At 34.8% G+C, this 71510-nt stretch overlaps 4 protein-coding genes, 3 long non-coding RNA genes and 1 pseudogene across 13 annotated transcripts; 5 read left to right on the top strand and 3 right to left on the bottom strand.

Annotated features, from left to right (window-relative positions):
- Positions 1-11401: 11401 nt before the first annotated feature.
- LOC106379736 lies at positions 11402-13120 on the top strand. Its single transcript, XR_001276165.3, has 5 exons — positions 11402-11688; positions 11763-11886; positions 11961-12062; positions 12168-12562; positions 12779-13120. It is a non-coding gene; the product is annotated as an uncharacterized LOC106379736 (long non-coding RNA).
- A 5297-nt stretch (positions 13121-18417) lies between these two features.
- On the top strand, positions 18418-22704 carry LOC106379737 (probable xyloglucan endotransglucosylase/hydrolase protein 30). The gene is made up of 4 exons (XM_013819617.3): positions 18418-18827; positions 18911-19011; positions 19281-19489; positions 20451-22704. The coding sequence occupies exons 1-4, from the start codon at positions 18641-18643 to the stop codon at positions 20980-20982; spliced, it is 1029 nt and encodes a 342-aa protein (XP_013675071.1). The 5' UTR covers positions 18418-18640; the 3' UTR covers positions 20983-22704.
- LOC106381951 (glycerol-3-phosphate acyltransferase, chloroplastic) lies at positions 22618-25526 on the bottom strand. Its single transcript, XM_013821888.3, has 13 exons — positions 25137-25526; positions 24796-24893; positions 24628-24714; positions 24462-24559; positions 24296-24353; positions 24090-24191; positions 23951-24012; positions 23742-23852; positions 23588-23666; positions 23385-23504; positions 23204-23317; positions 22969-23119; positions 22618-22877 (listed from the first exon to the last, which is right to left on the bottom strand). The coding sequence occupies exons 1-12, from the start codon at positions 25426-25428 to the stop codon at positions 22970-22972; spliced, it is 1371 nt and encodes a 456-aa protein (XP_013677342.1). The 5' UTR covers positions 25429-25526; the 3' UTR covers positions 22618-22877; position 22969.
- Positions 25527-25688: 162 nt separating this feature from the next.
- LOC125591371 (aldehyde dehydrogenase family 2 member B4, mitochondrial-like) lies at positions 25689-28843 on the top strand. 4 transcript variants are annotated; one of them, XR_007327355.1, is made up of 13 exons: positions 25689-26087; positions 26185-26288; positions 26404-26467; positions 26593-26675; positions 26753-26852; positions 27145-27195; positions 27284-27352; positions 27522-27654; positions 27777-27928; positions 28008-28116; positions 28188-28416; positions 28506-28532; positions 28637-28843. XR_007327355.1 is itself a non-coding variant. In XM_048765514.1 (5 exons), exons 2-5 carry the CDS (start codon positions 28086-28088, stop codon positions 28650-28652), a joined length of 306 nt encoding a protein of 101 aa, XP_048621471.1. In that variant the 5' UTR covers positions 27752-27928; positions 28001-28085; the 3' UTR covers positions 28653-28729. The 4 variants fall into 4 exon arrangements, 1 of the variants encoding a protein (XP_048621471.1); XR_007327354.1 differs by having other exon boundaries at positions 28001-28116; XR_007327356.1 differs by lacking the exon at positions 27145-27195 and having other exon boundaries at positions 27246-27352; positions 28001-28116.
- On the top strand, positions 28839-29985 carry LOC125591373. Its single transcript, XR_007327358.1, has 3 exons — positions 28839-28953; positions 29284-29582; positions 29837-29985. It is a non-coding gene; the product is annotated as an uncharacterized LOC125591373 (long non-coding RNA).
- LOC125591372 lies at positions 29181-30498 on the bottom strand. Its single transcript, XR_007327357.1, has 2 exons — positions 29805-30498; positions 29181-29639 (listed from the first exon to the last, which is right to left on the bottom strand). It is a non-coding gene; the product is annotated as an uncharacterized LOC125591372 (long non-coding RNA).
- Positions 30499-36987: 6489 nt separating this feature from the next.
- LOC106381952 lies at positions 36988-40013 on the top strand (annotated as a pseudogene).
- A 14791-nt stretch (positions 40014-54804) lies between these two features.
- On the bottom strand, positions 54805-57436 carry LOC106377048. Of its 4 annotated transcripts, XM_048765512.1 has the most exons (6): positions 57101-57425; positions 56785-56842; positions 56382-56426; positions 55969-56097; positions 55445-55526; positions 54805-55044 (listed from the first exon to the last, which is right to left on the bottom strand). In XM_048765512.1, exons 1-5 carry the CDS (start codon positions 57292-57294, stop codon positions 55464-55466), a joined length of 489 nt encoding a protein of 162 aa, XP_048621469.1. In that variant the 5' UTR covers positions 57295-57425; the 3' UTR covers positions 54805-55044; positions 55445-55463. The 4 variants fall into 4 exon arrangements, with proteins under 4 accessions (XP_048621469.1, XP_048621468.1, XP_048621467.1 ...); XM_048765511.1 differs by lacking the exon at positions 55445-55526 and having other exon boundaries at positions 57101-57429; XM_048765510.1 differs by lacking the exons at positions 54805-55044; positions 55445-55526 and adding an exon at positions 55166-55360 and having other exon boundaries at positions 55836-56097; positions 57101-57436.
- Positions 57437-71510: the final 14074 nt, after the last annotated feature.

Here is a 71510-nt window from a genome sequence, read left to right as displayed (position 1 = left end):
GTTGGTGAGATGAAACGAATGAAGAATGGATGATCAATTATCTTGTACATGCTTGAGCCCCTAGCAACCTCAAAACGATCGACTTTCACAATAGAACCGGCTTTCAAAGATGACATGTAATGATTAGCACGTCCGGCGGGAATAAACCCATGAATCACGAAATCTGTAAATAATATTATTTAAAGAATCAGGAAATCAATTAAAAACAATTATATTAAATAAGTGTGATAAATCGAAGATTAACTTACCTTTAAATCACGGAAGAGAACCGTGATTCCCATAAACTCACTGTCTTTCTTGAAGTTCAGGGAATCCCATAAGCGAGGAGGTTAGAGGCTATGCTCTGACTACTACGACCAACACGGAGAGACTCGAAGGTTGAGTGACGGATGCCGGGAACACCGGTTTGAGGAACTGGAGAGGAAAAGAGACATTTTCTAGAAGAAAAGACAATGATGAAAAGAACCCTAACTCATGTTAAACGAAGACAGTTTACAATATGGAAAAACTATAATTGTTGTTTTTTTCATATAACGTGATGAACCTCATTTAAAAATAAAACTCATAATACACTTATAGGCTCCGGCCCACAGAGAAAACCGAAGAAGCAAAGGTTTCTGACCTTCATAAATATATATTAGTTTCGGTCATCAATGTACAAAGTATCCTTTAGTTTAGTGGTATAAATGTTAGTGTTTATATCTCAATAACCCGGGTTCGAGCCACAAGCTTGACACTTTTTCCCACTTTTAAAAAGTGGGATCCACCAAAATGATGACGTGTCGCCTCAGAAAAGAGTGATGGAACTGTACTATTATATTATAGATTTATACCATTTATCATCACTCTCTCTCTCTTGTTACAGCTTCTTCATCTTGTTGCTTTCTTTTTTTTTTGACTAAAAAAAAGTTTTAATTTTTTATTTAATGTTATTATTCTTCATTCCATCTTCTATCTTATTTGTTTTTTTCTCAAATTTAAGATATGTAAAGCAAATATAATTTATACAATAACAAGTAATTTATTTTTCTTTATATTTCAAGATCCATTTTCATATATATATTTTATATATTTTTAAAATTATATAAAATGCGCGGACATAAAAAAATGAACGGAAAACTGTGGACGTATAGTTACATTATTTTCATTTGTGTTTTTGTCCTTCTTCAATTTGTTATATTTCTCATGGTTGTAAAAGTTTTTAAACTTGTTTTTTATATATCAAATAAAAATCAATATCTGTAATAGCAACTGACATGAACATGATGACAACCACAGATGTGTAACAATATATCACATCATCCATCACATTTCCACTGACCACAACCACAAAGTCCATGACTCCATCATCCACAAATCACTAGATTACAGCACAAATAACCTGTCCACATCACGCATGTCCGTACATCTCTTCTCAAACATTATGTATGCTTATCAAGTTAAGATATTTGACATATCCATCGTATCACATCCATACTATATGTGCTAGAAATTTTATATTTTTTGTACCCCAACTACAACAATCACGTCAACAACAATAACAATGCCTCCCTAACATACATGTTTAACCATCATTTCTTATCCACGGCTACATAACCACCATATCCTAGCACAATGCACCGTTTAGTTTATTAACACAAAAAGAAATAACTACTCTAATTGTTGCTTTCTTCAAAAAATAAGACAGAGATATTTTGGTCTCGAATCTACTAAACCATACAAGAAAAGTGTGCCAATATCATAATGTGATGCAATGTGTCTTTTTAAGCAACCTTCTCATGTCCAGTTTTCAATTCTCCTCGGCCTAATAACCAACGAAAGTCATATAACGCCTTTATGTCCGGTGAGAAACGAAAAACATGCATCAAGTTTATGATGCAATACCTATAATAGATAAAGTCGACAAACAATTTTGACAAAAGAAAACATATGTAACTTTTTTTTATATATGCTGAATGTAGAAGTTGGCAGACATTTGAACACTGTGGACCATTAGTGATTGTGTGTACATATGGTAATGGAATCACTATATTATCTAAAAGAAAAGAGAAAAAATGAAAAAGACAGATTGCTTCCTTACACAGTTGGTGTTTTTTTTTAGAACTACATAGTTGGTGTTGGTGATAACGTTTTATATATTTCATGTCATTTAATTGTCACAACCACGAATCTTGATTCTCCTTTTGTAAGTTCTTTTCTTTTGACTTATCAGGCCGCTTTGTTAAGTAAGTTCTGAAATTAACCCAACCAAAAAACTAATCTAATTATGTAACTTTTTTTTGGGGGTCAAAATCTAATTATTTAACTGTCTTTGTTCTTGTAGCCTAGCGGCGGCTGTTTTTCCGGTTAGCCAACCGGTCGTTGTTCCGATGCCCTTTACGGGACGATATAAATGAATTTAATTTTTTAACTAATCTAATTAATTTGCAGATCATGACAAATCCTATTAATTAGAACTAAGAATCCGTGAGTTAATAGTTTGTCTTTAATTGCTTTGCATGTGTATAAGTTGATGCTCAGATGCGTGCATGCATAGGTTAGAGAGGTTGGTAAACCAAATCAACTAACTACACATTTACATCCTCTTCATATAAAAATTTTATGTTAATATTTCTTTCGACCAACTGAGAAAAAAATAATATATATATATAATTTTAGTTGCATATTGAAGAGTTGGTAATATATATATATTCTATTTTTTATTTATTTCTTTATTCATCTTGAATTTTAGTGAACAATAAAATAGATTATCAAACTTCATACGATAATACTTAGTGCTAAAAAGATTAGATAATTCACGATTAGAAAGTACTTGACCAAATTGTAATAATGTAAAAGAAAAAAGACCTAAAATGTTAAAAAAATATGGATGACACGTGTCGCAAAAGCCCCCTGCCACTTGTCAGAAGAAGAGAAAAACCAACGTTATATATACATATGTGAATAGGTAGGGCAGATTTTATTTAGGAAGCAAATGAGTGGCTTTAGAGTAAATATGAGAAGAATACGGAAACAAATGATTTTTTATATTAACAGTTTTCTAGTTTTTATAAGAGTTTAGACGACGAAAACAAATAAAAACCTAGTAAGAAAACGATTTGGAAATATCTTCTATATATATAAAAAGAAGCATTACAACATTTGAGGTGACCATGTGTCACCACCACAATGAGTCTTAAAATTCTTAGAAAAATAGGTTGGTCCATCTAAATATATAATAAGTTTTTTATCAAATTAACCATAAATTCATTATTAATTTTTTCCTTAAATAAAAATTACGGAATTGCCTAATGTGGCTAAAGTATATATAAAAATTAATGATTTTGAATAATAAATATTTGTATTCTCTATCATATTTATTTAATTTTAAAGTAATAAAATAAACTAAACAACTACATTAACCATATCATAAAAATTTAGATTTTTCTGTATATGTTATATTTTCATTTTTTTTAAAACGACTGTAAATTACTAAAATGTTAAAAGTCTGACATTTAATTTTTTCTGATCCATGGTTTAAGTTTTTTGTTATGATAAAATACAAATGATTACAAAATCATATAAGTAAGAAGTCTCATTTAATAAATATTAAGTATAAAAGATATGTATATATATAATATTAATATCGTTTAAATTAAAACTATATACCATATAAAATAATTAAATAAATATTTTAATTTTGAAATTTTTTTGAACAATTTTGCTTTGGTAAAAGCTTCGACCAAATATTGACAACTTAATATTTATATTTTAAACTTAGACTTAAATTTTTTTTAAAATTTATAAATTACTTAAATTATTACTCACACAATGAAAACTTTGTTAACATGATTTAAAGTTTTTGTTATAAAAATATACAAATAATCAAAAAAACTTAATGAGTAGAAAGCATCGTTTAATATATATCAATATTAAAAAAACACTACATATATATGCTAATATCATTTAAATTTAATTATATACAATATGATATAGAAAAAGTGATTGTTTGGATTAATGGAATTTATTAATGTTCACACCAATTTAATTATATATGTAATAGTTACTGAATTATTAATTATTCAATATATATTTATTATTTCATAAATATGTAGAAGAACATATAATACATAAAAATAGTATATATAATGTTCATTCCGCGTAAGACGCGTATCTTAACCTAGTTTTTAAATATGAGAGAATTAACTAGCGAAATTAGAGTTTATGTTATAACGTAAACTATAATTATTCATATCAATAAATATGAATAAATTAAGGGCAGACTTTGTTTAAGACAAAAAATTGAGTGGCTTTACACTAAACATGTTAAGAGTTTTTTAAAGGCCCTTTCTAAAAAATAATGTTTTTAATTTAAAAGCGCAGAGAAAAAAGATATTTGATATATGGTGTTTTTGACAACTTGTATATATGTTTTCCAATTGGTTTTCATGTTTTTATCAAGTCTTCCTAATCTTTTTCGAGTCATTACATGTCTGAAATAGCATTGGATGAGAGATGATCACCTAGACCAAAAGAGGTGGAAAAGAATACAATTTGGAAATTTTCATGCAGAAGAGTCTGATGGATGTTCTCGATCGAGCAGAGCACCCGAGTGCATGTTCCAGCGGCAGAGATTTTTAAAGAAATTCCTAAATATTTTGGAATTTTACCAAGGGTTCTCTCTTTTTTCCTCCCGGGCCGCCACAGACCTGCAGATATATCCTTTCTTATTATTTTTTACAGACTACGTTACTTTGGTGAGAAACTTTTGAGAGAGAAAACTTGTACTCTTGTAAAGAGAGAAGGCGATCTTCCTTGTTTCAGAGAAGAACCTCATGAATGATAGAACCGGATGCTAGGGTGTTAGTATTGATTGAATGTTTGATTATTGGATTGTAGTGGACGGTATTGAGCGTCCTCACTGAGTATTTTTTTATACTCATGTCACCTTTGCGATGCATGTAAGGTTGATTGTGTGGATCGGAGTGCGAGGCTTTAAAGACCATCGGGCCAGGGTGTTTGAACTGGAGTAATTTTGAGAAGTTTTGTAAAAGATATTTTCATTATAAACAACATGATTTTAGGTATTTAGTCGTTTTTCATTTATAAAGTTGCAGTATTTTCATGTTCATCCGATAAAATTTAACTTGATCTTTTACTTAGAAATTTTCACGTGTTTTCAAAGATTTTCGGGGTTGGGTGTTTCACTTCCCGCAGAACTTTCAGGGTAAAACTTTCATTTTCAGCCAGGCACAGAACCGGTTTGTGGGTCAGAATCAGAACCAGAACCAGCAGAATCCGTAGAGCAATCAACAAGCTGCTCCAGCTGCCGCGAACGGTCCCCAAGATGAGCTGAAAAACCTAAACATCATGATGCAGCAGATGCTACAAGGTCTGCAGATTCAGGGCAAGGCATTGAATCAGGTTAATACAGACATCAATACCAGGATGGAAAACATGTTCACTGAGCTGAATACAAAGTATGATACTGTGAAAAACCACATAAAGAGGATTGATGTACAGCTTGCTCAAACAGCTGAGAGTGTCAAGAAAACTGATAAAAATCTGAGGGCTGAGCAATGTAATGCACTAGAGTTGAGATGTGAGAAAGCTGATGGAAAAGAAAGGAAGCAGCTGTCTGCTAAGACTGCTGTTGGCGTAGAAAAAACGGAACAACCTGCTAGCTCTGAAGCAACCTGCTAGCTCTGAAGCAACTTCTCCCAACGAACCTGCTGAGACTCTGCTAGTTCCAGTCTATGTTCCTAAGATTCCCTATCCAATCCCATCTAAACATCTGATGGATCCCATTAGTGTAGAGCAGCTGGCTGAGTTTAGGAAGATGGTGAGAAGGCTTCTTCGAAACATCTATTTGAACATGCTTGGGAGATTCGGCCATTGCATATGTTCTTCAAACATTGCAGAGAAATTCGAGAGGAAATTAAGGCACTCTTTACTGAAGCATTGACACCATCACTAAAGATACTGCCTAAGGTTGATGACCCTGGAAAGTTTAGTTTTCCATGTTCCATTACTGGAGTGGAATTCAAGGAAGCTCTTTGTGACTCTGGGTCTAGTGTGAATCTCGTCTCAAAGGAAATTGTAGACGAGATGTGCATTGTTGATGTTGAGCCCTATCTGGTGACTCTGGCTTTTTCAAACTCTTCTAGGGCAATCCCTTATGGCACCATTCACAATCTTCCTGTCCAAGTAGGGGCTGTATTCTCCATACTGAATTTCAGGTTGTTGAGATGAGCAAGGATAATGAGATGCCTTTGATCTTTGGAAGAACATTTATGGCTACAGTGGGCCTAATAAGAGAGTCTCCTTCTCCAACATAACCAAGAAGGTTTTCTTCAAGGCTGTCCCAACTAGATCACAAATCCGATACGCCTCTTGCATCTCAGTGGTTAGTGGAGAACAGCTGAAAATTGTTCCTAAGAAGGAGCTTGGCAATAAGAGTGAGATCAAAGAATTTCTGGATGGAGATCCTCGCACTGATACTAAGGAACTCAATGGGAATGCAAAGGTGAAAGAAAAAGTCCAGAAGAAAAGGGTCAAGGTTGTCCCTACGATGACTTTGATACCTCGCTTGTGTTATGAGAAATTCATTGAGTATGAGGTGAAGTGCAAAGGTACATCTAAACATTTCTCTCAATTTAAAGTTATTCTCACACGTGAGCTGAAAGAGAAAGGAGAAGCTGCTGTGAAAGGGTTGTTGAGCAAAGTTTTGAAGCTGAACAGGTCTGATTGTGGAGCTTGCAAGCCCTCATGCTCAACCCGATTGATCCCTATCACCAAGTCAAGCTAGTGACTTTAACCAAGCGCTTGGTGGGAGACAACCCACTGGTAAGTGTATATATATTTTCTTGTTTCATTTAACTTTTAGTTGCAGGTCAAAAAGAAAAAAAACATGAGATCCTTTAGGGGAGCAATCAAGTGGCTACTCTCATCACAGAGCAGCTGCTCCATGCAGGTAAGTATTTCGAAAAAAGTAATAGTATTTGTTATTCTTGTTTTCAGCTTCTCTCTGATTTATTTCACACCAGGGACGGTGTGAATTAAGTCTGGGGGAGGGTTTTCATAGTTTACTAACTTGTTTCTTTCTTTTGTTTTTCTTTTGAGTCGGTTTGAGTCAATTTTTAGGATGAGTCCGTCAAAACTTTGTGGGATTTAGAACCTTATTTTGTGTTGATCATTAACCACCCCATGCTTTAGTTATCTTATTCAGTGATTTTAGCAGGAACGAAAGACACACATGTGGACCTGGAACACCCTGACATTATCTCATTTGGTTCTTCAGAAGCTTTTGGGTTGTCGAAGTTACGCTGGAAAGACTTAGCTCCATTTAACTTGAACCTAATCTTGAATGCAATTCTTCTTGTAATGGGCATTAGATCAGAGAAATGAGAATACACTCATGACTTCTTATCCCTTTATATCCATCTTGTTGATCCTGAGTGGCTAGCTCATTTTTAGCTAATCTCCACCCTGCACCTTAGCTTTTATTTCACCTTCATGCATTTGTTTTTCAGTGTCATATATGCAGATATGTGCAAAAAGTCAGAGAGAAAAAGATCAACGCAGTCAGAAAGGAGAACAAGCAGACTAAGGGAGCAACTGCTCCATAACCAATGAACTGCGCAAGAGCAGGGGTGGAGAACCAGAATGGTTGCGTAATCAGAACCACCAGTGGCACATCAAAACCATCATGTAATACCTCCTTCTTCATCACATCACCACATCAGATTAAAAAAAACGAGAATAAGGTGATAGAGAAGGGGAAGAATTCAAAGAAACATGAGCCACTAGGAAGGTCGAGCGAAAGAGTGGGTACCAAACTGAAAGATCGAAGAGCAGGCGGATGATCTGAGCAGCCAGATGGCTGATCCAAAGCAGAGCAGTCGTTCCAGAAAAAGTAAAAACGAGTAGACGCTTTGGACATCAATAGATCCGTCCTCTTATGCAGTTTTGCGCGATATCCTGCATCCTCTACAAAAAATGGTAGCCCCTAAACACTCTTAACTCCACCATAAAATAGCCAGTTAATACTTAGACTGTCTACCATGAATAATGTATGTGATGAGAAGCTCATGTTACTCTTAATTGAATGTAAAGAGCCTTGTCTTGAAAGTGTGGCTTTTGCAGGTTCTAGATATAGAGTATGGAGCCGATCTTGAACAGCAGTCAATGGGGTTTTGGTAAGGGTGTGTTGTCCTAGTTTTACTGCTTGTGTGGTTCAAAGATTTGTGGTTAAAGTATGGTTTCTGAGAATAGGAGAGTTCCCACACTTTCAAACCTTTCTCCATGTTCTTGATACTTGACACTGTTTGAGGACAAACAAGGATCTAAGTCTGGGGGAATTGATATATGGTGTTTTTGACAGATTGTATATATGTTTTTCAATTGGTTTTCAAGTCTTTATTGAGTTTTCCTAGTCCTTTTCGAGTCATCACAGATCTGGAGTTGCATTGGATGAGAGATGGATCACCTAGAGCAAAAGAGGCAGAAAAGAATGCAATTTGGAAATTTTCACGCAGAACAGTCTGATGGATGTTCCCGATCGAGTGGAGCGCACCCGGGTGCATGTTCCAGCGGCAGAGATTTTTAAGGAAACTTCTAAATATTTCGGGATTTTACCTAGGGTTTCCTCTTTTTTTTCCCAGGCCGCCATATACCTGCAGATATATTTTTTCTTATTATTCTTTACAGACTACGTTACTTTGGAGAGAGATTTTTGAGAGATAAAACTTGTACTCTTGTAAAGGGAGAAGGCGATCTTCCTCGATTAAGAGAAGAAACTTTTGAACCCTATTTTTATTCTATTGAATTGGATGATGTATTATTCAGAATTGATGCTTGTGTTTTCTTGTGTCATAGCTGAGTAGTCATCTTGTTAGGTTTAGGGTGTTAGGGATCATGGATCAATGAGCTAGACACAAATAGGATTGCTATTCTTTGATATCTCTATCTATTGTTATACTTACTGCTTGTGTTAAACTGGCCATTTAGCATCTGATCACAGGTTTAATCTAATCATCAAAAGTGTTTTAGGTTGCTAGAAAAAAGCATAGATAGGCGATTTGTTCTTAGCCAACGAAAACTGATGTTAAAGCGAATCGTGAACCAATTGAATTTGAGCTTAATGCTTGTCATCATTCTCTAATCCAAACGACAGTTTAGGCATTAGGATATCTTGATAAATTGGTAGACACCACGACGGTGGGTTTATCTAATCTTGTTTTTCAAGTTCTAGATTGGCTTGTATTATCTTCTTGAATAGTTGTATGGCTCATGATCTTAAGTATCCCAATGAATCACCTTGAACCTAGCTCTTTAAATAATCTGATCCAAACCAACTTGTTACTTGCTTTCTACGCTTCGCAATCTTAAAACCATTCATTGTTTTAGATTGATATTGAACCATTAGGATAAAGTGTAAACTGGTCCTCTGGAATTGAATCTCAAATACTACATCTACATTGTTATCTTTCTGTAGAAAAAAAAAATTTAGTGTATCAATAACAAATCAGGTCAAACCGCCGAGAGAGAAAAGAAAAAGGAAACTTCATAGTCGCCGATCTCCCTCTGTGGTTGACGGTGCTTCTCACCGTCGCTACATGAGGGAGGATCTTTTTTTCTCTTTAGTTTAATCTAGGTTTTGTATGGTTTATGGTGGTTTTGGGTGAGGGTCTTCTTCTCGTTGGTTTATATCTTTCACCGGTTTCGACGACTAGGATCTATAGAATCGTCTTTGTTGTCAAGTCGAGGGCTGATTTAGATTTGGGTTGTGGTGCTTATGTTCTCTTCGGTTGCTTGCAGTTATGGTCAATTTTTTTTTCCCTAGCTTTTTGGATTCGTCGGTGTGGGGTGTACTTGCTGTGGAAGTATCTACTAGACCTCTCCTTTATCCACCATGGATTGGGCGAGCGTTTCGAGACGAAGCAGTGGGTTTGATTTGCAGGCTTTCTCTTGCGAGGAGGTGACCAGTTTTAGCTCTACAAATAGCTATTATGCCTAACGAGTGTCCGCGTGTAAGACATGTAAATCTTCGCCGGTATTTTTCGCTTTAGCGTTTCAAGTTTGTGTGTCCTTGAGCCTAGTTTTTTGGTCTTGACTTGGTTCTGCCTCGGCTCCGGTTTGCAACAGTCTCAGTCTCTGGTCTTGATGTAAGTTTATCCTTGCACATTCTTGTACCGATGATGCGCCTGTTTTGGCTTGGTGGTGTACTCTCTAGGGTTGAGTTTGCCTAAGTCATTGGTTCTTTGGTTATCTTCGTTCTCATGTTTCTTAGGAGTATCTGCGAGTTATGGTCAGTCCATCAGCTCCAGCTTTAGTACTTGTGACTCTTAACGCTTATTTCTCGTATTATCCTATTTCATTGTTATTGTCTCCTTCTTTTGGGATATTGCTTCCAGAAATATTATCATTTTCTACCGGCTTTTGTAATTTACTATATGTTTCATTATCAAAAATTTAATAAAATTTTAAGTTAAAAAAAAAAAGAAGAAGAAGATAGCAAATCATAACATCGCAGAAGAATCCAGAAACAAATGATTATTAATATTAACATTATACTTCTTCCCTTTCACAAAACAAATCCCAATTTATTATTTTTGCCAATTAAAAAATAGTTGAAATACACTTATGTTTTTATTAATTACACATATTTAACTAATATTATTTAAGATATAACATAATTTAAAAGATAATATAGTTTGTAATCAATATTAGGTTCAACGTAAGTATAAATTGCATTGAAATTTTAAAATAATATTCTTTATGTAAAAAAAAAGTCATTATTTGTGAAATGTAAGGAATAGTTTTTATAATAGAAAAAACAATTATAGATTTTTATGAATTTAGACAATGATAATAAATATAAAACTAGAAAGAAATTAAATTGGGAATATTTTTTATAACTTAAATTTCGTTTAACCTTTTTTTTACTTCCCTTTATTTAATATTTTATAATATTTATTTTGGTCGATCTAATTAAATAAAGTGTTTAAGTAATTTTGGAATAAATTTCAGTCCATTCTGAATCAACATCAAATTTAGTAGGATATAAATTAAAGTTTGGTTCACTCTGATAACAATCTTTTTACTTTGTTTTTAATCTTTGTTACATTTTACTAAACTTAAATTTCTATGTCGAAATTCACATCACAACAACAGACTCATAAATTTTATAAACGATTAATTGATTTTGTCTAGACTCTGAAGTTTTTTTTTTTGATAAAATAGACTCTGAAGTTCATTTACTGCTTTGTGAATTATTAGAAAGTGAGCTTGTAAATCTATTTATATAAAAGAGGGTTTTTCTCGCTCCTAGACCCTCCACGTCATCTGCCACCTAAGAAATTCGAAAAAGGAGACGGTGGCACGTGTAACTAAAGTTTTGCGTTTCATTTAGATAATCTACGCGTAATGGATGGGCTTAGATGGTTTGTCGTGGAAATGGGCTTAAGACTTGATAAGTTTTCCGGCCCATTGAGAAGGAGTCCGTCCCTAACCCTAGCTGCAGTGAAGAAACGAAGTTCGTCTTCTTCTACGTGCGATGGCCAGGCTGTGACTTTTGCGGTTCTTCTCACGACCTGAAACGGTTTGATTAATGGCTTTGTGTTTAATTCCATTGATTCACACCTCCACGATGTGTCTTCAAAACGTTGTTTGGATCTGGGAGTCGGTGTGGTTTTGGTATAAATATATGTGAGATCCCTCTCCTTACTCATCTTCTCTTCGTATCTCCTATATCTGTTACTAATTGACGTTGTTATAAACAGTTCTAGCTTTTGGAAGGTCTGTATGCGAAGAAGAGGTGAGCTCAGGGGAGTTAAGCTCACCAATCTTGGACAAGAAGACAATGAAGAAGAAGCGTTTCCACAACCACATCCAATGGCTTGAATCGTATTCTCTCTTCTTCTCTACTCAGTTGTTTTCTCCATCTCTTTCTTTCTGTTCTCTTATGGTTTTGTTTACAGAGCGTGTCAACATCCAAATGAGCAACTTAGCATATAATTGGGTTCAGCTCCAAGACAGATCAAGATTTGGTTTCAGAACCGAAGAACACAACACAGACGAAGGTTTTCAACTTTTTACTTTCTCTCTTCCCCACTTTGTCTCTTCTCCAAAAAAAATAAAATAAAGAGAAGTCCTTAGTTTTGCTTCTCCATCGTTTCTTCTTGCAGGCACAACTCAAGAGAGCTGATAATTGTGCACTCAAGGAAGAGAATTATAGGATTCATTATGAAAACAATGCCATTAGAGAAGCTCTCAAATACACCACAAAAACTCTTACTTTGATGAAAAGAAGCTTTGAATCGAAAATGCTTAGAGAAGTGTGATGTGAACATGATTTTCAAATTTAGTTGGATAATAGCCATCACAGCAGAGATCAAGATGGGACGCAAGTTAAGAAAGACAACAACGGATGCGGTGGCGGAAATTGTTGTGGTGTCGTGTTCACGGGGTGCTTTGTGGCGAGGTGAGGATACAAGAGGGATGAGAAGGGAGATTGAGCCTGTTGTCTAGAAGTAGATTACTGCTATCGGCACTATCAGAAGTGCTCTGACAATGTAAACCAGTAAGTTCCTTTCCGAGTTGATTTCTGTTAAAGCTTCTTAGATGGTTTTAAGGGCTTGCTGAAGTAGACCATTATGCAAATCCATGGACCTCTGATTCATTGTATTTCCATAAACTATTCCTGCAAAACTATTGTTCAATTGTTTAAAGAGTTCATGGACCACAAGGTCTTATTATTCATACACCTTATTAATTGCTTGCAAACGTTTAATCTTAGGTACTGATTTTGACTTTTCAAGGGTATCTACAGGAGCATCACTTCCTCTTTCTACTTGCTCTGCTAGCCATCCTTCAATCCCTTGAAGCACATAAACATGAACTCCATGAGTGAAGATAGCTTTTATATTCTTTTGAAAATAAGGTAGAAAGATGATAATCAAATTTTTAGTATGGTATTAGAAGTTATATTATTTTTTTTCTTCTCATTTTAGTTTGATACATGGCTTATTAGATTCTGGTTGTTATATAATCATTATAACTTCGTCTCTTACATGGTTTAAACTGTGGTAGAAGAAAGGAAGAGCAATTTTATTTAAACAAGACGAATTAAGTCACCTTCCTCATTTTAGCATGAATGAATGCCCACTATAGTAAATATTTAATGTTATATACATATCTTTATATATAAAGTAGACTTTTTCCCTTCTTCCGACAAGTGGCAGGGGGTTTGCTGCCACGTGTCATTTTTTTGTCTTTTTACATTTTAGATCCTTCTTTTTTTAGATTATTGCAATTTGGTTCACTATTTTCTAATTATACATTATCTAATCATTCTCACACTAACCATCATCATTTGAATTTTGCTAATATATCTTTATATATAAAGTAGATTTTTATTGTTCAAAAAATTGCAAAACGAATAAAAAAATAAGTAAAAAATATAAATGTACTTTAAATATTTAATTTATTCGCAACTAAAAATAACATAAACTCTCGTTATTTTATTATTTTTTACTATTTTCTATTATTTCATTTACAACTATATATTTATCTTAATATTAACCAAACTAAAGCAGAACACATAATTTAAACATAAAACCACCATAATCCCAGAGAAAAAAAATGCCAAAGAAACACTAACTCAATAAAGGTCCAGAGCTCAAAGGCGATCAAGAACGAAAACTAACTTACCCCACTTTATCATAGAGTATCTTGGCCAGAACAATCAAAAGTCAGTAAAATGTAGAAATATAATCTTCAGATAAAGCAATCCCTCGAACACAAATGAGCGTGATCAAGGACCAATGCAAAGAACCAAGAAAGCGGGTTAGAGTAAGAATAATCAACAGAAGGCCAAAATCACCACGAAGCAGGAAGAGACATACATAACAAACGATAAGCACAACCACCAGCTAAGAGGTAAGAAGCATCTCACAAACTAAACAAGCACAAACAAGACGCCTATGCCGGGGAAGAACCACAAAATTCTGGATAGAAGGGACCAAAGCTCCAAGAGTCTAATATCACACATTTATACTAAGGGAAGAAGAGAACAACATGAGTGAGGGAGAAATGAAGCCAACCCCCGAGAAACATGAGTCCAGACTTGAGACCAGAAACAATCTTCCAAATCTACAGAGCATACTCGGAGGAGAACACTATCCAAACCTAGAGTGGCAAACATGGCGAAAGAGAGAGAGAGAGTCACAGAGACGCAAGAAGGGTTGAAAGCTGCAACGAGATGAAAGAACATAGCTGGAAGGGTAGACAAAACGAAATCATCAAATCGTGGAGCTGTCCTCGAGCTATAGAAGTCAGATCACCAAAAACCATATCTTGAAAACCAAGACGAGAGGGGAGTAACAATGGTAAGCCAACGACGAGGAAAACAACTTCAAAGACGACTAAACTCTGACTCAACCCAAAGAGATGCAGTTCCTAACATCAGCTAAAATCTAAGGAAGAAGAGGAGCATCCAATATTGCATGGAGTAGCCTAAAATGATGCGAGAAACAACCGCACAACTGGGAACTCCTAAACCCGATCTACAATAAATACCAGAAATCTCAAGGTGAAAAAGGCGATAAAGAACAAGAGCATGAGGTGAGTCTTTTTTGGTGATGATGAGAAACACCGCATACCAGAAACTTAAAGAAAATACATAGATGTTGAAGGCTCAATGTAAAAATATGGGAAAAAAACGAAAACATCTTGAAAGTTATAATGTTCAAAAATATAAAAAAAAATTAAAAGAAAATTTTGACGCTGAAACCGTAAATCTTAGAATCAACAAATGCATAAATGCAAAGTTATTGAAATTCAATATATTTTTATATTAGAGGCTCACTTCACTGCTAACAAATACTATACAGACAAAACACATTATTAAAAAAACAAAGACAAAATATATTAACATATCACTATTACTACTACATAACACAATAAAAACACCAAATAACATTCTTAACAAATAAAAGTGATCACATAATTACATTATCCAAAAAATCATACTTTTAACAACAATAAAACAATATTCCGCGCGAAGCGCGGACACCCCCCTAGTTTCATGTAAAGTTGGAGGTTGGATGACCGAGATGTGAGCAGAGGGTTTATGAAAAAACAAAAGACACAAGGGTGACTAAGCTATTAGGAAGTACTTAATTAACATACTTAAGAACACTTGAGTAAGCATAAAAATAAAACTTATGTTAATGCTTTGCAGGCCTATAAACATAAAAACAAGAAGCATTTGTAATAGATGGATGATATAATGATCATGCAGGCCTATTTCGTATATAGATATAATGTGACATCCAAAGACAACTATACTATAAATTTTAAACACAATGCAAAATTTTATACTTTGTTAATAATTATGTTGATCACCAACCCATTATGAGAAAATAGCATTATTATACAAATACAATTCTGACATTATCCAAACTAATTATATATATATTGCAAATACATCAACTTAGATGGAGAGGAACGAAAGAAATCAAAAGATAAATGTCCTAATACCCTTAAAAGTTACAAATTTAACGGGTCTCAAGCCAAAAAAATTAACAAAAAATAAAATTTAAAACGACTTTTAATTTTAAATTTATTTTACCTAAACTTAAATAAGTGCGGTAATAAATATATTCAGATAAAACTAAGCTTAAATCATTATAATATGTTTATACATCATGTGATATATAATTTACAATAATAAAATAACAAATTTTGAGTAGTAAAAATTTCAAATTTGCTAGACCAAAAATTAATAAAATAAAAAGTAAAATTTTATTGAAATAAAGTAAAGTGATAGAATTAAAAGTAAATATAATAGAAAAATTCCGGGCATATCCCGGGCCGACCCTAGTATAAGAATATAAAAAGAGTTACTCATACTTTAATTTATTGGAGAAAGTGGTTGGGTATCTGGTTTGGCTAACTAACAAAATGGACTAGTCTCAAGTTCATATATGAAGCTAATGAAATTTGAAATATGCTTATTCATTACATATTAGTATATAATGCTATTAGTTAACTACATAACTAATATTTTGCTAATCATTGTCTAGCCTACATTATGTTGTCTGCTCTTCATCTTCTGAAGAATATCATCAAAATATTGTGATTACAAATACATAGAGGAAGTGAACAAAAGATATATAGAAAAAGAGGAAACATAAATAACTTAAGAGCAAAAGTCTGTGGCAATGTTTACGTTTGTCTGTCCATAGTTTTGGAATCAATCTTTTTATTAATTTTTACATTTCATTAGTTTAAAGTTGATTAGTGTAGCCACCTAATATGAAGACATACACGTAAAATATGTATTTATGTATAATTATATTTGGTGGTGAAGATGACTTGCTACTATAGACAATCTGCATGGGTCCACAGATAAAGACCATTTGGTCTCCATTTCATGCTTAGTCGTCATTTTTCTTTATTTTGGTATCCTTCATCATAAATGACGAATCTACCCTTTATATCTAATCATACATAGAGGATACCAACTATATGTTTATATATGCTAATAATATTCTTTATTTATTTTATGTCACATGCTAAATGTACTCTAATTGGCCATGAACAGCTAAAAACATTAATACCTGATCAATTAACTCAATCATCATTACGTACATAATCGTACTAATCGAACATTAAAATGTTGTACATAGGCTCATTAAAACCCAACACATAGCTCTATCTCTTTATGGAAATTTGTAATTAGTTTAGAATCTTGTCATACCCATTCGTATCAGTTGATCATTGTGATTCATTGTTGATCCTCGCGCTTTCCATATATTTTGTCACTTTTAATTGGCATCTTATCTTAGATGATCTCAGAGAATGACACAGAAATCTTCGAATGAGTTTAATTTGGAAAATGTAGTCAGTCACTAAAATTATCGTAAACTTGCCTATAAACAACTACACATGTATATCACACTAGAGATTTTATGCTGGTAACCCAATTAAAAAGAAAATTTAACTTTTAAGGGGTTATTGGTTGTTTTATTTTAATTGATTTGAAAATCCGAACTAAATCTAGTGTTATTGGTTCTATGATTTTCAAATCTGTATTAAAATCATGTTTTATTAGTTTAATGATTTATAAATTCTGTATCAAATCAAGTGTTATTCAATCGTACGGATTTACTAATATATTTGATTTTATAATGGATTTGAATGGATTTGTTTGAATTTTTTAGTTAAAAATACAAAGACTCAAATCCGAGAGAAAACCTCCGGATTTGCATATTTTACTTGGATTTATAAATACTATATGGATTTCTAAATCAATCAAAATATATAAACCAATAACACCCTCTGTTTCGTAAAATATGCAAATCCGGAGGTTTTCCCTCGGATATTAGGAGACTGAAATCGATATTATGGTTTTTCTACTAATATAGTTCCGTACACCCTTCGTTTCGTAAATATGCATGCTTTAGAAAAAAAAACTGGTCAAAAGATATTAATGATTAATTGTACATTGTAAAAACATTGATTGAATTTTTGAATGGATTATATTTATATGAAATAGATAATCACAAATAACCATGCATTTAAAACTAAAATTTAATATGTTTTATCAGTATGTATAAATTTTTTAAAACATGCATTATTTCAAAATAGAGAAAATATTCATAACAACGACAGATTTTATTACTTAGTGAGAGTTAGAAGAAATAAAAAATTTTACTTTTTGGTTGTCGGTTGTAGTATAGAAATTTTGTTTCAAAATAAGTGTTTTTTTATGATTCTAATGCAAAATTTATTGATTTTATATTTCTATCTATTTTTATGTTGGTTGAAATGTGGTTAGGTGTGTTGGCAATGATGTTTTTATTTAGTAAATTTGTATAATTAAATATTTTCTTAACATGCGTACCAAAGTCTAAAATGACAATTAAAATATAACGAAAGGAGTACTTATTTTATTATGTTGTTTTAAATATTACTAAAAATATTTTCTAGGTTATTTTCACGTATATTTTTAGGCTATGACATTCATTTCTTATATCAAATTTTTATAGGTTATAGAAAGTTAACAACCAAAATAAATTCAGTGGTGTATTATTTCTGTTAATTTTTGGGAAAAAAACTGTTCATTATTTTGGAAAAGAATAATTTTTTTAGTTTGATTTGGATTGGATTTTGATTTCAGAGATAAAAAATAATCTAACTATTCTAATTATAACTATTCTAATAATAAGTATTTTAAATCTTTTTATAATCATTTTCTCGGATTAATTTTTCTTTCAGTTTGGTTCAAATTAGATTTGGTGTTGCCATTCTTTAATTATTCATCTTAAAAATATTTCTTTTTTTGAATTATACAAGGGTATCTTGGCCCCATAGAAATGGTTCAGACTAGTCACGTATTACCATGTGTTGGTTCTCTGTCCCTGGTGATGCCGAAATGTTAATTCTCCAGTGATCGGGACTAGAAAAATATTTCTAAATGTACTTTTAATTTTAAATACCAGTGGCATACTAAAAAGAAGGGTAAATTCGGAAAATAGAGAAGAAAAAAAATCAAAAAGACTATTGTGAATCATATATAAAGACCACGAGCTTGGAAGGGAAAGAGCAGTTTTCTCTCACCAAAACGTTAAACCTCATCTCAGAAAGAACAACAATGTCTAAATTATCGTATAATCTCATCTTCTTCATAGTTTTCTTGTGTTTGGGGTTGAGATCATCAGCGATTACGAATCTCAACACCTTAAGTTTCGAAGAATCGCTTTCTCCTCTCTTTGGCGATGGCAATCTCGTCCGTTCACCTGATGATCTCTCCGTTCGCCTCCTCCTCGATAAATACACCGGTATATACATATATAGCTATATATTCACATGGGTTCTTTATTTTTTATGATGAAAAATTGATGATGATGATGATTATGTATAGGTTCTGGTTTCATATCATCGAATATGTATCAACATGGATTTTACAGCTCTATGATCAAGCTTCCAGCCGATTATACTGCCGGCGTCGTCGTCGCCTTTTACGTAAGTCGCCGGCCATTTATTTTTATCTGTTTGATTACCATAAAATGATTTTTATATAAAAATAATTTTCTCTTTTTTTTTTTTGAGAAGTTGTCTTTTATTGTTGTTCTTCATGATTGTTATTTTTTTTTACTTTTTGACCGGAATGTTTTATTATTATTGTGGTTGATCATGAATTTAACACATTTGATCTAATAATAAATCTTTTGTTTTGTTTTGTTTTGTTTTGTTTTGTGTTAAAGACACTAAATTTAATATTTTATGTGCAGACATCAAACGGAGACGTGTTCGAGAAAACACATGACGAACTAGACATAGAGTTTCTAGGGAACATTAAAGGGAAGCCATGGAGGTTTCAGACAAACCTGTACGGAAATGGAAGTACACATAGAGGTCGTGAAGAAAGATATCGTCTATGGTTCGATCCTTCTAAAGAGTTTCATCGTTACAGCATCCTCTGGACTCCTCACAAGATCATGTAAGCTTCTTTTTATCGATCATTTCTTTCTTTCTTTTTCCCCCGTTTAGCTTCATTAGCGTTGACCAAACCCGATTCACAAAGATTACCAGCTTGACGAAAGAATGTTTGTCTTTCTGAAAACGTGTCTTTCTTTCATAAGATAATTAATGAATCATACTAATATATTCTCTCTCTTTCTTTTTTTTTAATCAACTATAATATTCTCTCTCTTTCTACTAAAAATTGATAGTTTTCTTATTTTCCGATTTACTTTTTATTTTATTTCTTTTCGAAAACAATTAATTCGGCATTACTGTAAAAACATTAGCTTAGTATCTTTTTGACGCGTAACTCTTGCACTCAGTTATCACGCGTAGCACGTAAAATAAAAGCTGAAGTAATTGTTCAGAAATATGACTTTTTATTGGGCTTCTTTTGTGTTGAAACTAAAGGATTTAAAGCAACCATTGGTGATGAGATACCAAATGGAGTATTTCATCAGTATGTTATTAATATTTTAACATATTTAAGTTTATATATTGAATTTTAAATTATAAAAGTATAGGTATGTATATCAATGCATGTGTTAAGAATATTCAAAAAATTATAAAATTTCCGCAACTGAAAAACCTATCTCATTTTCATTTTCTCTTTCTTTTTAATATTTTATATATATTTGGGTGAAATAAGAAACTGTAACCAATCTACTAGTATACATTATATATAGGTATATTTTAGCCTTTTCTGTATTCTTTTTTTAAATAGTGAAATCAACATTTTAATCATAACCAAAAACTTGTTGAGAAAAAATCATTATGAAAGTGAAGATCTTATCATCTCATTATTTTCAGACTAATTTTGCTACATATTGTAGTGTTGGGTTTGACTTCGTAAAAAAAAAGTTCACGCGTTTTAGATTTAATACTTTGAATATTTTTTTGCTGCCAACTAATCAAAGACTTACTGAAAAAATGATCAGATTTTGGGTAGACGATGTTCCAATAAGAGAAGTGATAAGAAGCGAAGCAATGGGAGCAGATTATCCAGCGAAGCCAATGTCTCTCTACGCCACCATTTGGGACGCCTCTGACTGGGCTACTTCCGGCGGCAAATACAAAGCTAATTACAAATATGCCCCTTTCGTAGCGGAGTTTAAGTCCTTCTCCCTTGACGGCTGCTCCGTTGATCCCATCCAAGAAGTCCCCACCGATTGCTCTGACTCCGTGGACTTCCTCGAATCACAAGACTACTTCTCCATCAACTCACGTCAACGCGCCTCCATGAGAAGATTCAGACAACGGTTCATGTATTATTCCTATTGTTATGATACGGTTCGGTATCCGGAGGCGCCACCTGAGTGTGTGATTGTTCCAGCAGAGAAGGATAGATTTAAGGATACGGGGAGGTTGAAGTTTGGTGGTACAGAGGCGCGTGGACGACGTAGGAATCACCGGCAGCAAAGGCCAGAAATCGAAAGTGATCCTGACGAAAGAAGACGACTTTTAAAATAAGATTTGTACCATTTTTTTTATTTGTTTGTGAGTAAAGAGAGAATAACTAATAGTAAAGATTTGAAGAAAAAGAGAAAGAAATAGGGAATACGTCATTCAGATCCATAATTTTATGAGTTACAAAATCGTAGTTACGTCAGCAAGCTTTGTTCTCTTTCATTTTGTGACAATCCATCTCTAACTCTAGTTAGAGAGGTTGAAACTTATAGACTTTTCTTCGTCTGTGGCGGTCAAAGTTCTTTAGGATTTTGAAAAAGCTAGTGGTCTTGGACCCATGAAACTATGGTTTACAAACCTCTTTTAATCTATGCAAGCGGGAGACAATGTCTTCTTTAGATACTTAGGTTGCAGATTCCTTTAACATGTACATTTCTCTCTGCCAATTCACTTCCATCCCATATGATATTAATTAGTGTCAGTGGCTATTAAGGTTCTCATAAAATCTGCTCCTGATCATTCAATTCCCTACTGCCGTGGTAGATCCACGAGTTCATAGGCCACCTTCAATATTGTGTAGTCACTACTAAATCAACTTTTGAGTCTCACATCTCACGTGTAGTTCAAACTGGCCTTACTTCAGAGCAGGGGTGTCAAAGTGAGCCGTGAGCTCATAACAAAGAATAAGTGAAATAAAACAAATGAACACCAAAGAACAATAAAAAAACAAAGAAGAACAAGTGAACTGTATAACTAATTAACAAAGTTGAGAGGGGGATAGTGGTAAAACCTTGTTTAAAATGATTATAGTGATGTTGTAAATCAAAACCTTTTTATTTGCAAGGAATATTACTTAATTGTGTATCACTCATTAACAGTAAATATATAGTGTTGATTGTTGGCCAAAACAGATGATGAGTTTGAGTGGTGTTGTAGATTCGTATCCGTAATTACTGGAATGAAATGAATCCAAATTTGAATATTTACTAGTCTGATTATCCCCTGCCATTGTCTCGTTTGCGACGGCTGATTTTTGGTTCGTTTGGTGAAATTCCCGACTCGTGCTTCAAGGATTTGGGGTTTGTGTCCTTCTGCCCCTTTACGTGGAGTTCGTAAGCTATCGATGAATCTTATTCCTCTTGGGTTTGATTCTTTGTAGTTACCCATGGCTCTTCAGGATGTGTTCCTGAGCAGTATAAAGAGATTCAGAGTCTCCACAAAATAAGTTTGCCTGAAGATGTGCGTGTATCTCCTTTTTTTTTTTTTTGTTGGAACCGTTTGCTTGAGCTTTTGTTTTAATTGATTCTAGGTTTCTATCATGTTTTACTTTGATCCTTTTTCGTCTATAGTTCAAGGTTGGTCCCATAGAATTCTTGTAATTCAAACAGGTATCTCATCTTTAAATCAATTCAGGGGACATTTGCGTTTGTGGTAGCTTTTTATCTCAAACAGGTATCTCATCTTTAAATTAATTCAGTGTAAGAAAGAAGAAGAAATATATTCAATACCTCGCTGATTTTGCTTTTTGTTTAGTTTGAGTGTGTTTATTTAGGGAGAGGGGATAGTGGAAAGAGGATAAACAGAGGCTTGAGAGTATTGTGACATCAGATCCAAACAGACCAGACACTCAACTTGCCAAGTAACAAATAGTAAGCACGACGCAGTCTCTCGACGTATGAAGATGAGCAAGCCGAGAAGTAGAGTAAGACGCATAAAACTGATATCGTGAATGATTCATTCGGTTCTATATAGTAGGAAGCCCCCCAAAAAAAAAAGAATATTACATATGAAGAAGGCATATGTGATCTAAAAAGAGCCTAGCAAGAGCTTGCTATTCATATGTACACAAACCAACCTTTGTTTCCTACGTTAAAAACCAAAGGGTACCTGTTTCTTTCTTTCATCAGGGAGAAGCTTTGGAGTATATTTTCGTACTTTTGTTCGATTAATTGTGAATCCTGCAGATACATGAACAAGAATCCGGTATGGGTTTTTTCTTATATATATATATATATGTATAGTTACAAACTTTTGAGACGAAAGGTTTACCCTAAACACTGAGAGATTCATTCCAGGGTTGTGACAAAGAGACCGTTGAAGTTGAGGCTTCTATTCCTCTCCTGTGCTTGATTGCAAAGTTTAGAGTCTTGTACTGTTCATTCACCGACTTGTACAGAGCTTGGCTGTATGCTTCTTTTGCCTGCCATACAAACAACAAGAAAGTTTAGTCATGATGAATGATGAGATCAATAAGTTTACTGATTTGAGTAATAGACGAGGAGACCTCGTTAGGGTTGTTGCAGTCTGACGTGACGTCTGAGAAGCTGATTTCAGGAGCAACTGATAGTCCCGTACCGTGAAACCCAACTAACCTTCTCTCTCCAATTTCTTTCTCAACCTGTAGATGCAATATAAGGTGATGATAGGAAAGTAAACCAGAGAGAGATAGAGTGAGTTAGCAATACTTTGGGTGGAGGGGGCATGATGTCATAGCAAAGCAAAGACATTGGATAGATATGTCCAGGAGTACCCGAATGTTCAACCAGTCTTCTCATGTTGTCCACCGAAGAAGGATCAAAGGGTGCCTGCACATTTTCCTAGATCAGTATCTATATGATACCCACCAGACAACAGATAAGATCTCTGCAGTCCATTAGGTTTAACTTACAGGAAACCATTCCCCTGTAGAAGGATTTGGGCGGTCCCTTCCACCGCTTGGTGCAATCCATATAAGTTGGGAGCCAGACCTACAGTGTGATTCATGCTACATTAGTATAATAACATGGATCTAATAAAAAGACCCGCAGTATAATTCCAATTACCTTAGCAGTGTAGCCATCTCCTTTAAGCTTCGTGTGTTTGCCTTTCTTTTCATATCAACAAGCTCAGGATCATCGTTCATGTGATTTTTCGAGTACACGCATATCAGATTCCTGAAAGCAGGAGAAATCCCAGAAGTCATACAAGGTTGCTCATATTACACTTCACCCCATCAAGTATCATACCATTGTCAAAAGAAAGGTTGCGATACCTTCCCATACTAAACGGCTTACAAAGAGGATCCGTAATTACTCGATCACCTGCCACACATTTCTGCAACAAAGAGAAAAAAGAAAAGAATAAGTATGGAGACAGAAGCGTAAAGCTCAGAACATGGCTCGAAGGCTTACAATGTTCTCTCCTATGTATGGACATTGTGCTTCAAGTAAGAGTGAAATGACAGCTGGATCAGCTTCACTTTGATGATTTGATATTAACACGATATTGTGTCCCTGAAACCAACCAGTTAAACAATCAAATTCCCAAATGAAATAGAATTTAACTATTGACGGAAGCAAAATGCGTTAACTCGAGCATAAGAGAGAGGGAAGAGGACCTGCCGAATCTTGTCTTCCAGCTCAGAGAAAATAGAAGCATTTCCAACGTAAGAATTTCTGCATAAAAATTAGAAGCTGTTAGTAGATGAACACTTGATGGCAAGAATAAAAGCTGAGACCAATCAAACGAATTGGAAATAAAAAAGAATTCTAATTGCAGCTTACTTGAAATCAATGAGGGGACGGATGTAAGTATGGACAAAGTGGAAGTAGTCAAAAGGTTCTCTGATTGCTTTATGATATGGATTAAAAGTATAAGGATGCTGAAAAATCCACACCAGAAATTCAGATGATTAGAAAAAGTATTTGCAATGGAAAAAAGAAGTACTACCTCAACACCAAGAAGCATGCGATCGAAAGCAAGAGACATGTTTGATATAACAGTCTCATCTGCCCCGGAAGCTCCGCTACTCAAAACCTGCCAAAGTTATTGAAATGCAAAAGTTCAATTCCTTTCTGTTAACTAAGGAGTGATGAAAAAAAGAGCATTTTGATATACAGCATTTTTGTAGTTCCAATATAGCTCTTCCATCCCAGATGCAACATTGGGAGGCAACGTTCCAGCTTCTTTTTCCTTCCTTATACCAGCTATAAGATCTGTTAAAAAAAAAAAAAATAGAAAGGAAGAGAACAACACAAGCTTAATAAAGGCACCTCCAAGAAACGTAAACAAGGTCACTCGATGAAGCTCTCCATTTCAATAAAGTAGAATACGATTACTTCTGTAAGGTATTGTAATCGGCGATAAGATAAGGTTTCGTATACTCTGAATCCGTCTGTCTCCTAAGTGAGACTAAGAATTGAATTTACATTTCCTCGGAGAAGAAGAAGAAGAGTAACCTTGTTCAGTTCGCGCATCCAAGAAGGTACGGGAATGGTTGAGCTCACTCGGCGTCGTCTCTTCAGCGTCACTGAAAGAAGTGCTAGCTGCGACGACGGATTCCTTATCTTGAACGAGCTCAGACATCGCTCTCACACCGCCGCCGCCATGCGAACGGAGAGGAAGCTTCTTGGCGGTTAATCTGAAGGAAACGAAGCCGCGGAGGGTCGGAATCCTAGCGGAGGAGGTTAAGGTTGCAGAAGCAACGGCAACGGCAACGGTTGCGGCGGAGGAGGAAAATGCGAGAGTCATTAAAGCGTGTGTTTGGTGATTGGAGGAGGAAGCAGAGAGCGAGCGTGTGTGTGATGGAGATCGCTTCCTCACTTGTTTATTTATCCCAGGAGGACTCCTCTTTCTCCATTTCTTTCCACGTTTTTATTTTCAACTCAAATCTTTTTTTCACCAATTCTTTTTTTTTGATCAAAATTTTCACCAAATTTAAAACTCATATATTGTCTCTGTTAAAAAGTCATGTGACCGTATAATAATATTATATATATATATATATCTATCCTATACTAAAAGGGATATATAATCATCAGAGAAGGTGTCCACGTCAGCCAATTAAATCGACCAATGAGAGAGTTTCAATATGACAGGTCACGTAAGCTTCTTCGACTTTAACGTGTAATCAACTCCGGCGCTTCCACTCCTTGCAAATTACTGTTTTTTTTCTTTGAATTAATCACGATCCAATCCTTCTCTCCATTGCTCACTATTTCTCCGAATCCTTGAACCACCGCAATGATGGTCCTAAAACGCTCCAAATCGTCGATCTCTGACGGTTTACTTCTACAAAGTCGCCGCCGGTCAAGTCGATTCAGTTTTGAGAAGCCCATAATCTCGCTAAAGTAGGGGTGCTAAAGTAGGGGTGCTAATTTCGCCTTCAGCTGCTTCTGATTGACAAATAGGTATGACCTAATCTTCTCAAACCCTTAAATTTGTTAGTCGCCAATTTATGTAACCTAACATATATCACGCATCCACATGGCTCCATTGTTCCTACAGTTTTTCTGGGAATCCACACATTGCTTTTGAACCAGTCAATCGAAATCGAAATGGGTGTTTCAGAAATGCATTCGTAGAGTTTTATTTTGTGCCAGACCTTTCAAGTACTTATCACCTTTTACCTTTTTCATGTTTATGTTCTAATCACACTTTGTTTTGGATGGCTTTTCCTATGTTTCTGAATTAAGAGGTATGTGTTGTTTTCCTTTCACGTTGCAGGGTCTCTAATGCCATAACTCTTTGAGGGTTTCTGCATCGACTATAACAAGAGTTTGATAAACAGGTTTTCTCTTTGGCATAGGCACTATATTTGGTTTTAAAAACTTACGTTTCTGATTTTTTTTGGTACATATCATTCATATATGTATGCCTTTAATAACCATGCCTGTCAATTGATGGTTCAAACAGGTTCTTGATGGGACTAACTGAACTCCTTCTTGAACCATCTCTTACATTCATGATTCTGACACTATTTATGAACCTCATAACATGTAAAAGTTTTGTATTAGTGTTTCTTCTACTCTATAACCATATTGTCTCTGTTTCATCACTTCATTTTCTCTGCTAGCTGACGAAGGGACAATATAACTCGCAATTTAAGTTATATGCTGGAGATTGTTGACCAACACAAACCAAGAATTTCGCTGCAGTGGCATGTGTTGCATAAGGTACGAAAGCTTCAGATCTGTCTAGCATTTTCAGTTTCTGGATTATGTGTCCTCTTTCTTTTTGTATAAAATTCTTTGAACCCCAAATTCATGTACCACAAGTTTGAATCCTATTATTGCACTTTCCTTCAGATATGATTCTTGGTTTATAAGCTTTTAATCGTTGATTTTCAAAGAATCTGTGGAAATTACGTTTTTGTATAACACAATCTTGAATTTTGGGCCATTCCTTACCCTTCCATACGTTGATCTTGATTTTTATTTTATTTTTATGACTATTACTTGCTACCAGAATTTTGGAAGAGTTCCACGGATATATTGAAAGAACTAAGGCCAATCAAAGGTTTCTCTTTCTCAAACCTCAATTTTAAACAAGAAATGTTCTTTGGTTAGGTTATGATATGATCTTTACCAAGAATGCGTACTTTCAGAATCTGGCTCAGCCGAAGATTTTGAGAAAGAGGCGCTGATTCAGCGGTTTCGAGGCTGCTCAAGCTCAGGTTCAGCTCCTTTGGAATCTGTGTGTTCTTTGGTCAATTAGAATTTTTGTGTGTTAAGGTGTTCGTTACTGATTTTTGGATTAGTTGTCATTTAGTGTTGAGAGGGTACAACAACGAAGCAGAAAAATTTTCATTTTTAATGTAGACATTAAAACATTTCGGTTTGCAGGAAAAAATTATAACAATGAAAGTAAGATCGTACGGAGATTTAGAACTTCCCCTGCAGCTGAAGAAATCATAAGCCAGTTCACTTTTTTACACACAGCTCCTCAACAATGGGAACTTTGTAGACGCTGCTTCTGGTGAGTAAAGTTTTCATTTTAAAAAGGCTATGTTCAGAATCAGAGAAATAACAAAGAAAAAGTTTGACTTGAGATTCAAGTTCCATGAGAACTAATGTTTGGTTTTTGAATTGGTGATTTAGGTAAGACGCTGCCTACTCTTGATCCACGCATAGAGGGAGTTATTGCGAACATAGCTGAAAGTCGATGCTGAAGATATAGACTGGGCGGTGAAAGCCACAAGCCTGCAAGGAAGGCCATCGATGAAGGACCATGGCAAAAGATAATTGCTTATGTATATATATAATATTCTTGTGTCTTGAAATTAATATGAAATTCAATGTGATATGGACTGATCTTTGTTTAGTTTTCAGGAACAGCGAAAAGCTTGCAGCTATAAGACATGGGACGATGGGAAGACTTATGAACAAGCCAAAACAGCAGAGATTCCAATGCTCGCCAGATTCTTTCGCTATTATGCTGGTATACCAAAATCTTGAGAATACTATCAAAATTTTCATGCTTTTGTTGGTAAGTTTTGGTTTGATGTGTAGGATGGGCAGATAAGATTCGTGGGCTAACTATTTCAGCCGATGGAAACAATCATGTCCAGACACTGCATGAACCAATAGGCATTGCTGGTCAGAACATTCCATGGAACTTTCCACTTCTGATGTTTCCTTGGAAAGTTGTTCCTACTCTTGCTTGTGGTAACACCATTGTCCTCAAAAAGCTGAACAAACTCATTGCACTGCTTTTTACGTCTGCAAGCTTTTTTTTGAAGTAATCAATGTCTCTTTCACCTTCTACTTACCATTCTTGCTATTAAAATAAAAGCCTGAAGTAACAATTTTTCTTGAAATTTATGACAGGCATGTCTTTCTCCAACAACACCTCCTGTAAGTAGTAACATATGCTTCTGATGTTATCATTATAATATATATGTCTGATTCTCACAACGTAGCAAGTTATCCGACACTGTTTTGTCTATTTGTTCAAGCAGGTTCTGTGGGTTGTAGTGAGGTGGAACCATCCATAAAGCTACTGTTGCATGCCTACTATTGGACTGGCATCTTATAAGCTCAAAGTATCTGTGTGGAACCAAAACAGAGCTCAAGAGTGCCACAAGCTCTCTTCTTTGCAACAAGCTGTAAATAAATGGCTTGAGCGTCTGCAAGTCGACCAGCCGGACTACAATTTCTACATCTGCAGCATCCCGCCAATAAGGGGAAAACATATACTTTACCATCAATTTGGCTCTGGTCTGAACAAAAGACCCATTATCTGCTATTCTACTTTACATATCGCTTACACTGAAGGGTATGTTGTTTCATTCCCAGAAGATGCTTTATGAATTGTAATCTTATCTTTCCACTTTCTTATACTGAAACTTTTTGTGGTACAATTAGATTGTTGAATCTGAAACACAGCTTGGGTTATATATCTATTTGTAACAGGTTTCAGTAATGAATATTTTTTAGCTTTGATAATTTTGAGTCTTGAATAGCATTAAAAGGAGAAAAGTATATAAAGCTTTATACCTACAATTATCTGCTCAATGGTTTAGCTATCTTTTTTAGCTCACAAAAAATATGTATATAGTTCTTGATCATTGTATAATAAGATTTTCTACAACTTATTTTCTGTCAGCTGGCATTGAAAAGAACAACACCTGCTCATGAATGGCCTGGACATAGTTCTGTGATGGCTGAAGGACAAACATGCCCACCAATGAGCCAATAGATCTATCTGTTTCTGCTGGTTACAATGGAGAGGAAGATCTAACTGTCACTGTAGATGTAGGGCGCTCCGCCAAGAATACTCGCACCGACTAAGTGTTAATACCCGGTTTGATTGGGACTCTTAACTGTCTTCCAAGATTCGATACCAAGCTTGCAAACTCCGACATCAATGGCCTACCACAAAGCTTGGATCTCTAGCTATTGCAGGTCTGAATCCTTAAATATATCTCATCAGAAGTTATGATTCTGTTTCTTGCCCTCTGCCTAATGATAAAAAACTTTTTAATACAATTTGATCAATGGATTCTACTTGCAACATCTTTCCCATAGGTGTTTTGATGGTTTTAGCATTTTAGTTGCTTAGTTTTTTGTTTGAACTTGGTTAATATCATCTACTTCTGGGTTCATGAGCTAAAGCTCTTATCTTACGTGATTTGTGTTGTTTTCCGCATTCTTTTCAGTGGGTGCATATGATGTAGGGAAACTGAATTTGGAGCTTGAGGTTCGAATGATAAGTGTCTTCATTCAGCTTGGTTTTGAGGACCAATCAGACACTGACATACTTCTGTGCAAGGTCTTCATCAAGATATCCATAGGATAGGAATGACAAAGAAGGACAAAAGAATCTGAGGTTTGGCAGTATAATCCAAGATGCTGTAAAGGATCTTTCTGATGTTGTTCTTTTTTTTCTATTAATTTGTTAGCCAGATAATTTCGTGCGTATGTCGTATGATGATAACATTTACTTGGGATAATATTTTATCTATGATTGTAAATATCTAATATGCATAATTGATGTCATAACTAATACTAGATTATATCATGTTGTTATTTATCAGCATTTCAAGTTTTAATCAGCTGGAAAAAGCATGATAAAGATATCAAGCAACATTTCAACCAAAATATCAGAGTTTATCAAAAATAGATGATATATATAAATGTATAATTTAAAAATTTTGAAGGACATACTTATAATATTTGTATTATAATTTAAAGAAATAAAAATTACTAACAATTTAAAGTAAACTAAACACTTTGAAATATTCGATAAAATTTATTATATTTTATATACTTCGATCAGTTACTAACCCGCCCGTAGGGCGGGCCAATCCCTAGTATAAATAAAAAGGAATGAATGTAAAAATTAGAAATATAAGAGCATCCACATCAATGAACCCCATTCATCTTTTCAATTTTTTATTATTAAATTTCTTTTTTTTTTTTTGATTTAAAAAAAAAAAATAAAAATAGACCAATCGCGGGGCGCCATGACACGTGGAGCCCACGCTACAGTGATGAATTTTAGGAGAGAGAGGTTCATCCCAAAGAGCTTTAGAGCATCCGCATTGAGAGTTTATAGGGAGAGTTCACACAGAAATCAAGAAAAAAAAAATAAAATAATTCAATCCCATGAACCCTTCTCTCCTAAAGCTTTCTGGGATGAACCCCTCTCTCCTAAAGTTCATCACTGTAGCACGGGCCCCACGTGTCGTGGCAGCCCGCGATTGGTCTAGTTTTTTTTTTTTTTTTTAAAATCAAAAAGAAAAAGAAAAAAAATTTAATAAAAAAAAATTGAAAAGATGAACCCCAAGAGAGGGTTCATTGATGTGGGTGCTCTTAGGAGAGAGGGGTTCATGGGATTGAATTATTTTATTATTTTTTTTTTTTGATTTCTGTGTGAACTCCCCCCATAAACCTTCAATGCGGGTGCTCTAAGTATAACTTTTCTGAAAAGTTTTTAGAGTGAACACTGAAAAACTACTATTTTTCGAAATAAATAAATAAACTTAAAATGTATAAATAGTACTAAATAAAATTTTAACACTATCTAATAATATAAAGGTAACATTTAGTTTGAAAAAAACGGTTTATATTTTTAGAGAAATAAATATGGCATAAATAAAAGAATATTTATATTAAAACTTATTTCCTCTAAATGATATTAACTTTGTAAATCGTTGTTTTTTTCTAAATAGGAACCGTAAAATATGAATATAGTGGGACAAGAGGACATTAAAAACCTCATATCTTAAATACCTTCCCCTGTTAGTTGCGTCCGTACTTGTACCTTTTTGGTTTGCACAAGTCACATTTGTGTGCACACACAACAATATCTACTTTCTAAATATAATTCATGTAACAGCCCACAACAACAAAATCACCTAACCATTGTGCACTAATTTTTTTTTGATAAACTTGGTGTGATCCCAAATGCTTTCTAAGCCCAATGACTAATCACATGTCCATAGAAATCCGGATCTTACCACTTAAAGCGTCTATGAGTGACCATTGTACATTAATTAATTGTGGAAACAAAATTAGTTATATCTTATTTCCCTTAGTTATATTTGTTTTTGTTTTGTTTTTTTTTGTTTTTTGTAAAATGGGATGGCATTTAGTTGAACAAGTCACATTTGTGTCTACACGTAATGATATCTACATTGTTTCATGCTCGCTCCTAATGTTTATAGACTAGTAAATAAGCTTCGATTATTAGATTCTTCGTACGTGAGTTTGTTTAGTGACCTCCTAAACTCACACCAACTTGAAACTGTAAATATTGACACTTGTCAAAATAGTGTTATTGAGAGACAAAAAAAAGATTTGATTCTTTGACAGAAATATAAATATCTCAAGCGACATTTTTGCATGACATGAAAGCAATATTTAAGATAGGAGATGGAAACCTATCAAGGAAGTTGATGATCACCAAGTGGAGGACCAAATTGCTGAGAACAAAATCTGCAAATGCTCGTTTTGGTGCCAAATCATGTGGAGTATTCAAAGGAAAGAGGTCGATATCAAAAAAATGCATTGCAAATAATGATATAATGACAATATTGATTGTGTTTGTGATGTGTGGAAAAAGGAGATCCATTACAAAGGCAATGTTTAGAAATTACGCGATAATAACAGTGTATGTTTCTTCAATGTGATCCATGTACACAAGCCTTATAACAAATGAATTATTCACGGGAATATGTAACTCTCCCACAAACCCAATTGAACCCAAGATTATTCAGTGCTTAAAGTAAACAGTATCTACCTAACTCCCTTCCAAACGCTTATCTCATAGCTAACAACTGACTTATTTCGAAACATAGCCACATTACAAGAGCACCTTCTCATTACACCTACAGTGTCACTGAGGTTTCAATGAAAATGTTTGAACGTGGATGGATATATAAATTAATCAACTAAACATGGAGAAAACGAGGGAGATGAAAAAACAGTGGGGTTTAATCATCATAGAGAAACAAAACCGTCATCTAAATTTGTTCAGAAAATAATTACCTTGAATTCTTTATTTTATTTGTTCACTTGAATCCAGAGGCAAAATATAAGCAGAACCTACAGAAGACTGTTAGTTTTAATACATTCTCCCAAGGTACAAGTAACCGTAAGTTGTAAAGAAACGTTACACCTACCAGCAAGAAAAGCCGTCCCAATACAAGAGAGAACTCCAAATAGGAATGAGTTAAACGAAAATGATCCCACCAAAGCCATATATGACACATGTTCAAGAAAATCTCTAGAGGTTAACAACCTCTTGCTACGTGCGTGATCTTTTGGCCATCAGCCTATTAGTAAGCTAATGAAAAGGATTTTAAGCTGCACAAAAACAGAGCAACAGAGAAATCAAATCACTTATCCATGAATCTTTTGTGCTGGTGAAATAAATCAAGACACAAAGAACATGAGATGTTTCATTTTCTCAAAGACAAATCAGAGTGGAAGAAACAGACGTAAAGTTTTACCATTTCATTAATGTTGAAACGAAAGACTACTGCATGACAGAACAAGCCCATATGGACAGCAAATACTATGAAACTACGTTGCACTTTGAAGTTATAGGTTGGAGATTACGGTAAAACAATTCCAAATAAAATCTAATTAACATGATACATTACATAGATCCATAAGATGTAGAAACAGATGCGAGAATTGTAGACATAGAAGCGAACCGATTAGAGTGCCTGGATCAGAGCAGTGGAGACGGCGAAAACGACGTACACGTCGAAGATTCGCAAACAAAAGGAATGCAGGAAAATCAAATAATGGCGAATCTTCAGATTAGTCGGAGTAGCTAAATAAGCGGACTGAAGAGAACATAATAGATCCAGAGCATATCTTACTCGTCGATTTCACCATTGCTCTCAAAGATCAAACAAACAAACCCAATTCTCTTTTTCTTCTTCTTCTTCCTCCTTTTACTCCCTCAGTCGTCTTCACGAGTCTAGAAGACTTATCATTCTCTCCAAAATCTCAACTCCTCTATACGATGTCGGTTATAAAATGGGTTGCTTTAAACTTTTTTGGGCCTATCTTTTTTATAAAACAGATGTAAACCCCTCCCAAAAATGACAGTTATTAACATGACGACAAAAAGGGATAAATCGACCAATTTCTACATCAACTATGGCCAATGGCCGATCAGTACATAAACACTTTACATGTGCGAAAACATAAATCAACTAATCAAAAATATAAATTCAATACATGAACACGCAAACAATAGTCTTATTATACATTAACCTAATTTCCGTTAGTCAAACATGATGAAAGCTGACATGTCTGTCTTGAATTGATTATGTGGTTTTTCTTTATAGTCACTTTATTAGCTTTAATTAAAAAATAAAAAAAATAAATCCTTTAATGTACAGACACTGTTTTGTTGTAAAAAAATTGAAAGGACGTTGTTCTGTCCAATTGAACATAATTTAAAAAAATTGTTTCTCTTTGGAAAGAGGCAATGAAGATCATGCAAGAACATAAGATAATTTGCTGACAAATCGGCAGATATAATCAGAGAAAATAGAAAGCAAAAGACATAATCAGAGTAACCATCAAGAGCAACATCGATTTGAGATCTCTGCTATGAGGTATCCCTCCTTTCTAAATCACCAATAGAGGAATGTGTATGAAACATATAAATTAGGGTTCACGGTAGATGACTTGGCAAAATTCATGTTAAGAATGTTAAAGTAATACTATTAGAGTGTTGGGAACAAGAGTAATCAATATTAATTGGAATGAGTCGTGAAAATATAATGTACATAAGGTGTTAGATAAAATGTGTCAATGGAGTTTCTTTTGTGTTTTTGTTTGAAACTGATTTTGTTTTGTAATGTTGTAGTGGTGACAACAACGCCACTTTCACTGTAAACTATGAAGGGAGGTTTGAGCAAAAAGAATGAGCAACTTGCTATGTAGGAGGGAAAATTCATTGTCTGCAAACCGCACCTCAAACTCTATTTAGTGGTATTGGTCCAGCTGAAATAGTGGTTATGTACAAACAACGAGTTTGGTACAAGCAGCATACGAAAAGATGAGTGATCTAAAGGTGTTATGTGATGGAAGCACAAAATTTCAGAACATGTGTAATGCTGCGCCATGGAATATGTTTATTTAAGTGTATATGGAGCATGAAAATGCTCACAGTGAGGATGAGGAGAGTGAAAACAGAAACAATGAGAATGCTGGTTGTAACCTTAGTGACACAGAGTCAAATGAAGAAAATGATGGTCAAGAACGTGTGGAAGCAATTGTAGTTGGGCTATCAAACAATGACTTTAGGTTTGATTCAGTTCTACCAGCGAGATAGTCTGAATCATTTTGATTGTGAAGTTGAGCTATCAAACAATGGCTTTTGGCCTCAATTGCCACACATCCAATTTTAGCTCCAATTATTTGATGAGTTAATTTTTTGGAACAAACTGTTGGTTAATTTTTCTGATTTATTTGGTATGGTATACGTTTTTACTGGATTTTATATGATTTAAACAACCAATTTAATTTGCATGTGGTTAAACTATTGGTCAGATGGACTTGTCATATTGCCCTTTGTTAAAAAAATTTAAATTTTAGACAATTACCATTCAAGTTCTTCCCAAAATATTTTTGAAGTTTTATGTTATTCAAAAGTTATGAATGGTACCAGTGGAAGAAAAGAAACGTACATCGGAAACATTCAAGATGTTTTTTTGCTATCATTTATGTAAATAAAATAAATATAAATTGAAAGGAAAAAAGAGTGCGGGACAATAATACTACATAACCGCAGTTGAAAACAAAAAGAAAGATAAAAGCTATGGTTAGATAACTGTAACAATAAAAATAGTAAAAAATATTTATTTAAATTATTATTAAATATAAAATAATTATATACAATTAGGGATATTTTAGCTTTTGACCGCACCTAGAATTGAAAAACTATTAATTTGGTGTGGTTAGGAGACTATGCTATTGTAATTTTTATTGTTTTAATTATTAAAAATGTAGAAAAGAATACAACTACGACAATTAACTAATATTTTATATACATTAAACATCAATTAAAGTTTAATGTGTATTATCTAGTTGGTAAAATTAATTATTAGATATTTACATTTATCAACGGAATTATAATTTACTCAAAACTTCCAGACAACTAACGCAATTATAAATTATTTTATAATTTTCTGTAAAGACAAATTATAATTTTTAAATAAAGTACTGGCTATAAATAAATTTCATAGTTTAGATATATACAATATTTAAACAAAAAAATATTTTAAAAAAAAATTATATTAGTACCAGTGATTTTAGTTTGTAAAATATATATATATCCCGCATTTAAACTATTCATATACATGACACCATTCATACTTTGTTCTAGACCGCTTATTTTAGATGAACCGCATTTGTTCTGCAGTATGTATATTTCTTATACAAACCATAGTTAAACCGTAGAGAAGTATCCAATCCACTTGTCTCGCACCGCTTAATCCGCTGGTAGTATTGGAAGCCAACAATCTTCTAAAATATCTCCCAATAGCTACACAAAACTATTTGCTAGGCTGGTAAAACTCTATTGATCATCTCACAATGAATAGTATGTAAATCTATATGCAATAAAATATCAATATATACTCCCACAGTTATCCTCCATTCCAGTGGCCCCTCACCCGTAGCATCACAACAATCTCATCAACGGTCGGATCCATCTCCGTATAAACACATATTATCATTTTCATTTTAATAATCTTTCCCCTTATATTACAATTAAATAATTTAATTCTCCTATGGTTTTAAACTTTTAATCTCATGATATTATTCCAGTTATTTATTCGCCATATCTATTGATATCTCCGTGCATTGACCGACTCATCAATATATCACCACCCAATCATATCTTGCTTTTCACTTGGAACATCTCCAACCCCTAGCTATTTTCACCTCTATATGTTATTATAGAGTTATATTTTTTTATTTTCAAAATAGTCCTTGAACTTTCAAAATTTTATAATTGTAAACAAAATAATTATTTTTATAAAAAAATACAGTTTTTGTAGGAGTATAATAACATTTTTTATTTACATAATAGTCTTTTAACAAAACTTCAGTTTAAAAAAAAATCATAAGTTTATAAAAATATTTAAAAGTTAAAAATAAATAGGGTTAGTTATCAACTTTTATAAACAAAATGTATCTTTTGTAAAATTAAAATAGAATCTCTTGAGAATATTTCTTTATGGAGGCAAAAATAGAGAAATTCATGTCTATTTTATTTTAGAGATTCTATCTAAGAGGTAAAAATAGAGGAATATACTGTAAGATGGTCTCCTAGAAAGTGAATGCCGTGTCAACTTAACAAAACCCAACTAAATTGCTTTACGTCCAAGCAAAATCTTAGTTAGGAGAAGAGGAAATCTCAGGAACCGCCGACTTAAAAAGCTTCGCCGAAGATAGTTATATAAATGAGTCGAAAGAGTTTCTTCTTCCTCATCGCAGGCTTAGGGTTTTCTTCTCTATAAAACCACATATCATCTTATCCCAGTCCGTGCCCTTGCCTCAGCGATCGATCTAAAGAATTTCATCAGGTTAATTTCGTTATTCAATGATTTGTTTCTGGTAGATCGGCTTAGATTCGTTTGATTCCGAATCGATTTGAGTCGTCTGGGTTGAATTGAGGTGAGCTTTGTCCACGATCTGTGTTTTATTATCAACGAAATAGATTCGATGAAACTGCAATTGCCTTGTTTCTGATTCAAATGAAAAAAAAAAATTTAATTGGCTTATTCTAAATAAAAAAAAAATATTACTGTTAACGGTGTTGATAGATTGATTTTTGTTTGGTTTTGTATTGCAGAAAATTCCTTGCCAACGGCAGTAGGAAATATACTAAGACGGTGTCGTTTCTTCTCTGATTGTTTATTTCTAATTGCAAAGAAGATGAACACACTTGTATCTATCCGTGAGGCGTCAACTGTTACCGTTGGGTGAGTTTCAAGCTCATACCAGTGTTGTCACCTTTCTTTTCTTATATCTCTTCTTTTTATTCATTTCTGTGTAACATGTGACTGAGTTTTTCTTCGACTATATTTAATATTTTCCATTTCTTTTCTGCAGTGTCTGATAATGCTGCGGCAAGGCCGCTATCTTTAGTACTAACAAGGAGTTAGAGTTACAGTTGACTTGTCCTTTCAAGGTTATAGGTTTAGCGTTGTTAATATATAGAAATGGAACCCAGGATCCTCAAGGTGTTGGATAGTAGGTGCGATGATGGTTTCAGCAAAAAGAGGAAGCGTGCTGCATATGTTACTGGAGTATCTTGCGGAAAGCTGCAAGATGAGCTCCCACCAAACCCGCAGACCCAAGTTCCTGACAAAAGAAGGAAGTTGGAAGGTGAACACAATGTTAGTGCTTATGTGACTCGCTCTGGGAAGTCGCTGGTCAGATACTATTCTTATTTTTAGAAGACTGGGATTGCAAAGCGTGTTATGATCTACGAGGAGGGCGAGTGGAGTGATCTGCCTCATCATATTATCTGTGCCATCCGAAATGAGTTAGATGAGAAGAGGGCAGTAATTGAGTTTGAGTGGTACGGTCATCATTTTCTTTTGGATTTCTTGCATATGCATAGGCTAGATTTGGAAACAGGGGCAAAAACTCCACTTGCATGGATTGACATTGGAGGCAAATGTTTTTTCCCTGAAATTTACGAGAGTGCTGAGAGAAACGATTGCTGCAATCTTAACTGCGTGGAGAATTCGACACAGTATGCTCCAAATCAGATCAAGTTGCACCTTGAGATTGATGTTAATGGTGGGGAGTCACCTAGGTTGAATCTGGAGGAGTGCAGTGATGAATCTGGTGACAGGATGGGTGATGTTCCAACAGAGGATAGCTGCAGTCGCAAGATTGAAGCGGCTGTTTTGAACTGGAATGTGACGGATGCTATAGCTGTCTCTAATATCAAGCATGCCGGAGCTGAAGGACTTGATAAAGATGCCGTAAAGAAAATGTTTGCTATAGGTACATCATCTCTAGGGCATATAGCCGTGCTGGATGTGGGGCGTTTCTCCAGTGAGATTGCTGAAGCTCGTCTAGGGCTTTTCCAAAAGCAGGTTGAGATCACTAAGAAACATCGAGGGGATGCAAACGTTAGATACGCATGGCTTCCTGCAAAGAGGGAAGTTCTATCTTCGGTTATGATGCAGGGGCTTGGAGGAGCATTTATTAGAAAGTCCATCTACGGTGTTGGAATACATCTAACTGCTGCAGACTGCCCTTACTTCAGGTGTAGCATCGATTCTGCATTATATTAATTTATTCGTTTCTATTGTTTAGGAGCTCAAAATCTCTTGTTTCAGTGCTAGGTACTGTGATATTGACGAAAATGGAGTACGGTACATGGTTTTATGCCGTGTAATAATGGGAAACATGGAGCTTCTTCGTGGTGATAAAGCACAGTTTTTCTCTGGTGGAGAAGAATATGACAATGGAGTTGATGATGTCGAGAATCCGAAGAATTATATTGTCTGGAACATGAATATGAACACTCATGTATTCCCGGAATATGTTGTTAGGTTCAAGCTGTCTGATCCCACCAATGCTGAACACCAATGGTTCAAGCTGTATGATCGTATCAAAGGGATTGAACAACTATACTTTGGTTGTTTATAAAAAATAGAGGCCTGAAGGAGGAGGTCCAAGGAGTGCAAACAGTGTCCGTTCGAGCATGACAAAACCCAAATCTCCATGGATGGCTTTTCCTACTCTGTTTGCAGCAATCTCACATAAGGTTGCAGAGAAAGACAAGCCTTTCATCAATGCTGATTACCAACAACTGAGGGTAGAAACTGATTTGAGAGTTTGCTATATAAGTTTTGAGACTTGCATGATTGAGAGATGAACTTTTAAGATTATTTTTTTTTGTTTCAGGAAAAAAAAGGATGACGCGAGCAGAGTTTATTAGGAAACTTCGGGGGGTTGTAGGAGATGATCTGCTTAGATCAACCTTAACAGCTCTTGAAAACCAGGCAAGTTTAGCAGGAGTAAAGCTTTCGTTATAGTAAAAGTGAAATGAGAAAGTTAACAAAACGAGAGATGGTATTTTTTTGTGACTTCGGTACAAATTGAAGGTGATTCCTGGAAGCATGAGAGACAATGAAGGTGGAGGTGGGTTGTAAAGTTAAGTTGGATGATGATACGATGATGACGAATATCAAAAGGAAGCTGCTTTATATCTACCCTGCCTTGGTGGTTCTCCTTTTAACTTTTATATATAATGAATCTTTTTGGTGTTCAGAAAAAATGTTGTTAAAAGAAAATAATATAATGGATCTTTATCTATGTTTAGTGACCTTTGGTTTCTGGGTCTGTCTTGGTCGGGGGTTATAGTTGAATGTTCTGTCGTGAAAGATCCTACTTCTTTATTATTAACCAATGTTCTAAAATTCGCTAGGCGGTAACTAGGCGTTTTATAGAGGACTACCGACTAGGCGGATTATTCGAGGCCTAGGCGTTAGCAAATTGTTGACTTATTTTATATATTTTATACATTTGTATAACATATTTTAGTTTTTAAGTTTAATTATAAAATTATTGTGATGAATTATCAAAACTAGATATACAAAACATAAGAAAGTAGACAAATTTGTAGATTTGTAATAATATTATTACTTTATTTAACATATATAGACAATTTAAAATCGATTTTAACCAATTTTAACCGATTTAAAACAGTTTAAACCAATTTGAATCATATAAATCAGTATAAATCGGATTTTAAGAAAATCGTTTCGGATAGGACCGAGTTGCTGCCTAGGCGGGGGCCTAGGCGCCGCCTAAACCGATTTTTAGAACCCTGTTATTAACGATGATGTTTCACTTGAGACTATTGATGTCGTTGGGTCTTCCTTTAATTAGCTGCAAAACATTGTTGTGGAAGTCGTTTTAGTCTTGACAAAAAATTTGTCGCTTGAGCTCTCACCCGCAACCCTCACTTGGACATTGTTAGACTAGCGTTGGGTAATTTTCAGGCCCAGTGCTCTGAAGGCTTATGAATGAACTATATACTAGATCTTGAGCCGCGCGGACTTTTGTTTTCATTTATTTTTATATAAATATTTTGTTTTCAATTCTAAATTGGTATATATTATAATAGATTGTTCTAAACTTTCACATGTATTTGTATCTTCTTCTATATATATATTTTAGGATTATTATTTCATTATTAAAATCGTAACTATATATATATAAATATTAGTAAAATATTGTTTTAGTGTCATATTCAAAGATATTGTAACATTTCACAAATTTAGAAAGTTTTTTAAAAATTTAACTTTTCGCTTCATAGATTTATATTATCGAGTAAATAATTAAACATTTAGTTTTTGTTTAATTTTTAAAATAAACTATATAGTTTAAAATTTGTTTTCATTGGTTTAAGGTAGTAAAGATTAATCATTGTTCGATAATATGATTTTTGTTATTTAAAAAAAATATTTATAATTTTAAAAGTTAACATCGACAAATATTTAAATATTTAACATATAGAGGTATAGTATCACAACATTAAATTATATCTATTTAATTTATACTATCTATAAATCCAGTGGATCATCTATTGTTTAAATCCAATTATTGATAGCCCAATAAAAATTTCTGGTAGACCCAAAATTTAAATGATAAGATTAGATATCAAATGTAACATGATTTTCTAAGAATATGTCCATTAGGTCTAATTTTTAAAAAATCACACATGAATCAAGGTTGTGACTTCTGTTTTAATACATAAGATATATAAAAAAGACTATAACTCGCCCACTCTCGTCATCGTTTTTCTCTGTTATTTTGAGAGGCTTTTCGTTAAAATGTGTCAATTAGGAAATTTATATAACATCATCGAAACATCGATTCAATAAAGATTTATCTTAGGTGTGAGAAACTAGATGAGACTGTTAGTCATGATATTTTCGAGTGTTTCTAGCTTTACAAACATGTCTTATCAGCTACTACTTCTATACCCATATACTTTCCAGTGTCTAATATTTTCACAAATATAAATTACCTCTTCTGAAGGAAAACCAATATTGAATATCCGAAACTAGAAAAAATCTATATATCCATCGATAATTTGATATCTTTGTAAAGCTCAAAATTATAAATTATTTAGAATGATTGACGAGGTCAGTCAGCATTAATCAGACACGCAGAAGGGAAATGCCACGTTTGGTTTGATGCGAATGAAGTATCTACCGAAAGTCAGCAGCGAAAAAGTATTGTTTCCCAATCCATATGCTTGCAGGACATATGTTCAGTTGATGGTGCTTAGATTTCTACATCACAGTTTAGTAGATGTGTATGGGTTTGGAAAGATACGCCAAGACAAATCCAACTAATGGGCACAAGAAATCAGATAAGAAGAGAGTACTCTTTCCACTCGGAGCTCGAAACGCTTGCTTGGACAATGGAGAACATGCTTCAGCATTCTACATGTCAAAATTTCAGAACAGACTGCAAGGATTTGATTGCCATGGTTAGAGAGTCTAAAGCATAGCCAAACTTTACAACAGAGCTAAAGGAAATAGATGCGCTACAACGTCCACAGCTTTAGTATTTCATACATTTCCAGAGAACAAAACAATATTGATGATTCCTTAGTTAGGACTGCAAGGGTTTTTCATTGGATTTTTATTTTATTTGGTTGTTCTATTCCAATCTGGTTAGCTAGACCACCTCAAGTTTGAATAATTGAATGGTCTTTTAATGTCAAAAAGAGTAAGATATTATGATATGTTATAGATTTCAGTTAATCTTTACAATCATTTGAATGAAATATTGTTATTGTCTAAATGAACAACTGCAATTGTTTGTGATTGTACATTGTAATCATTGGTGATGAACCACTAGTGTTAACAGTTGTAACTTTTGAGTAACAACTGTAACTGTTGATGTTGACCATTATAAACCTTAATCCTCTATAATGAGTTGTTGGTATTTTCAGATAGCAATTATAAATAACAACAATCCAGAAATCACAAACTACAATTGGTAGAGAAAAATATAAGTTATTGTTTAAAAATCATCAAAGATCCTTAAAGAAATACATATAAACATGGAGAACTCTATTTGTAATTTTATATCTTAGCATAGAAAATGAATAAGTTAGGAAACAATGAAGAAACTCAATTGGGGGGAGTGACAATCATATACATTGCAGCTATATTCTCAAAAACATATGTTAGTTCCATCGTTAAAATATTAAAAGTGATGATCAAATTTTTATGAGATTATTAAGTCTAAGACGCTTCTTTATAAGGAATAATTAATAGTTGGATCTTATCGAATTTTCTACCCTATAGCAAGCTTTTAGACTGCAAAGCTGCAAGAAGATCTTTGAAAACATGATGAAAGTTGATGGAAACTCGACACTTTTAGTGATTGATTGGTTATTCCATGCTTTATTAAAACTTAAGATATCGTTTAATCTGATACTTATGCTCTAATTGCTAAAATCTCCTCTGCAAGCTTACTGATTATTTTAGAAGGTATTAATAACGTAATGATTCACCGAATTATACGAATCTTTCTTCACTGAAAGTGTGTGAATGTATCATCATCATCATCAAAAGGCTGCGACGTATCATCATCAAAAGGCTGCGATGTACCATCACCAAAAAGGTGTCAAACTATTGTCACCGAAAAGGTGTGAAAGTATCATCACTCAAAGGTTGCAAACGTATCATCACCGAAAGAGTACGAACGTACGACACTGAAAGGGTGCGAACGTATCATCACTGAAAGGGTGCAAACGTATCATCACAGAAAGGGAGCGAACATATCATCACCGAAAAGGTGCAAACATATCATCACCGAAAGAATATGAATAAAAAATCGTCACTGAAAGGGTATGAATGTGTCATCACCAAGGGGTGTAAACATGTCATCACCGAAGGGGTGCAAACATGTCATCACCGAAGGGGTGCAAATGTATCATTACCGAAGGGATGCGAATGTGTCGTCATCGAAAGGATGTGAACCTGTCGTTACCGAAAGAGTGTGAATATATCGTCACCAAAGGGGTACAATATAATGTGACCGAAAGGGTATGGATATAACATTACCAAAAGGTGTGAACGTAATGTCACTGGAATGAGACTTGCATCATGCAAAATGTTGATTTGTATGGATGCAAGTGGCTAGTGGTTGAGGCCGAGCCCTCATGAGTGGACAACATATTGTTCATGGCTGGTGTTATGGACCATGATCCATGGGTTATTGATCGATTTTTTCATACATCGGTGTATATGAAGCATCCTAATGGTTTTATAATTATATGTGCTAAAAAACACATAGGTAGTGACATCAAATGTTTGATGAAATTTTCTTATCAAGTGGTTTTAGGTAGACCAGTAGGATAAGTGTTCATATAGTAATTGATGATTCCAATAATAGAATAATCATTTGGTTGTATGTTGATGACATGTTGATCTTTGACACGAACCTTAGACAAGTAGAGCGTACTGAAGTTTTTTTGTCATAAAATTTTGTAATGAAAGACATGGAGGAAGTGGATGTAATTCTTGAAATTTGAATCAAACATACAAGCAAAGGATTATCTTTGACATAATCTCATTACATCAAAAAAGTTATCAAGAAGTTTAATTGTGAGATTATTCTCCAATGAACACTCCTATGGATGTGAGTGTGAAGCTTGTGCCTTATACAAGAGAAGTAAAATCAAAGATTACGTATTAATAAGCGATGGTTGTTAAATGCATGTTATAACGAGCAGTAGGCCGGATATAGCGTATGTTATATGGATGTTGAGGAGATACACTAGTAATTGTATTACTAAACATTAGCAGGTCTTAAGACGGATATATGTATATGGTATATGGATCGAGATAGCTGGTTCACCTCTGGTTTTATGGGCGTTTCCTGAATTGTACATATAAGGTATTGTTAATTGCTCACCACATTGATTGTATATGTTTGTGTTTGGAGATGACAGTGAAAACAAATTATAATGCTAGTGATATTTAGATTGTTAAAATATTTTGATAATGTATTATAATATGGAAGAGGCTTGCCCGGATTGGATCATGGATAGAGAGATAACCATGTTGTTTCGTTAAGGTATATGTAACAAATGTAAAAAAATTGACCAAAATTGATTGCTTATGCTCACTAAAATGAAGAATAACCTTGGTTCTTGTTTATGATTGTAGTGAAAGCAACATCAAGTGGAAATTGCCTACGCCGCATCCTAAATGAAAATCTTGTTTCTGGTGGAGTAACAAACATTCTAGGTATTAATACAGTTTGACATACTTTATCTCTAATCTCTAATCTAATTATGCAATTCATTATTTGTTTTTTTTTATCTTTATGTCTTGCTTGATTATGTCTGAGTAGAATTCTTGTGAGACTTATGGTTTAATAAGGTCATGATGAATTATTGATTTACAACTGCTAAGGTGATTAATTGAAATCCGTCACAGAGTTAGATCTTATTGCATGCATTCTAAAGTAGCTAACTCGAATCTTGATCTTAGGATTGACAACTATGAGAGGAGGTTCATACCTGAATATAATTCTGTTGAGCTAAGTTATTAAGCGCAATGATACGCTGGTTTAATGTCGGCTTATTTGGAACGTATCGATCTACATCCTATATGTGTATCAATCAAACATGTAGTCTCACAGTGAGAGTTGGAAATCTTATATTTTCATTCGAGTTCTAGGATTGATTATCACATGTTCTTAGCATTCATATCATAATTGGATTATCTAAACCTGAAAGTCTAGCTTTTGTCTTATCTGTTTACAAACCACATCTATCTTATTTACTGTTTTATTAATCATTTACAGCTTTAATTTATTCTTACCTAGCTTGATCTTACATTTAATCTGATTTATTGTTTACCCACTCTCCATGTGGATTTGATCCATAAGTACTACAACTGAACCTCTTATTTGAGAGAGTAAAGTTGGCTCTAGGGTAATTTGAGTTGGTTTTTCGTGCTATACACCACGTTGAGAAAGTCCTGCTGATGATAGTCTTTTATTCTGTAAAGAGGAGTTCCGTGAATGTGAAAATATTATGAAAGTAGTCAGGAAATATGGACAAGCATCAGACCAGTGTATTAATTTTGACAAATCCTCTTTACTCTTTTAGACAACAAATTATGGATACACTTGGAATCCAGAATGAATGGGGAATGGGGAATGAGTTCCTTCTTAGGAATTCCAGAAGATATTGGCGGATCCAAGTGTAAGCTATTTGCAATCCTCAAGAAAAAACTTTTGAACAGAGTGAATGGATGGACATGAAGATGGCTATCAAAAGGAGGAAATGAAGTCCTAATCAAATATATTTTGTTAGCTCTTCCAACTTATGTCATGTTCAGTTTCTTGCTCCCTTTGGAAATATGTGAAAATCTCGCAAGTGTCATTACACAATTCTGGTGGAGTTCAAACCTACCAAAGAGAGGAATTCACTGGGCAAAATGAGAACATTTATGCTTACCAAGAGAGGAGAGAAGATTAGTTTCCGTATGATCCATGAGTTCAACCTGGCTTTCTTGCAAAACAACTATGGCGGTTGGTTCAATATCCAAACTAGTTAGTAGCTCGCATCCTAAGGAGAAAATACTATAGACTGAGTTCGCATTTGCGAATATGTTTAGTGAATAATCCATCATATGTGTGGAATAGTATTGCAGCAGCACGAAATTTATTGCTTTTGGGGATTGGACACAAAGTCGACTCAAGATATGGAGTTAATGTGTGGGAGGACCCATGGATTCCATCAACACCTTCAAGGCCGGCTCGGCCTATTGCCCCAGTCTTGCACCCAAAAATGACAGTCAGCGATCTCATAACGGTGTATCAAAGGAGTGGGATGCTGGATTACTGGAAAATTATGTTTCCCCTGAAGATATACCTCTGATCCGAAGTTTGGCCATAAGCCCGACTAACCGTTGGGATACATTTTGCTGCAACTATACAAAGAACGGACAATATACGGTTAAATCTGGATATTGGGTGACACGAAATATACATAAAAAATATGAAGAAATAGAGGTGTGGAACCCAGTATAACTAAACTTCAATCCTTTGCTGGAAAATAACGGCACCAAGAAGATATCTCCTCTTATTTGGAAACTGATAACACGACATGTGGCGGTTATAAGGAATTTGACACATCGTCATATGCGATGTGATAACTATTGTCCAAGATGTGGAGAACCAAAAGAAACTGCCACTCATGCTATTTTTGAAAGTCCAACAGCGTTACAGGCATGGACTATCAGAAAGTCTGTCCAGTCGTGACTTTTCCTCACTTCCGAGCATTTATGCCCACATGGATTATCTATTTTGGAGGAAGAACAGCATTGTGGAGACAGAATTGGATAGGGATCCTTATCCTTGGATAATATGGTATATTTGGAAAGCTCAGAATGACAAACTCTTTAGGGGGATAGATAGAGATCCTTTGGAGCTTGTCAGATATGCAGAAGGTGAATGTCAAGGTTGGTTCAATGCAAATGATACAATATCCTCATCTCCACATGAACATACAATTGAGAAACCATAAGTCTTAAGCTTGGATAATATTTGTTTGGTGGATGGTTCATAGGCCTCTACTTCTCAATTAAGTGGGTGCGTATGAGTTTAGATGGATGACTTGGAAAAGATACAATTTATAGGGACGCAAAACTTAAGAAGGATTTGCACACATAATTGGAGGAACTGAGATGGACTATGGAAAGTATGCTCCAACATTCGACATATCAGAGCTTTGGGACATATTGCAAGACTTGATTGCAATGATAAAGAAACCAAAAGATTGGCCAAGTTTCGCAACAAAATTGGACGCGATTCAGACTCTTCATTTATGCTTTCTGAAGTTTAAAATCTCTCACATCCCAAGAGCACAAAATGGAGTAGTTGATTCTTTAGCTAGGAATGCACGTTCGTTTCATTGAGAGCTTTGTTAATTTGGTTGTTCTATTTCGGTGTGGATACTCATACCACCTCAAGTTTGAGTAATATAATAACCATTTGCTGTCAAATAAAAAAACACGCTTACCGCACCTAGAAAATAATAAAATGAATAAATGAGAAAAAAATCAATGCATAAGTAAATGATGTTTTATAAATAAATAGAATATGAAGTACCTATAAAAACTCTTTGATAAACACAATGTTGTTCGCATTGGAGCTAGTACCTTCAAAAACTCTTTAAAAACTCGCCGGCGTCGCCTCTGTTCATCTTTTCTTTTGCTTCTCGTCATCTTCTGCTCGTGCTCTGTTTCTTACTTTGTAACCTTCAAGTCTTCCTCTTCGATTCTCACTGGAACGTGGCTCTTCTTTGAGGATATCGAAACAATCTGATCAGGCTTCATCTCCTCTCGCCATCACTGCTTCTCGGACGCCTGGTGACCTCTTGCACCGGTTCTGGGAGCCACGATGTTTTCTAGAAAAGCTGCAGGTCTATGAGCATGTAAAGAACTCTGATTATCAAACCCTCAAACGACACTGCTTCTTCTTACGGTGCGCCTCTCTTCGTGGTTAGTGAGAGTAGATGTGCCAGATCTGCCCAGTTCGTGGGTGAGCGCACCGGTTTTGCTTGGCTCTCTGTCATGGCTTATCCTCCGCCGCATCGTGTAATCATCGTGTATGCATCAGTTTGGAGCCAAGATCCGAAGCCTCTCATCCGCACCGTCGCATCCTCTTTCGTCTACATAACACTCTCTTCACAACGCCACTCCCCCTATGGCATGTCTCCTAAAACCTAGTCTTCTCCTCCTAATAGAAACTCTCCCGAGGATTGCACTTGAGCATTGGTGAAGGATAGGCTTTGATCGAAAATTCGACCAAATGAAGGTGGAATGGATAATGGATTGTAGTCAAAGATGGATGAGATGGACTTCAGAGAATGGTTTGCGGATGGATCAATCCCTTGTGTAGAAGTGCCAATAATCATCAGAGGAGTTCTCACAAACAATGATCAGAGGCGAATTGCTTACGGAGAATTAACTCTTAGCATTACGATGTTCCGAAGAAAAAAAGATTCAACAAATTTAAAAAAGATTTTATTAAAAAGGTTGAATGGTTAAAAGAATACAAAGTTAAGCCTTTATATAATAGGCTTTGGATAAAAATAAATATTGTAGTCAATCTTAGAACTATAAAGCTTTTAAAACCATGAAAACTTGACCATGAATATTGACTTTACCAAAGACCAAGACTTTTGACCAAATTTTGGAAATTGTGCTTGCGTAACTCCTTGGTTGGTCATGTCCTTTTGCATGGTTGACGGTCTGTGAATTACCACCAGATTGATATATTATTCGATCATGTCTTGTATTTTCTTATTGGGCATTTCTTCTTTGGACTGAAGCATGATCATAAGCAAAATTTAAGTAAATTTTCAAGCCCATGTAATTTAATAACAGACTCATAAGCCAAACCCTCAATTCATTTGTTTGTTTCTGATAGGGTTACATCACCTCCACGGCATAGTAAGAAACTTGAGTTAAGATCTGCCACAACGCGCCATCCTCTATATAACTTTGTTGCAGCCAGCCATCGTGCTTTGAACTTTATGGGCCTGGCCCGTAATCTAGCTATTGGGAGATGTATATCATTGGTCTATCAGGTTCACGCAGCCTATTTTGGCATACGTCGGTTCGTTCCTCCACAGCCATGTGCCTTTAGCTCACACACTCTCAACATTACCGAGTTTGATGACATTTTGCTCAGATCTCCTCCGGTTACAACTAACTGGTCTCGACACGGTAATTTCGAAGTCCAAGGTCTTGACCCAATTACATCATCAGCTCTGTCGCCAAATTCCATTTTTCGAAGCGTTTTGGTGGAAATGGAGCCATTTCCTCGGTCAAAATTGTCACCTGACACCTCTACTTTTCTAAACTCAGCATCTCCCAACTCTATCAACTACTATCTTTTAGAGATTGTACCGTCGACGACTCTGTGTAGTCCTCTCTGACATCCTCTCCGCACCTCACTGCAACGTCGGGAGATCTATGCATCTTCAAAAACGATTTTTAACTGTTCTCAAAATCCATTGGTTGAGTTATTCAACGTCAATTTTGATTTTTTGTGTTCTTTCGAACGCGTGTTTTAGGAATACAAGTGAAGATTTTCTACGAGTTTCTTCTCTCCTTAGCCACTTCTTTCTTTCATTATGTTTTAGTTATGTTAGCTAATCAGCTTACTGCCGATCAGCTTACTGCCGAGCATCTCTCGGGTTGTAATAGACTTAGCCCATCAGACATTTAATTTTAGTAAAACCATTTTTTTGTTCAAAAAAAAGGATCTCTTTTGTTTGTTTTATTAATTACGTTATATTTATAAGAGAAGGTGTATGTGTATATGAGTATTTGTGTTTGTACGTATCTCTTTTGTTTGTTTTATTAATTACGGAAAAGGGATAGAAATGAGGTGTTGGTTCCCGCGAGAATTTCGCCTTATTATCCGTTGTCCTCTAAAAGAACAGCAATTTTTGTTATTATTTGTCTTCTCCACTTTCTGCATTATTCTTTTTAGTTTTTTTTTTTTGGTTGATCTGAATTCTAAGGAAATTGTGTATATATTATGACATTAACTAAACAAATCTCTCTAGTCAAATATTACAAAACTGACTTGCGTTATTGAGTTACTCGTGACAATTTTTTTATATTATTGTTCTCATATATATCTACCAGCTTACCAAAAAAAAATATATATATATATATCTACCCATACATTCATGCATCCTATTTTGCATCGACAGCTGAATTAGCTTTGATAGACTTAGGACATCTCCAACCCATTCTATTTTTTACTTTAAAATACAGTTTAGAGTAAAAATGCTTCAATTATATTCTGTTTTTCATTCTATAATAGAGTAACTTGTTTTTTGTTTGTTCATCACTCTATTTTTCACTTTAAAATAGAGTACCATTGGATCAACATCCAACTCTATTATAGAATCACTTTATTTTAGAGGAAGATGGTCTCAAACTGCAGCTTCTCCACATGCAAAAGCTTCTGGAGCTACTCAATTAACACGGGAAGTACCACAATTTCTTTCTTTCTATTTTACATTTTATTGGTTAAAAGATTTGAGTTTACATTTATTATTTTTATTTTTGTAAATTAGTTTACATTTAATTTCATAGTTACACCATTTTTCTACGGTAGAATTTGCCAACTAACCAAATTTGCATTAGAAATGAAAAAATATAGCATTGATTTTTACATAATTAAGTGTATAAAATTTTTCGCAAGTTTTATCCGGTATTACATTTTTTGTTTGTAATTTACAGGTAACAAAATAAAGAGAAAATGATGTCATCAATGATTTAAAACATATTGACAAGATAAAAGCTACACTTTTGAAAATCAAATCAAGCAATATATAACATGACGACACTCAATTAATCACCACATATAGAAACTCAATTTCTTAAACAAAAAAAACGGAGGAACAAGCAAAGAAACAATGATGGAGGATAAGTGACTTCTTACAGATAGTACAAAATAGTTGGTCCATTCCATTACATACGTAAAGTAATAAACTTGAACATCATATAAAAAATAGTATATAACTTATAGTGAATTAATAGATAAATTGTATAAAAACTCCATAAATAGTATAATCATAAACCCTACCTCTAACCCCACCCACCCTCAAATACTAAACCCTAAATCCTAATCAATAAACTCTAATCCAAATATAAAATATAACATATAGTTATATTATTTAAATAAAAGTAAATCTGAAATACTTACAACAAAAATATAATAGAACATATCAAATGGTGTAGTACATATTAGTTTAAATATAATGATATATTGGAAAATAGATTTTGTTTATTTGTGGACATCTAAGGTTGATTCTAATAACTATATGTAACCAAAAGAATATTAAACAACATGAGAAAAATTATAAGTTATGCATGTGAACATACTCTTCCATCATACAAGATTATGCTAATGAGAACATAAGTGGAATAGAGTAGACTAAATAGTATAGTACATATTGATTAAATTATCAAATGGTCTAAAAATACTATATTATGTAAGTGTTAAATTAACAGATAGGATAGAAAAAGGATAGAACTCGATTTTACAGTCACTATATAAAATGGTCTAAGAATGGATGTGGTCCTGAAGGAGTTGATGGTGATTACGAAAGAGGTGTGGTTGTTACAGAGGAAGATGTAGTGGTTAAGCAACGGTAGAATATCTTGTGGCGGTGGTGGTTACAGCAGTGGTGGCGGTTACCAGAGCGGTGACTGTGGTTACGAAGCAACGGTCATGATTAAATTGTGATCGTGGATATACAGAAAAACTATGGAGGTGGCCATGGTGATGATACGATGGTAAAGATGATGATATATCTATGGGGATGGAAAAAGTAGTAATAGTTAAGAAAAATATTTACCGGAAAAAAATAAATCAAATAAAGAAATAGATAACTAATGAAGGGTAATAGAGTATATATTGTAGGAATGTTGGAGGCTTTTTATTTTTTTAGTTAGATTCTTAATTATCATTTGTTTGAACGCTACTGAGTGCAATTTTGATTCTTACGAGTTTTAGAAAAGAAAAAGGATTGTAAATATGTGACAGGTATTAGTATTTTGGAAGGCCTAAAAAGAAGGAGTGTTTTTGCTATAAAAAAAGAAGATTTTTGTTGTCAAAGAAAAAAAAGTTTTTCCCAAAATGCAGTCTCATTATCTTTTTTTTTTTTATCAAAGGATTTTGGAATGTTTAATGTTTATTTTTGCTGTAACACTGAAATATATTTATTGCTACATATATAGATCTTATAATTCAAATAGTGGAATGCAAGTTAACATTTTATTTATTATGTTTTTAGGATTGAATAATTTTTGAAATAAACAATTTTAGCTAAAGTAACTTACTAAAAGGTAATCTACTTATCTTTTTGGCCTAACTAGCTTTTAGTAAACAACAAGCCAAAATTATTTAATTGTATAATCTATATTATTAAAAGAGAAGTATCCATTTGAAAATGTTCTTACTTCATTAATTAAACTCCCTTTTTTTCTTGTCTTTTTCAGTTGCATTTATGAAATATTCTAAAACGAATAAAACTGTCTAATTTATTATTTGTCTTTTCAGTTACATTAATGAAATATACTTAAATCTATATTATTAAAAAAGAAGTACCCATTTGAAATCTATATTATTAAAAGAGAAGTACCCATTTGAAAATGTTCTTACTTCATTAATTAAACTCCTTTTTTTTTTGCTTGTCTTCTTCAGTTGCATTCATGAAATATCCTAAAACGAATAAAACTGCCTAATTTATTACTTGTCTTTTCAGTTACATTAATGAAATATGCTTAAACGAATTTAAACTTCCTATTTTATTGTTTGTCTTTTTCAGTTACCTTAATGAAATATCCTTAAATAAATATGGACATAATGTCATTTAATCAACCAAAAAAACTCATGAGTTATCCTTACATGCATAATTTTAATAATGGAGATTTTTAAAAACGTGCATCATTAAAATGTTACCTAAAACATGCAGCACTAATATATAACATGCATCAATAAAACTAGAATTTGACTCACACAATTGTACGGATATTATTTTCAGTTGATTAAATTTAAAAATAATTATTTTTTTCAAAAAATATTTAAGAATGGCTATGTTTTTAAAAATTATATGGTATTATTTGCTCATAACTCATTTGTCATTTGATAAATTGTTAGAAAGAAAATTTTAACGTAATATAACTCAGTTGTCATTTGCTAAATTTATGGTTTTTATTTAAATTTTTTATTATTTAATTATAATATTTTCATTTTATATTTGAATGATAAATGAATTTTCTTTCAAAAAATATTTTTGTAAATGTATTTTTTAAAAAATAATCAATCTATATTATTAAAAGAGAAGTACCCTTTTGAAAATGTTCTTACTTCATTAATTAAACTCCTTTTTTTTTGCTTGTCTTTTTCAGTTGCATTTATGGAATATCCTAAAACGAATAAAACTGCCTAGTTTATTACTTCTCTTTTCAGTTACATTAATGAAATATGCTTAAATGAATTTAAACTTCCTATTTTATTGTTTGTCTTTTTCAGTTACCTTAATGAAATATCCTTAAATAAATTTGGACATAATGTCATTTAATCAACCAAAAAAACTCATGAGTTATCCTTACGTGCATCATTAAAATGTTACATAAAACATGTAACACTAATATATAACATGGATCAATAAAACTTGAATTTGACTCACACAATTGTACGGATATTATTTTCAGTTGATTAAATTTAAAAATAATTATTTATTCAAAAAATATTTAAGAATGGCTATGTTTTTAAAACTTATATGGTATTATTTGCTCATAACTCATTTGTCATTTGATAAATTGTTAGAAAATTTTTTTTAGCATAATATAACTCAGTTGTCATTTGCTAAATTTATGGTTTTTATTTTTATTTTTTATTATTTAATTATAATATTTTCATTTTATATTTGAATGATAAATGAATTTTCTTTCAAACAATATTTTTGTAAATGTATTTTTTTAAAAATAATCAATATATATTATTAAAAGAGAAGTACTCATTTGAAAATGTTCTTACTTCATTAATTAAACTCCTTTTTTTTTGCTTGTCTTTTTCAGTTGCATTTATGGAATATCCTAAAACGAATAAAACTGCCTAGTTTATTACTTGTCTTTTCAGTTACATTAATGAAATATGTTTAAATGAATTTAAACTTCCTATTTTATTGTTTGTCTTTTTCAGTTACCTTAATGAAATATCCTTAAATAAATTTGGACATAATGTCATTTAATCAACCAAAAAAACTCATGAGTTATCCTTACGTGTAGGGGTGTCAATATGGGTAAACCAACCCAATCCAATCCAAACCCAAATGGATTGAGCAGTTTATGAATCATGAGTTAATCCAACCCATTAACTAAATGGATTGGGTTAAACCATAACCCATTTAAATTAATGAGTTAGTGGTTTTATTGGGTTGACTCATTAACAATAGTATTAGTAAACATAATTTACAAATATTTACTATATCACAATAATATTACCATCAACTTACTAACATTTAATAATTAAAAATGCTAATCAAAAATTAGCAAATTATATAATTTTCTTTTCTCAAGTTATATAATATAACTCATCAAAATATTTGAATTAACAGAAAATCAAATGTCTAGCAAGAAAAACAAGATTGCCTCTCTAGTCTCCACCATTACACATTAACAAGAACTATGGTCGTTTGGTAATAGAACACAAACAAAAGTCTCTAATTCCAATCGAGCCACTTCATCATTTCGTTCACTTCTCTTGTTATGTCTGCCCATTGTTTCACCTAAAACACAAAATCAACCATTTGAGTGCAAACTCATATCTTAAAATCTCTTAGAAGAAATACAACATTCAAAGAACCAATTTAGAGATAGAGAATATTCTGCTTGATGAAACACTCACTGTAACAATCATTAGCTACACTATTCATTTACCATCCAAGGTGTAAAACACTTTACATAACAAGAATCCAAAAAGAAACTCGTTTCAAAAAGGGATTTTCACAAGTGCTTTTCTTGTTGAATTATATTGAGGACACAACAGCCACTACCAAAGAAAGAATCATAGTATCGCAATAAAACCAACGAGAATGACACACTCAAGAATCATGCATATCAAATTTCTCAAGTAGAGTCAAAGAAAAGAGTCAAAATATTTACTTTGAAAATAATCAAAGAACTTACTCCTTTGGTGGACGTGTGATCATGTCTTCCACATCATTTGGACTCGGTCTAATAACAACCGTCTCACCTTCACCATTATCATCTACAATTTCAGAAGAGGATAGTGTTAGACTTTTATACACATGATCAGTTTATAAGACAAAAGTATGTATACCTTCATCATCAAGCATATTATAACCATATATCCAAGAACGAGTACACAATAGAGCTTGGACGTTACTAAGATAATCTCTAAGTTCTTCATATTCAACAGAAAGGAAAGGAAGATTATGTCTAATAATCACTCGACTAAACTTTTCCCTAGAAACTTTATCATCAAACTTCCTTTCCTTTCTAACATCCAAACAATTTGAGCATTTCTCAGCATGACGTTTCAAATTAGATGTTCCACTAGTTGGCAACCACACATAGTTCTTTGGACACTTTTTACAATATGCTCTCTCTTGGCCATTCTCATCTTTTTCTATTGTAAAATAATCCCAAGCAGTTGATCTCTTAGTTCTTTTTGAATGATTAGAACTTACTAGAGCCGTTTGTGATGCACTTGTGGATGATTGGCCACCACTGTTTAGAAGATCTTCATTATTCATCATCTTTGTTGACACCTTGCTGCTACAAGACTTGTAGTACAAGTGTTCCACAATCACTGATACCTGTCAATATAAAGAAAGTCTATTAGCACTATGAAGAGACAGAGTCAAAGAAAACTCTTCCAGCCACAAATAAAATAAAGCTTGAAAGTCTACAATTTTTTCTTCATACGCTAGTCAAAATCTGAATTTCAACAAAGACATATCACGTAAAGAACTACAATCACTGATTCCATGAACTCCCAATAGAGAAAAAAGCATTTTCCAATAAGAAAATATCAAACCAAAACCTATTTCTCACAGACTCATCAACAAAATTATAATTTCTTAAATTAAAAAGAACTCACCTTGCTGCTACAAGTGTTCCACAAACACGTAAAGGATGTTGATACCTGTCAACGTAAAGAACGTCTATTAGCACTAATGCACTATGAAGATACAAAGTCAAAGAATACTTCCAACCACAAATAAAATAAAGCTTGAAAGTTCACTAGTGTTTCTTCATAAACTGGTCAAAGAGACCTTATCAATGAGCTTATATGATGAAGCGAGAAATCTGAATGTCAACTTGAAAACATTGAAAACGCAAAAATCATTTTCCAATAAAAAAATATCAAACCAGAAACTATATTTTGAAGTATAGTCATTTTCCAATAAAAAGTGACTAGTATAACCCAAAATATCATACGCATGATCAAATCGAGTATACAAAGACATCACAACTCAAAACTCAAATACAATCCAACTTACAACGCTGGTGGAAGAGTAGTGGTGATACTCAGTGTTTGGTCTCCTTGGTAGTGAAGATCTGAAAAAGAGCAACATTCAAAACTCATTCTACAATCAAAACATCACAAAGAGACTCGGATACTAAACATGAATAGCTTCAATCATCACTCAAGAAGAACAAAGGTACATCAATACAAATAAATAAACCAAACAATGAGACAATCCTTCCATGAAAGTCACTTTCAAACCCAGAAAAATTTACTTCAAAATTGATCCCAAATCAGCAAAATCAGTGACCCATAAAGCCAAATTGAAAAAAAAATAGAGTTTGACTCACAAGGAAGATGAGTTGATGTGTTGCGATCGATAACCCAAAAGCAATGACCCAAAAGGGTTGATCGATGTCGTGATCGATGATGAAGGTCTCGTGAGATCGAGAAAGAGAGAGCGTCTCGTGAGAGAAGAAAGAGAGAGAGAGACTAAAACATTATGTGAGAAAAAGTGGGTTGGATTGGATAATCCATAAACCATTTTGATTCAAACCAATATTAATCCAGCTCACTAAACTCATTAACCCATAAAAACCATTTATCCATTAACATCCAAATTGTTAACCCATTAGAACCATGGATTGGTTTGGTTTGGGTCAACCCATTAATTTCAACCCATTTTGACACCCCTACTTACGTGCATAATTTTAATAATGGAGATTTTTAAAAACGTGCATCATTAAAATGTTACCTAAAACATGCAACACTAATATATAACATGCATCAATAAAACTTGAATTTGACTCACACAATTGTACGGATATTATTTTCAGTTGGTTAAATTTAAAAATAATTATTTATTCAAAAAATATTTAAGAATGGCTATGTTTTTAAAACTTATATGGTATTATTTGCTCATAACTCATTTGTTATTTGATAAATTGTTAGAAAAAAATTTTTAGCATAATATAACTCAGTTGTCATTTGCTAAATTTATGGTTTTTATTTTTATTTTTTATTATTTAATTATAATATTTTCATTTTATATTTGAATGATAAATGAATTTTCTTTCAAACAATATTTTTGTAAATGTATTTTTTTAAAAATAATCAATATATATTATTAAAAGAGAAGTACCCATTTGAAAATGTTCTTACTTCATTAATTAAACTCCTTTTTTTTTTTTTGCTTGTCTTCTTCAGTTGCATTTATGAAATATCCTAAAACGAATAAAACCGCCTAATTTATTACATGTCTTTTCAGTTACATTAATGAAATATACTTAAATGAATTTAAACTTCCTATTTTATTGTTTGTCTTTTTCAGTTACCTTAATGAAATATCCTTTAATAAATTTGGACATAATGTCATTTAATCAACCAAAAAAACTCATGAGTTATCCTTACGTGCATAATTTTAATAATGGAGATTTTTAAAAACGTGCATCATTAAAATGTTACCTAAAACATGCAGCACTAATATATAACATGCATCAATAAAACTAGAAGATTTCATGGAAGTCTTTATGGACTATTTCTCGGTATATGGATCCAGTTTCAAAAACTGTCTCGATAACCTATGTAATGTTTTGGCAAGATGTGAAGAAAAAACCTCGTTCTAAATTGGGAAAAATTCCACTTCATGGTTAACGATGGAATCGTCCTAGGACATAAAGTTTCCTCTGCTGGTATAGAAGTGGATTGAGAAAAAATTGAGGTAATGATCGGTTTGCCTGCACCCAAAAATGTAAAAGACGTGAGAGGTTTTCTCGGGCATGCCGGATTTTATAGGAGGTTTATACAAGATTTCAGCAAAATCACTAGACCACTAACAACCCTCCTCTGTAAAGAAAATAAATTTGACTTCACACCAGAATGCGTAAAAGCTTTTGAAGAAATAAAGAAAGCTTTAATAACTGCCCCAATCGTACAAGCACCTGACTGGAATCTTCCTATCAAAATTATGTGCGATGCAAGCGATTTCGCTGTTGGAGCAGTTCTAGGGCAAAAGAAAGACAAGAAGCTACATGCTGTCTACTATGCCAGTCGAACACTCGATGAGGCACAAAGGAATTACGCAACAACAAAAAAAAGAACAACTTGCTGTAGTCTATGCATTCGGAAAATTCTGCCAATACGTAGTCCGTTCGCGAGTGATTGTCCACACCGACCACGCTGCAATAAAATATTTAATGCAGAAGAAAGACGCGAAACTACGACTATTGCGATGGATCCTGCTACTCCAGGAATTTTGACATCGAGATTAAAGACAAAAGAGGAGTCGAAAACGGAGTCGCAGATCACCTTTCCCGGATACAAATAGAGGATGACGTTCCTATCGACGATTTCTTACCAACAGAAAACGTTTACCAAACAGATTCATTCGTCGGAAAAATATGTCTCACATCCGAGGAGCCATCAATCGACGCCGACGATGCTATGTCGATCGACACTCCCGATGATCAAAACCAAGAAACTTCTCCCATAACCATCACTTTCGATATAAAAATCAGCGTCGCATGCAACAAGTTGCATCCTGGACATGATCCCCCCGTAGACGGAAGTCTGAGTCGGGAAGTGCATGCAGTCGGAAAAAGTTTAAGGGATAGACCTTGGTACGCTGATATAGTAAACTATCTGGCTGTTGACGTAGAGCCCGAAGAGTTAAGAGGTTATACAGGGAAGAAATTTTTAAGAGAAGTTAGGAGATATATTGGGATGAACCATATCTCTACAAACATTGCTCTGGCGGGATATATAGACGCTGCATCGCCGAAACTGAAATCCCTGATATTTTATTCCAATGCCATGGATCCGACTACGCTGGACATTTGGCAACCTAAACGGTATCAAAAATTCTTCAGGCAGGATTCTGGTGGCCAACCATGTTTGGTGATGCTCATGCATTCATAGCACAATGCGACATATGCCAACGAAGAGGAAAAATCAGCAAAAGACATGAGATGAAACATAAGTCTATTCTACAAGTAGAAGTATTTTATTGTTGGGGAATAGACTTCATGGGTCCTTTCCCTTCTTCGTACGGGTACAAATATATCCTAGTCGCTGTTGATTATGTATCAAAATGGGTCGAAGCGGTAGCTTCCCCAACAAATGACGCGTCTGTAGTTATCAAGCTTTTCAAAAGCATTATCTTCCAGAGATTTGGAATTCCCCGAGTAGTCATAAGTGAAGGTGGATCCCATTTCATCAACAAAATTTTTGACAGATTACTCCAGAAGAACGGGGTGCACCATAGAGTTGCTACACCCTACCATCCACAGACAAGCGAAAAAGTAGAAGTCTCAAATCGGTAGATCAAAGAAATCTTAGAAAAGACTGTAGGAACCTCTAGGAGAGATTGGTCTAGGAAACTGGACAATGCACTCTAGGCCTACCGGACTGCATTCAAAACTCCATTAGGAACTACCCCATTTCACCTACTCTATGGAAAATCCTGTCATATACCAGCTGAGCTAGAACATAAGGCAGAATGGGATATAAAATTATTAAATTTCGACATCAAACCAGCTGCCGAAAGGAGACTCATGCAGCTCAACGAGCTGGATGAAATAAGACACTTAGCCTATGAGAGTTCAAAGATATATAAAGAGAAGACGAAAGCATATCACGATAAAAAGATCATCTCCGGGAACTTTGAACCAAATGATCAAGTTCTACTATATAACTCTCGACTTACGCTGTTTCCCGGAAAACTCTGATCTCGTTGGTCAGGTCTTTTCACTGTTGTGGATATCAAATCGTGTGGCGCCATTACACTTATAAACGATAAAGAAAACGAATTCACAGTGAACGGTCAACGAGTAAAATATTATTGGTCTAATCCACCAATTAGCAGGCCTTTAAACTTAGGCCTTCTTCCTGATAATTAGACAAATCGAACCTCGAGTCGAGCTAAAGACTTAAATTAAGCGCTGAATGGGAGGAAACCCATTTCTAGTTTTAAGATATTTAGGATTTAGTAAAAAAAAAACTAATTATCGAAAAACATAACGGCTGTCGATCGACGAAGACACCTCTTCATCGATCGACGGGAAATGAATAACCACGGGCTCATTTAAGTCGACACTCAAACAAACCCGAAAACCCTTCGAAAAAATCTTACCCCTTTTCTCTCTCGTTTCTTGGCCAAATCGGACGATTCTCACGCCCAATCCACTCGATTTTCAACTCTCTATCCGTTTAGATCACTTAGCCCACGAATCAACATGGTATGAACATGAAATTTTCTAAATTTTCGTTCTTGTTAGGGTTGAGATAAAAGATGAATTAGAACAAGGGTTTTAGGGCTTATATCGATCGATTTGTGTTGATGGAATGATAGAATAGGGCTTATAAGTTATAACCACATGTTAGTGGTCTAGCGGTTAAACTCAACTTGGGAAGTCATGGGTTCGAGCGCTGGGAGGTGATTATCTTGAGGGACCTTCGGGCCTAATACGGAGAAGCCTGCTAACGTGTGGCCACTGGTGGGATTTACATGGGGTGATCACCAGCCCTCCTGGATGCCTTGGCGGGCTCCCCGGCTAAGCTCCGGTGGACGGTCATTGGTGCTAGTCAAATCCTCTCGAGGCTCCGGATACCAGGGTCATAAAAAAAAAAAGAATAGGGATTATGGATTGATTCAACTAATTATATATGCTATGCAAATCAAATTGCATCGAATGGGTTTTTGCAGGTTCTCACGATGGAGATATCGATCGATGATCCCATTTACATCGATCGATTTTATTACTGAAATATCGATCGATATCGACACAGATCTGTCGATCGATATGGACAACTTCACCATCAAACTTCGCTGATTTCGTATATTTGTTTGTGAACTTTTCTTGCAGATGTATGAAAGGAGAAAGAAGAGGAGATTTGACACCGGCAGCACCAGCACAACTCTACCCCCACCACCAATCCGCGACCAACACCCTTGGCCAAGAGAGCGCGAGGACGTCCCCATCCCACTATTTGACCGCTTCGCTAACCCTCAAACTGTAGCCAAGAGCTCGGAATGCAGAAACCGTGCGATCACGAACATGTGGGACGACTATTACAACATATTCTACAATGAGTGGATGAGGGTTTCCATCGAGCCGACGGGATTCATCGACCCGGACGTGAATAGACTGTTGGGCATCAGATCGGACCTCTAGGACATGTTCGTGGAGCTGTGTTGCAGGCTGGGATTCAGACTACACGGATGGCTTGACTGAGGTTCGGTTTTGGTTCGGCTTGGACAGATCGGACGGACGGACAGACGGAAGATCGGCTAGACGGCTGCGATGGAGGAATGGGACGGCCAGTTTATACCTGAAACAAGGATGAATCTTTTTATGAGTTTTATGATTTCTATATGAAGAACATAAAATAAACTATATAAGAAATGATAAACTGAAGCAAATATGATTCTTATGGATTTTCTTTTAAGATTCAAAACTAAATGATATGCAAAAATGAAAACAATTCAAATAAGAAGGATAGAAAGATGGATGATGGGATCTTTGTTGCTGGACGTGTGTCTCTCTCAACAAGGATCAGTGGATGGAGAATGGACCGAGGATGGAATCCGGCTTGCTTGATATGAATCTCTTCCAAGCTGGATCGATGGATGGAATGGATAGATGGATATAGATTGACTCTCTCAATCAATGGACGAACAGATGGTCTTGAATCACACAAGGCTCCCTGGACGTGGCTTCTTTAGGACTTAGTGAATCACACACAAAGAACTAGAGAAATAACAACAAAGAATACACAACTTTGTTTAAAAGAAAACGATTTCTTATTACTTTAAAAATGATCAAGGGTGCTTTACAATGAAACAAAGACTAGAGCTTTATAGGCTCGACCAAGGACTCTCTAACAGTCTGAAAATGAACTAAGGAAAGAAAATAAATCAAAATAAAATGCTTTGAGTCAATGGCTTTGATGGCTCCATGGAACTAGCCGTTAGGCTGATTTGTTGCCTTTGGAGTAGACTGATCTTGTATCTTGATATCTTGGAGAAGTATCCACGAAATAGGAGTCTCTGGCTGCTGATTAAACTCTTAAGGATCTTGGTTTCTTCTGGTTCAAAGGAATAGAGCCGTTGGTCCTTGCTCATTAAGTGGAGACAACTTTCCTTGAATGCATATGGTGTGGCCGGATATGGAAAGGAGAATCCGCCTGATCCTCTGGGTGCTGGTGCATCTATGGACGTCTTGGGTGTCTTCTGAATGGTCTAGAGTATCTCCTGGTTTCCATGGATAGGCTTGGGTTAGACCAAATCGAGTTGGTTGGAAACTTTCCCAAATTGATGTCGGTTTGGCCGGGTTTAGGAAATTGATTGCATCTTTGTTTTCCCTTGACCAATTCTTCTGATTTCGGGCTTCCTGGAAAGCTAAGACACTACTGTTGAAGCCCATGCTTGAATCTAGAGAAGGCCGCTTCATGGTTGGGTTGAAATCCTCTTCTAAAGGCTGATACTCGCAATTGAACGGGCTGGGAAACCTCCAACTTATAAAATTCATAACTTCTTCGTCCGTGAAGATTTTCTTGTAATTCCAAGCTCCAGTGATGAATGGTTGAGCTGGACTTCTGTGAAAAATTTTTTCATGCCAAAATTCCTTATGGTTGTTAAGATGCACTTCTTTGAATGACCCTTGGTCGCGGGTAGCTCTATTGAGGCAGTTGTGGCATTTGTTGCTTATCTGGCTGAGCTTCGGTTCAGGTACGGTTTCTGTGCCTGTAACATTCCCTCCCCTTGAAAAGGTTTTGACCTCGAAACTGTATAACCTGCACCAAGATAGAGCAAGTCAGCTTCCATCCTCTTTTGGGAGTCTAAGGTCATACCTTGGTTGGATTTTGATTTAGTGATGCATGGTGCATCTGGTGGTTCTTCTTTGAACAGATAGGATAGGATAATCCCTCTGGTCCGGCCTGGTGTGAACTTAGCCTTGGAAATATCTCCAGAATTTTCAGCGTTTGTTCCTGTCATAAACTCAACTTCTTTGGCAAAAGACAAGTGTGTTATGGCAGTCATGGGATATTCAACATATAAATGAGTTCCAATTTCAGTAGATGAAAAATTTTCTTGCTTTTTGTCTAAGTGGGATGGAAAAATTTTCTTGCTTTTTGTCTAAGTGGGATCTAAGACAAGGATTATGTTCTACATAATTTTCTAAGCATCCTAGTCTTTCTTCAAACTTATCAGGGCATAATAAATCAGTATGCATAATATCCAAATAATTGATTATCGAACAAAGGATAGTTGCACTTACCTGATTTGGAAGCTTGATTGGTGCATCCAATGTCACGGCCTGTCTGTTTGGTGACTGGTCTGGGGGTTCTTCCTGAAGTAAGATGCTACTGGTCGTAGTGCCATCTTTTCCAGAGAGGTGTTTAAGCAAAGATGGCTCCTTTGGTGGTGCCTTGTCATCTCTCTTTAAAATCACCTTCTTTTGCTTCATAGGTCCTTTGCTAAATGATGTACCTGTGTCACACCTTTTGGGACTAGACAAGCATATCATGGTAGCCTTGGAAGAATCATAAACAGAGCACACTAATTTATTTAAATTATTTTGTACCTCCTCATGTGCTTGGACCGAAACATCTACTAGTTTCAATGGATTTCTAGTGGCTGGTTTAAGTCCTTCTTGTGGGTCTGGTTCAGGGATGATTTCTTCTTGTTTTAACCTTGAAACCACGTCCTCCTGGTCCTTATTTAGACCTGCATAATCAGCCTTTGGGCAAGACAAGTGTATTATACCAGAAGTAGGAAATTTACATACTAAGTGAGATATAACTTCACTAGTTGAATCCAAGTTAACTTCTAGTGAATTAGAAGTCACTACTAGCCTAGTTGGACATGTTACAGCAAAGTGGCCTTTCTCATGACACCTATAGCAAATTAATTCTACTGGTTTTGAAAATTTAGAAGACTTACTTGGTTTCTTCTTCTCATGGAACTTAGGCAATGGCTTTGTACTTAGCTCTCGAGTTTTGGCTTGTGGAATTGGAACTCCTTGCACGCCACTGACCCTTGCTGCTGTTGTATGCTCGGTTTCTCCCTTGATGATGAGTGTAGACTCCTGGTGTAGCTTTAGGTCGTGAACATTTTTGAGCTTAGCCTTTCGATTTGGCCTTTTTGCCAATATCAGCCGCCTTGGTTCAAGATTAGTATAGACCCGTATCTGATTCAACAGCTCATCTCCAGCTCCTTTCACATATTCTTCATACAAGAGTTCTTTCATTTCTTTCCAAGTAGCTTCTGGTTCATCATAGGCAAGTCGCCAATAAGCATCTTGTTCCCACTTTCTAAAGGCATCTTCAGTGAGAGTGTCTTCGGCAATGGTTGTCTTATCCTCTTCATGGACTTGATTAGAATCAAACCAATGTTCCATATCTTTCTCCCAGCACAAGTATGCTTCTGGTCCTTGATGATGGCCTGCAAAGATGACGTAACCAGGTTGATCATCATTTCTTCCAGACTCACTTAAGGCCTCTTCTTCTTCAGCAATGTCTTGTTGAGAGTCTGTCTTTCCTCCATAGTTTTCCTCAGAGTTTCCTACACTGGTTTGTGAGCCAGTTTCGTCTTGGTATTCATCCTTCTGGTCAGAGTAAGGTACTTCACACCAGGGTATGCCTTCAGCATGAGACTCGTCTCCAACTTCTTCTTTAACAGATTGGAAACTTGCTTCTCCTCCATCAACATCTTCATAGACTTCTTCCGTTTTAGAGAAATTTTCCTCATGCTCATTTGCCTCTTCTAAACTGATTTCAGAATCAGCTTCCTCTTGCCATGAGCCTTCCTGGTCAGCTTCAGGATCATCACCTTCTGTCTCTTCTCCATGGCATTCATCTCCTTTATTGAAACTGATATTTGATTCAGTTTCTCCCTCATACTCTCCTTGGTAGCTGGTATCTCCATGTGAGTAATCAGGTGGCTCTGGTTCAGGATATGCTTCAGCAGGATCGTCTCCATACTCTGACATAGAGTAGTTATCATCAGAACATGACCCATCACAGCCATCCTCTTCATCGGACCAAGCTTGGTCGGCTTCATCAAGATCGGAGCCTTGGCTTGATTCATAAGAACTTTCTTCCTCAAAGTAATCTGCCATGGCGTCTCCCCTTATTGGTACCTTTCAAAAACAGAGAATAAGAGTATCAAGTCGTGGCTTAACAAAAGAAAAAAGAAGAATAAGAAACAAAAAAAAGATGGAAACCTAGTATATTTCTTTTTTGAAGGTTTTGAAACAAATGGAAAATTAACTCCTATTTTTTTTTTTTTGTTTAACTTTATCAAGCAAATCCCGAAATCTATAAAATAAAACAATGGAAATAAATATTTATTTTGGTTTTCAATTTAAAAGAAACAAAACAAGAAAAAAAAAAGATTTTATGCTTGATGCAAATAAACCGAAAAAGGAAACTGGAGCTAGACAACTTAATGCAAACAAGGGAAGTTTTTTTTTTGAGTTTTCTAAATGAATCAAACAAGATAATGAGGTATCCTTTTCGTGCCTATCTCTGGTTTTAAAACCAAGAGCAAGCAATTCAAAATCGGACAGAAAATGCAACACTATGAATTTGTTTTTTTTTAAAATGATTTTAATTGGTGAACAAATGCAATAAGATATGATGCAAGGATAAGATATCACCAGATTCAGGAGCTTGAGCTCTGATACCAAATGTTGCAGGCTGGGATTCAGACTACACGGATGGCTTGACTGAGGTTTGGTTTTGGTTCGGCTTGGACAGATCGGACGGACGGACAGACGAAAGATCGGCTAGACGGCTGCGATGGAGGAATGGGACGGCCAGTTTATAACTGAAACAAGGATGAACCTTTTTATGAGTTTTATGATTTCTATATGAAGAACAGAAAATAAACTATATAAGAAATGATAAACTGAAGCAAATATGATTCTTATGGATCTTCTTTTAAGATTCAAAACTAAATGATATGCAAAAATGAAAACAATTCAAATAAGAAGGATAGAAAGATGGATGATGGGATCTTTGTTGCTGGACGTGTGTCTCTCTCAACAAGGATCAGTGGATGGAGAATGGACCGAGGATGGAATCCGGCTTGCTTGATATGAATCTCTTCCAAGCTGGATCGATGGATGGAATGGATAGATGGATATAGATTGACTCTCTCAATCAATGGACGAACAGATGGTCTTGAATCACACAAGGCTCCCTGGACGTGGCTTCTTTAGGACTTAGTGAATCACACACAAAGAACTAGAGAAATAACAACAAAGAATACACAACTTTGTTTAAAAGAAAACGATTTCTTATTACTTTAAAAATGATCAAGGGTGCTTTACAATGAAACAAAGACTAGAGCTTTATAGGCTTGACCAAGGACTCTCTAACAGTCTGAAAATGAACTAAGGAAAGAAAATAAATCGAAATAAAATGCTTGGAGTCAATGGCTTTGAAGGCTCCATGAGAACTAGCCGTTAGGCTGATTTGTTGCCTTTGGAGTAGACTGATCTTGTATCTTGATATCTTGGAGAAGTATCCACGAAATACGAGTCTCTGGCTGCTTATTAAACTCTTAAGGATCTTGGTTTCTTCGGGTTCAAAGGAATAGAGCCGTTGGTCCTTGCTCATTAAGTGGAGACAACTTTCCTTGAATGCATATGGTGTGGCCGGATATGGAAAGTAGATGGTAAGGAGAATCCGCCTGATCCTCTGGGTGCTGGTGCATCTATGGACGTCTTGGGTGTCTTCTGAATGGTCTAGAGTATCTCCTGGTTTCCATGGATAGGCTTGGGTTAGACCAAATCGAGTTGGTTGGAAACTTTCCCAAATTGATGTCGGTTTGGCCGGGTTTAGGAAATTGATTGCATCTTGGTTTTCCCATGACCAATTCTTCTGATTTCGGGCTTCCTGGAAAGCTAAGACACTACTATTGAATCCCATGCTTGAATCTGGAGAAGGCCGCTTCATGGTTGGGTTGAAATCCTCTTCTAAAGACTGATACTCGCAACTGAACGGGCTGGGAAACCTCCAACTTATAAAATTCATAACTTCTTGATCCGTGAAGATTTTCTTGTAATTCCAAGCTCCAGTGATGAATGGTTGAGCTGTCCTTCTGTTAAAATTTGTTTCATGCCAAAATTCCTTATGGTTGTTATGATGCACTTCTTTGAATGACCCTTGGTCGCGGGTAGCTCTATTGAGGCAGTTGTGGCAGTTGTTGCTTATCTGGCTGAGCTTCGGTTCAGGTACGGTTTCTGTGCCTGTAACAAGCTGGGTATGGGGCACATGGCCACTAACCCACAGGTTCTCTACCCGGAGCTGGTCCGTCAGTTCATGGCCACGGTGCAGGTCTACTACGCCCACGAGAGGGCAAGGAGAGCGAGCGAGGGTATCTTGACCTTTTTCATCCGAGGCATCCGCTACAGAGTCCCTCTCTCAGCTCTCAGCACCATCTGCAGGGTTTGGAGTGATTTGGAGGAAAGTGGTGATTTTGGTGCATTTTGAAGATAAAATGATAAAGACCCGTAGCTGTCCATCGACCAGCCTAGCGATCGATAATCGAGGATTATAATCGATCGACACACACTCTGTGTTGTCGATCGTCGGTGAAGCGCGCAAAGTGATAGACCATGGATTTTACCCATTATTAGCCATGGTATATAGGTGTTTTAAGGCATATTTACTACGATATAGAGTCTATTTAGAGTAAATACATGTTTCATGTACTTGCTTGACGAAAATGATGTATTTGGAGCAATTTGGAGACTTTTTGAGAGTTTTGCTGGAAACAGAGAGAGTCGATTATTTATCATAATGTCGACCGACGATTACCAAGAACAATCGATCGATGAAAGGCTTGTATAATCGATCGACGGCGAAGCCACCCGAGAGTTAATGACAAATTAGAAGATTGCAAGTTTCACAAAAGTTCCAATAATTATATTCTAAGTCCCTGGCCGCTTGTGAGGCTATATTATTAGGGTTTTATATTATTTTAGAGGCAGACTTGCCTAGAGACCTTTTTAGACCTAGTTTGGAGAGAGGCAACACACCGTTGGAGGAAGAGAAAGCATAGGATTGGAGAGATAGATCTGAACTACAAAACAGAGATGATCTTGAACTCCCTTGCTTTCATTTACTCTATTGCTTACTTTTGTTATTCATTTTATTTAAGTATTATTCATACCATCATAACCATGTGCTTTATGAATATGTCTGAGTAGTTCTTACTGTTAAATTTATGTTTCTTAATAGGTAGATAAATGTATTAATGACTTAAACTGTTGTTAGGGTGTTTAAAAATATAGTTCTTCATCTAGTTGTTCTTAAAGCTAAGTTTAGGATTGATCACCCTTTAAACTTAGATCTTAGGATTAATTGAGAACAAGCCATCGCTTGACTCAATACCTGAAAATAACTAGTATGATCTAGCTGACTAAATACACACGAGAGTTGGTCTAGTAAGTTAGAGAACACTAATCAAACCTATTCGTAAAGCATTCTGGAAGAAGCATCGATCGACACAACGATAGTTCTGTCGATCGATATTTTGAAAGGTGTATCGAGCGATATTCTTTATGAATCATCGATCGACACTTTCTCGCGATTAACATATGAGAGTTGAAATCCGAGATCCATATTTGATAATCTAATTGATTATACCTAAGTTTGAGTTCGAGAACAATTAATATCAATAAACCCCTAAAAATCCAAATTAAGTTATTTATTTATCATACCTGAGAATATACCTGAATCTAGCTAATTCCCCAATTGTTAACAACCTCAAACCAAACCAATCGAGCAACTGCCTTGCTCACCAATTCATTTACTGCTTTAAAACCTATTAATCTAGCTTTATTTCGAAGACTATAAATCTATTGTGTAATCCTAGAGTCTCTGTGGATTCGATCACTACGTACTGCATCTGAACCTCTTATTTGAGAGAGTAATTCACTCCTTAGGGTAATTTGAGTGATATCACAGAGGCTAGATTGGTTCCAGCCGACTTTAAGCCCAAGTCCCACAAGAATTACCAGATTACCCCTGGCAAGTTTTAACCTAATATTTATGTGCTCTACTATTGTTCTAGGTAACACACGCTTTCTTACTTTCATACAACAAAATACTTAGAGTCTTAGGTTTGGAGAGAAGATCCAAGAACTCCTTCAGAGATTTGTGATTGGAACTCCGGTATCCTACTCTATTCTATTTATGTAGTTTTCATATTTCTTTGTGATGAATTGCTTAGCTATGTCTGAGTAGTTCTCCTTGTTATATTTAAGGTTCATATATTCATGAGGGATTAGCCCAAAATATAGAATTGCTAAGTATTAGGATATCCATCAATTAAAATGTTCTTAATGCATGTGTTCTAAAGTAGCTAACTAGGACCTTGGCTATAGATATAAGGGCGCAAGCAAAAGCTTGGTTCTCTGTCTGAATTAGTTTAGATTGTGCTAAAATTCCTAGAAACAAGCTTAAACTGATTTAGTTAAACCTAGTGAACACGTCAAACCCATGCGTAACGCTCCCTGGAAGGAACGTCGATCAACAACTCATTAGTTGCATCGATCGACGGGCTGAAATGTGTATCGATCAACACTCCGATGTTGGAATCGATCGACACTTTCTTAGGACCAACAAGTGACAGCGGATGTCCTAGATCTGGTGATAGATAGTCTAAAAATACGAAAGTTGATCGACTATTCTTATTGTTTGAGTTCTAGAATATCCAATACATGCTTAGTATCTATATCTCTATAATCCTGATTGTCTGAATAGAAACCCTAAGTCTTAACGCTTTCCATATCTGTCTTAAAACCCCTATTAATCAACTGAATAATTACTTTTTCACAACCCTGCTATTTACATTTAAACCTATTTGCCTAGCTTAACTACATAATTAGTAGATCTATTGTGTGTCTTATCTCCCCGTCAATTCGATCCTTAAGTACTGCAACTTGACATCTTATTTGAGAGAGTACAAATCAATTATAAAGTGATTTGAGTGATATCAATAGCTAATTTTATTTACACCAAAAAATATATACCACTATTTGAGATTTTAATTGTGTTTATCTCACTAGTATCTCGGGGCTAATAGAAACCATATACTTACTATTTTAGGTATATTTGATACTTGATTTGTCTCGTACAAGTGATGTTAAGAGTTTTCAAGGCTCCTAAGACAAATGTTGTAGTATAGTGATTGTCGAACCAGTTCTGAGGGATATCAAAGCACTGAGAATGCAAGTACTCACTTAATCTAAGTGCAACCAATGATTTAGATGGGTTTTAAGATATGACTAAAACTAGAAAGCAATAACAGAATGATACTTTCTTGACTAAGGGAAAAGAGAACTCATGGGCATAGGGATTAGACCTTGGGTGATCAAGTATCGAACTAAGGATGGCAAATGATCAATCAAACTATCAACCTTAAGCCTAGACACAATTCTAAGCAAGCTCTATGTCTAGATGAATGCTCATTTGCTAACATATCTCAAACATCAAATGTCTTTGGTTGAATAATATGAAAGCAATCATTACTAACAAGTCTATTAGCTATCTTAGCATCTTTAACAACAAATGTCTTTGGCAAAGTATACTAAAAGCCTAGGAAAGTTGTCTCAGGCATTTCATCAAACACCTTTCGGGTGGGAAATGCCTATTGATCAACTTTTGAGTGGCCAACTCAGAAGATGCATTAAGAATACTCTACTAGCAAGGAACAAGAATGATCTACACTAAAACATCCTAGAACTA

The sequence above is a fragment of the Brassica napus genome, chromosome C8, assembly GCF_020379485.1.
Source record: "Brassica napus cultivar Da-Ae chromosome C8, Da-Ae, whole genome shotgun sequence".
NCBI lineage: Eukaryota > Viridiplantae > Streptophyta > Magnoliopsida > Brassicales > Brassicaceae > Brassica > Brassica napus.
The sequence above is the reverse complement of the archived record's forward strand: the minus strand, read 5'-3'. Positions and strand labels throughout refer to the sequence as shown.

Excerpts from the sequence above, each read along its gene's own strand:
- LOC106379737 (XM_013819617.3), top strand. The coding sequence starts at position 18,641 with ATGTCTAAATTATCGTATAATCTCATCTTCTTCATAGTTTTCTTGTGT. Across the intron at positions 19,012-19,280 it reads GCGTCGTCGTCGCCTTTTAC|ACATCAAACGGAGACGTGTT; the intron begins GTAAGTCGCCGG and ends TTTTATGTGCAG. Across the intron at positions 19,490-20,450 it reads TGGACTCCTCACAAGATCAT|ATTTTGGGTAGACGATGTTC; the intron begins GTAAGCTTCTTT and ends AAAAATGATCAG.
- LOC106381951 (XM_013821888.3), bottom strand. The coding sequence starts at position 25,428 with ATGACTCTCGCATTTTCCTCCTCCGCCGCAACCGTTGCCGTTGCCGTT. Across the intron at positions 24,013-24,089 it reads CATACATAGGAGAGAACATT|AAATGTGTGGCAGGTGATCG; the intron begins GTAAGCCTTCGA and ends TCTTTGTTGCAG. Across the intron at positions 23,120-23,203 it reads ACTGCAACAACCCTAACGAG|GCAAAAGAAGCATACAGCCA; the intron begins GTCTCCTCGTCT and ends TTTGTATGGCAG.
- LOC125591371 (XM_048765514.1), top strand. The coding sequence starts at position 28,086 with ATGCTCGCCAGATTCTTTCGCTATTATGCTG. Across the intron at positions 28,117-28,187 it reads ATTCTTTCGCTATTATGCTG|GATGGGCAGATAAGATTCGT; the intron begins GTATACCAAAAT and ends TTTGATGTGTAG. Across the intron at positions 28,417-28,505 it reads TCTGCAAGCTTTTTTTTGAA|GCATGTCTTTCTCCAACAAC; the intron begins GTAATCAATGTC and ends AATTTATGACAG.
- LOC106377048 (XM_048765510.1), bottom strand. The coding sequence starts at position 57,294 with ATGGTTTATGGATTATCCAATCCAACCCACTTTTTCTCACATAATGTT. Across the intron at positions 56,843-57,100 it reads CACATCAACTCATCTTCCTT|ATCTTCACTACCAAGGAGAC; the intron begins GTGAGTCAAACT and ends GCTCTTTTTCAG. Across the intron at positions 56,427-56,784 it reads ACTACTCTTCCACCAGCGTT|GTATCAACATCCTTTACGTG; the intron begins GTAAGTTGGATT and ends TTACGTTGACAG.